Source organism: Adiantum capillus-veneris, chromosome 18 (genome assembly GCF_014529385.1).
Source record: "Adiantum capillus-veneris isolate H3 chromosome 18, ASM1452938v2, whole genome shotgun sequence".
In the NCBI taxonomy this organism is placed as follows: Eukaryota; Viridiplantae; Streptophyta; class Polypodiopsida; order Polypodiales; family Pteridaceae; genus Adiantum; species Adiantum capillus-veneris.
Genome location: NC_140948.1, coordinates 76,852,290 through 76,924,378, shown reverse-complemented (window position 1 = coordinate 76,924,378; position 72,089 = coordinate 76,852,290). Strand labels below are relative to the sequence as shown.

At 43.2% G+C, this 72,089-nt stretch overlaps 1 protein-coding gene across 1 annotated transcript; it reads right to left on the bottom strand.

The window, feature by feature from the left end:
* Window positions 1–51,629: 51,629 nt before the first annotated feature.
* On the bottom strand, window positions 51,630–54,371 carry LOC147435914 (omega-3 fatty acid desaturase, chloroplastic-like). Its single transcript, XM_086488820.1, has 8 exons — window positions 53,608–54,371; window positions 53,386–53,475; window positions 53,246–53,312; window positions 52,922–53,011; window positions 52,651–52,836; window positions 52,433–52,513; window positions 52,209–52,346; window positions 51,630–52,121 (listed from the first exon to the last, which is right to left on the bottom strand). Exons 1-8 carry the CDS (start codon window positions 54,081–54,083, stop codon window positions 51,948–51,950), a joined length of 1,302 nt encoding a protein of 433 aa, XP_086344946.1. The 5' UTR covers window positions 54,084–54,371; the 3' UTR covers window positions 51,630–51,947.
* Between the last annotated feature and the right edge of the window lie 17,718 nt (window positions 54,372–72,089).

Sequence of the window (72,089 nt, the reverse complement as noted above, 5' to 3'; positions counted from 1 at the left end):
CGAGACTACCCCTTTCCATGCACCGGGGAGGCATTAGTGATATCCCTAATGCCCTCCTCCCTTGCCTTCAAAACATGGTCCTTCAAGGGCCGCGGGACCGAGCCCCTACCGCCTGCCACATCACTTGACTACACCAGCCGTCGCACGTTATCCAACAACCATCGCCGGCTAATGCCGCCGCCAAAACCGATTGGTTCAACCGCCTCGCACCATTGCACACTACCGGCACCGCCAACGCAGCGCCCCACAGGGCCCACCATCGCCACGGAGTAAGGGAGATCCATTCTCTCCCCCTTTGGATATAATAGAGGCTCACGGCCCAGCCTTTATAGGCTTCTTTTCATGTTTTATAATGCGCATGTGGGATAATCCGGCCTCCACCACTCATGGGCTGCCAAGCCTCCAAACTTTCAAAACCTCATGAAAAATTCCCTTTGAATGCCAATTTTAACCTTCCCCAGTTCCCTGCCCGATGACCAGATCTGGGAGTCATAAAGCCCGACCAATGGAGCCGGTTCTTGACTTTGAACTTCCTCGTGCTCACCGCATTTTGACTTTCTCGGGCCCACAATCCGAGCGGACCAAAACTTTAAAAATCATTTATAACCACTTCACTCTCAACTGCTCCAGGCTTCCCCAGGCCGTAGCTCGGTGCTCGCATATTCGTTTGCCAAGTTGTATGTTTCTGCTGACTCCACATGAGCTACTCTATCTGCTTGAACCCTGTCAAGGCTTAAAAAATGCCAGATGGCACATCCTCCAATGCGATCGACTTGGCCCATAACTGGCCCTCGAAAAAACTTCTGATGGCCATAACTTGCTATGCCGAGCTCTGATTGGCAATCCAAAAAGACCGGCATGCTCCATAATTTGAGCTTTACACATGTATCTGTTGACACCTGCCTGGGCCACATGTCCCCATCTGCCCTCTTCGTGAGAGAGATCTGTGAAACCTTCTAACTTTGCACTGCAATATCTTGAGCACCGCGGCTCCGTTTGACAAGCCGTCTGGAGCAACTTCTAGAGCACATCGAACACTACATTCGAGAGCATTGACTCAGCATTTCAGGCACCTTCATTTGTTATCCCATGTGGACCATCCTTTAGCACTTTTGGCCTAAAAAACGCTTTAGACATACATTCCGGCTTCCACCAGTCTGCTCAGGACCTTGGTACCTACCCTAGCCTTCTACATTGCACCTGCTTGCAGCCTTTGCTTGGCATAAACCACTTTCTAGCTTGGACCAACTTTGGCTGCACCATCATTGCCCACCCCCTCATTCAAGATTTATGTTCAACCACACATAGGCTTATTGCACTAAAAAGTTGCACACCCAAAACAAACTCTCTGCACACCATAAAACCACCTAGCATATATACAAAACTAGCACATGTAACCCGTCATTGTTGCTCAAGCCGGTTGCCCAATCCCCTGCTTTACCTGTCAGCATCCACTTGGGTCAAACACCTTGCACTAACATCTTCACTTGATAACAACATCTTTTTGTAGTGTCGCGCTCCCGCACGCAGCCAATTATCCATATAGCTTGCTCTAGGCACTACTTCCTTGCTCCACGCATCCACAAGCCAACCGTCCACCATAAACAAAACATCATTGAGCATACCATCATGCTCATACACACCACCACTTTCATATTCGACCCTATCTCCCAACCATGTAGAACGACCTGTGAAGGGAACTACGGTTGATACGCATACTCCCCCACAACGGCCTCTATCGGCACAACCATAAAAGCAGACTCTTGCTCTCCCAAACAAGCCTCCACCGGTGGAGGGGCTAGCCCTCGCATCACATGTATCCTCGCCAAATCTTTCTCAACAAGCACCTGTGCTTCTCCATTCATCTCACCTACTGGGTCATCAAACCCCCTATTATCCTCATCATCCAAGCATACCTGTCCAAAATAACCTGTACCCAAGGAATCATCCATCTACACTGGATCCTCCTCGCCTTCCATACTTGTAACCTGTCCTCTTTTCATACCCACAATAGCTTTCTCCTTCTTGGGAAACCTTTGTACCAATTGTACAACCAAAGCATATTCCACAGCTACCCTCATGAGCATCGTCATCAACATGGTGTCTTATAGCACTCTAACCTGCATACCTTCATTCCCAAACTTTGATGCCTTTACCTGCTCTTCATTTGTGGTATCCACCACCACATCTTTATGCATATGACAAGGTAACTTTACCTTTACCAGCACTGGCTCTCGGGACTCCGTCTCTCGTCATAGAATGTGGATCCATCATCGAAGCTACTCTATTCACTCATCACCCGAAAGCTAGAGCTAGTGCTCTCACCATCATCACCATACGTGGACTCGGTATCAGCATCTCCGCCATCTCTTTGCTCTATAAGGGTTGGACCATCATCTTGCCCACTTTTGTCATCCAATTCCAAGCTTTCGGCACCCACAACTTGGCCACAATCTGCCACCCTTTCGTACAAGCACTCCATAAGAACAGGTCCTATTTCTTCAAGCTGCTTTGGGCATTTAGCATATGCCAATTCCTTTGCACTGGTCCTCTCATTGGCCCATCTGGCACCTTATGGGAGACGATTTGCTTCCATCTGCTCTCTAGCTGCACTCTTTGGCTTGTGCTCTTGAAGGGGGGTGCACTAGCGATGTCGCTAGTGTCCCTTGGCAATTTTTATTTTTTTCCTTTTCGTCCTTTATTTTCACCCTTTGGAAGGCTCCCTCTTCCACTGCCTCTTTGACCTTCTCGTTGACCACTTTTGTTCGGCCCTTGATTGATCCCGGCCATCTCCTCCTTGCCCTTTGCCTTTGCTTGCCCTTGCCTGGAATGAGCCCGCCTGGCGGCCCTTGAACTCTCTCTCCTTCTCTCTTTATTCGTGGGACCTCCCTTTGCATTTTACACGGCTTGGGCCAACTACACTTGCCCTCTCTTCATCTCTCGGGGGACTGCCCCCTTCCATGCACCAGGGAGGCATTAGCGATATCGCTAATGCCCTCCTCCCTTGCCTTCAAAAAATGGGCCTTCAAGGGCCGCGAGATCGATCCCCTATCGCATGCCACATCACTTGACTACACCAGTCGTCGCCCGTTAGCCAACAACCACCGCCACCTAATGCCGCCGCGAAAACCGCCTGGTTCAACTGCCTCGCGCCATTGCACGCTACCGGCACCGCCAATGCAGCGCCCCACGGGGCCCGCCATCGCCACGGAGTAAGGGAGCTCCATTCTCTCCCCCTTTTGATATAATAGAGGCTCATGGACCATCCTTTATAGGATTATTTTCATGTTTTATGTTGTGCATGTGGGATAATCCGGCCTCCACGTGTCAACTCATGGGCTGCCAAGCCTCCGAACTTTCAAAACCTCATGAAAAATTCCCTTTGAATGCGAATTTTACTTCCCCAATTCCCTGCCCGGTGACCGGATCTTGGAGTCGTAAAGCCCAACCGATGGAGCCGGTTCCCGACTTCAAACTTTCCCGTGCTCACCGCATTCTGACTTTTTCTTGCCCCCGATCCGAGGGGACCAAAACTTTAAAAATCATATGTAACCACTTCAATCTCAACTGCTCCAGGATTCCCCAGGCCGTAGCTCGGTGCTTGCGTATCTGTTTGCCAAGCTGTCTGTCTCTGTTGACTCCACATGAGCTGCTCTATCTTCTTGAACCTTGTTGAGGCCTAAAAAATTCCAGATGGCACATCCTCCAATGTGGTCGACTTGGCCCATAACTGGCCCTCAAAAAAACTTCTGATGGCCATATAACTTGTTATCCCGAGCTCCGATTGGAAATCCGAAAAGACCTGCATGCTCCATAATTTGAGCTCTACACATGTATCTATGACACCTGCCTGGGCCACCTGTCCCCATCTGCGCTCTCCGTCAGGGATCTGCTAAACCTTCTAACTTCGCACTGCAATATCTTGAGCAACGGGGCTTCGTTTGAGGAGGCGTCTGGATCGGCTTCTAGAGCACATCAAACACTACATTCTAGAGCATTGGCTTGGCATTTTGGGCACCTTCATCTATTATCCCATCCAGACCATCCTTTAGATCTTTTGGCCTAAAAAACCACTTTAGACATACATTCCCGATGCCACCAGTCTGCCCAGGACCAAATTACTTGCCCTACCTTCTATACTGCACATGCCTGCAGTCTTTGCTTAGCATAGACCATTTTCTAGCTTGTTGGTTGCACCAACGTCATAGACTTGACGATGAGAGTTACCCTATTCCACTCGTCTGAGATCTTGCTTTTCTTCAATCCCAATAATAGTTTCACTGCTTTCTCAAATGATCTCTGAGTAGCTAGCTATTGAGAGATCTCAAACTAACACTCAGCCATACGGGCCTTCTAGAAATGGTGCAAAGAGCATAATCTAACAACTTGGGTACATATCAGGAGCGTTTGTCTTTCAACCCTTTCCCTCCAAGGAGAAAATCATTCTTTAAAATCTTATCTTCCAAGTCCTTTGGATCCATTTGCATACCTTACCTGCTAGGCCTCTAATCCGTGGGCACTCCATGAATAAGTGGGGTAGGTCCTCCCTGGCCGTTCTGCAACCCAAGCATCTATCAGAGCCAATAGTATTGGCTAAGATCTTATCATCTGTCAATAGGGCCCCCCACAACACCTTTCATAGAAATATCTTTATTGTTGATAAGGGTAATTGAGGGTTCCAAATGTTCTTTGTAGATGCCAAACACCAAGCCTCCAGCCATTGCTTGCCCCACTCTTTGTTGAAAGGGGTGAACCAATCTGCCTTGTGCATAAGAGCTAGGTATATCTCCCCCTACTCCAAACCCTCCGATGCTCTGTTGCACTTCCACATCAATTCACCCATTGTGCCACCCAATCTCATGCTCGTCCAATAAGGGGCTAGCAGTCTGTCATGAACACGAACCCTTTTCCATTGCCCCCGTTCTAAGAAGAGCTTTGCCTGGTCCATCATATCATAGGTCATAATAGCCCATGCTTGGTCTTGTTGCACAATCGAGACCACAAACTTGGCATAGAGGGCCTCCGCATGAATGGCAGGGTTGAGGATTCCTACACCACCTTGCTCTACTTGTCTAGCCACTACATCCCATTTTTCCCATTGCCAAGGCATCGAGGCTTTGGTGTTATTTTTCCATAGAAGGTTTTAAGAACTCTTTCCAGTTACATTTGGATATTTTGAGGAGTAGGCTAGTAAAGGCAATGTACGGGATCATGAAGGAGTTGATCACTTTGACCCGGCTAGGGATGAGTAGTGAAATTTAATTAAGAAAACATCAAGCTCCATCCAAGCTCCTCACGGACATCGTGCATAAGCCACACAAAAAAAACCAATATTTTGGCTACCCAAAGGAGTCACCCTATCACAAACAGTAGACCATGCACCACTTGAAGCAGATCCAAAACATAACTAGCAGAGCTGAGAGCCACGTCACAAAAAGTAGAGCACATATCAAACTATAGCCGCATAGTGGTGGAGCCTTTGAGCTCCATCATCTCGAATATAGACCATAGCATCGAGATCCTCAAGCTATCAAGGAACCATGCAGCAACCACAATCCCCAATGCCGCCAAGACCCAACACCATCGAATCGAGCTTGAAGGGAAAGAGATCCCTGATGCCACCAAGCAAGGCACATCCTACCATGATCGACCGTGCCTACCGAGGATTCTCGCCCCAAATTATCGAAGTAGGCGACCGTTTAATCTTCAAAATGAAGCTCCGTGGAAAATTTGTCCAATGCTACGCAGAGTGGGGTACTTGGGGGGCAGAGTGGGGTACTTGGGTGCCCCCGTCACAGAGAAACCCCTATCCACAAGACAGAGCCAAACCACGTCTTCTGTTGAGCAATCGGTAGTAGATCAAACACCTCACGCAAGTGAGACTTTCAATCCCTAGAAAATCCTCCTAAAGAAACTCCCACTCGGTGAGGCGTTGCTGGAGCCACCTGAAGCAGATCAGTGCAAGGGTATGGTGGCCCTCATCGCAAGCAATGCAAAGAGGCTTACAGATCTCACGAGTCACTGAAAATTTCTTAATTTAGACATAGTCGTTTTTGTTTTTTACCATACTCACAATTGTGAGTTGACAGAAATTATATGAGCTCAAAAAGCATGCAACTTTCCTCAAGCACTACATGTGCCTTGAGGGGACTAGGGTTCCAGTAAGGAGTTGTACACACAAATAGATTGATGATACTCCTACTGCCTTGAGTGTTCTAAGCAGCTCACTCCATGAATCCATTCTTCCTCCTTGTCAAATGCCCCTCTTTTTGCTCCTACAACATGTACGAGCTCAGCGCTCTAACGCACAATATCCTCAAAAAGCTACATCAAGTTTATTCTAAAAAATGTGAGAGTTTCTAGATTTCCAGACATGGTTCAGGTAGCAAAATTAGGTAATTTATGTGTACGTCAAAATGGTCTGGCTTTGGAAACCACGACCTCCCAAGACAAGGCCATCTGTAAACAAGATGGTCTTCCAAGTCCTTCTTACCCATTTACAAACCCTAGCAGTGAGCCCCCGCGAAGTAGGGCACTTGCAGAACAGATGTAGGGGGTCTTCAAAGGATGCCCTGCAGCCAGAGCAGGTGTCAGAGCCAATCCCTCTAGCGTGCACCTTAATCCTAGTAGGAAATGAACCCCAAAGCACTTTCCAGATGAATATCTTTATGTATCCATGCCCTTTAGTCTCCCAGATGGTGTTGACACTCTTTTGCCAACGTTCTTCTAACCAGTTTTTCTTGCAGATTATGTTGAGTGGGGCAAACTAATCCACTTTGTACACCATGACATTATAGGTACTTCGGGTCTTGGGAAGTGACAACATTTCTTCTTTCAGCCAATTCTAGGCTCTCCAATCAATTTTTTCTCTACAGATAGGTAAAAATGAGGATGTCAGCACCTCCAAAATTCTACTAGTTAGAAGCCTTCCATATACCCCCAGACTATATTTCACCATCATGAGATCCACATTATTCCAACAAAAGCTTTTGTCATTCCATACATGAGAGAGTTTAGAGATTCCTTTGTTGTTTACCATACTCACAATTGTGAGTTGAGAGAAACTATATTAGCTCAAAAAGCATGCAACTTTCCTCAAGCACTACATGTGCCTTGAGGGGACTAGGGTTCCAGTAAGGACTTGTACACAAAAATAGATTGACGATACTCCTACTCTCTTCAGTGTTCTAAGTAGCTCACTGCATGAATCCATTCTTCCTCCTTGTCAAATGCCCCTCTTTTTGCTCCTACAACATGTACGAGCTCAGCGCTCTAACGCACAATATCCTCAAAAAGCTACGTCGAGTTTATTCTAAAAAATGCGAGAGTTTCTAAATTTCCAAACATGGTTCAGGTAGCAAAATTAGGTAATTTATGTGTATGTCAAAATGGTCTGGCTTTGGAAACCACGACCTCCCAAGACAAGGCCATATGTGAACAAGATGGTCTTCCAAGTCCTTCTTACCCATTTACAAACCCTAGCAGCGAGCCCCTGCGAAGTAGGGCACTTGCAGAACAGATGTAGGGGGTCTTCAAAGGATGCCCTGCAGCCAGAGCAGGTGTCAGAGACAATCCCTCTAGCGTGCACCTTAATCCTAGTAGGAAATGAACCTCAAAGCACTTTCCAGATGAATATCTTTATGTATCCATGCCCTTTAGTCTCCCAGATGGTGTTGACACTATTTTGCCAACGTTCTTCTAACCAGTTTTTCTTGCAGATTATGTTGAGTGGAGCAAACTAATCCACTTTGTACACCATGACATTATAGGTACTTCAGGTCTTGGGAAGCGACAACATTTCTTCTTTCGGCCAATGCTAGGTTCTCCAATCAATTTTTTCTCTACAGATAGGTAAAAATGAGGATGTCATCACCTCCAAAATTCTACTAATTAGAAGCCTTTCGTATACCCCCGGATTATATTTCACCACCATGAGATCCACATTATTCCAACAAAAGCTTTTGTCATCCCATACATGAGAGAGTTTAGACATTCCTTTGTTGTTTACCAGTCGTACAACTTCCCTCTAAAAGGGATCCAAGGAGCCCCTTCCGAGTTTGGAGAGCCAACGAGACTAATTGCAAGAGGAATCCTTGAAGTATCTGAAGTTCTCCTCCCATTCCAGGGTTAAAGTTGCTTTGTTACACTTTCGTGCTAATTCCCCTATGCAGCCGCGTAGCTTTAGGAATGTCCAGAAAGGTGCCAAAATCTTGTTAGGCACAGTGGCCTCCATCCATATGCCCTCTTTTGAGGCAAGCTTTTCATCATTTATCATATCCCAGGTCATGATAGCCCATTCTTGTTTTTGGTCCGTCAACGAGACAACAAGTTTGGCACATGAAGCTTCTACATGACCAGGGGTCAATAATCCGATTCCGCCTTGATTCCTAGGTGCCACTACCCATTCGCATTTCCCCCATTGGCAAGGAGTTGTGGCTTTCATGTTGCTTTTCCACAGAAAGCGTTTGATAGACTTCAAGAATTTTTTCCAGCTGGATTTGCTTAGTTTCAATAGCGATGACACAAATGAAATGTATGGTATCATAAAAGCATTAATCATCGTGACTCGCTATGGAAGGGGAGGAGCACAAACTTCCATCTTCTCATTTTATTGTTTATTTTGGTTAGTCAAATTTCCATTTAGCCCAAATGCCCACCCCAAGTGGAGGACCTAGGTGCATGAACACACTGCCCTTGCCTATGACTTCTCATGACCATTCCACGGGGTCGAAGGAGTCACTTTCTAAGAGAGATATCAATCTTGATATCTCAATACTACACATTGAGCTGGAGGCGGTGGTGGAAAAAAGCTGAACAATCTCAAGGCCTCTTCTTAGCGTTTTTGTCTTGGCTTGAAGAAAGAGCAATGAGTCATCTGACAAGAGCTTTGCAAGAAGTTGTTTTCCTCCAAGAAGTGCCAAATCTTGAATTTCCCCTTTTGCCGCATTGTCCTGAAGTGCAGACACCAGCGGGTGAGAGCCAATCGCAAAAAGCAGTGAGGCTAGTGGGCATCCTTGCTTGATCAAACGCTTGACCTCAAACCCTCTTACTATCTTGTTGTTAAAGAGAAGCTCAGAGTGACTACCTTCCCCAAGCATGTGAACTAACGCGCACATTTTGGGACCAAAGCCTAAAGCCTTCAAGACTACCTCAATGCAAGACCATGAGATTCTATCATAAGCCTTATCTAGGTCAAGCTGGAGAAGGACACATTCTTGCTTGGTGAAAGAAGCGTATTCAATGCCAACCATGGAAGCCAATATGTTGTCATAGATTGACCTTCCTTTTATGAATCCATGTTGGTGGGGGGTGATAATTTTGTTCAAAGTTGGAGCCAATCTTAGAGCAATTACCTTAGCAAGGATCTTGTAAGCAATTGTCTTATGAGGAACCCTCACTTTATGTGAGAAAAGGAGGGAAGGGGAAGCCAGAGCTATTATAACACCATTTGTCATTCGGGTGTCCTCTAAGTAGGTAAAATGGGTCACCATGAAAAGAAATTCTAGTTGATGGTCTTGTTTACAATAAGACCCAATTTCTTTGTAAGTAACCAGCCTACCAAATATGGGTGTGGCTACGATTTTGAGATGGCATTTCATTAGTGAAAATCTTACAAGATCCCCTTGGAGAAAAGTCAAAAGGCTTACTAGCTTGTGAGGACACAAGCAACGGGAAGGTATGTAGGTTGGCGAGGAGCCGAGGGCACGAAGGCATGGGAAGGTGTTTGAATAGTGTCCTCTAAGCTTGGTTGTTTGTCACCAACACGGTGGCAAGTATGCCATTGGCTGATATCTGACAACTTACAAGATGCCAAGATGGACACAATGAGCTTATCTCCTCTCAAGAGGTGCGCACATGGAGCTCATCTTGAACCGCAGTGGCAAGAGAGAACGACGTGGCAAGAATCTTCATCCCGCTGCAAACTTGTCAAAGTAGGGCTTGGGACGTAGTTAGCCGCTGCGGCCCACAAAAAGCGAAGGGGAGAGAGAGCGTATTCGATGGAGATGGGTAGATTGTGTGCGCGAAGAGGGGTTGGCGACAGTGTGCTAAATTTTCGACTGCAGAGGATTCCTTGCTGGTAAATCTTCATGTGCGCACCCTTTCAGTGAGACAATGAAAGGGGAGCATAAAGGGCTTCTTTTGAATGTAAGGTCGAAGGACTCCAAGATACATAATAGGCTATAGCAATGTGATTTTCATTGGCTTTCAAAAGGCAGGTAGTGGGAATCATTGGTGGGCTCAAAAATGAAGGAGTGCCTTATTGGCCACTTTTGATCCAATAGGGATGCACGCCTTACCACTTTTATCCATTCATATCAAAATCCTAAACGTAGGGAGGCCTTTATCACTTATATCCATTCGTATCAAAACAAACTTCTAAAAGGTAGGGAAGCCCCACAAGAAGTGCATTCTTCAATAACATATGTTGTGTGGTGGGTAAGATAATTGAATCCAAAAAGGGGCCATATGTCTGTGCCATATGGTGACGAGGGGTGGGGAGTCGGCCTCATCACTATATCACACGGGCATACTCAAATGAAATCAATGGTGGAGGAGGAAAACGCGGGGCGATCCAATCGTGGATTGTTAGATTCGACAGTTGCCTCGACTTTACTAGTCTGTCCAAATTTACAAATTTGCTCCGAATTTACTAAACCGGCCCACATTTACAATATAACATACTCGAATTCCCTATATTTCAAAGAACGCATTCGGGCGTAGTGGTTAGTGCACAGGCTTGTAGTGGAGAGGTCATGGGTTCAAGACATGGGGTGCGGATTGCTCCGAATTTACAAGCCTACCCAAATTTTCTTTTCTTCTCGAATTTACCAAATGTCCCGAATTTACAAATGTGCATCTGACGGCTCGAATCACCTCAACTGTAGATCCCATTTGAAGCCGCCCATGTGAGATAGTGTGGAGGGAGAGCCGGGACGAGTGCTCACCAAAAACAATTTTGCCAACCCGTGTGAATATGGACAAGAGTTAAATTTTGGTGGTTTCTATGTTAAATTGTACAAGATTTGCCGATTTTTACACTAAAACGTGTAAAACTCAGCCGGTTTTTCTCAAGGCAAGCTCAGAATGTAGTCCGGGTTTTTGAAATTCAGCAAGAAAAAATGTCTCCCTAATCTTTTTTTATTTCTTTTTGTAGGAATCTAAAGAGATACCTTTGTTTAAAGGGATGTAAAAGTAAAGGTAGGTAAGGAAATGCAAAAGGAAAGGCAAACGGGGACAGGGAGGGTTGGAGAATGCTCTCAACTTTCCCAACTAAACTTCAGGTGTAATAGCAAAATACCTCTATAATTTGTGAAAATTTCCAAAATACGCCTAAAATCTCAAGAAGTACCCTTGTATCTATTTTGATTGGGTTGATAAATATTTTTTGATCTTTATTTGTTTTTACAATTGAGATCCTCTTTTTTAGTGCTGGATTGCGTCGCAAAAAAAGTAATTATGTCTAAAATTTATAACCAGCTCAAATTGTGGTTTTATCTTTGTATTGGTAGACAATCAGTCTTCTTATGAAAAGCTACAATTATTTTTGGTTGGTCTCACAATCGGAATTGTGAAAAATTTAAAGCGCGTTTTTTGGGAATTTATCACAAATATGTGCTCTAGGATTTTCTTAAATTTGAGGGGTATTTTGCCATGGTGACAGATGGCAAAACAGGTTGTGAGAGAGAGAGAGAGAGAGAGAGAGAGAGAGAGAGCCATGGCGGCTCGTTGTCCAGAGAGAGAGAGACAAATCAATGGGTGGCTTTGAGGTGCCGCGTACGCGCGCGTGAGAGAGAGAGAGAGAGAGAGAGAGAGAGAGAGAGAGAGAGAGAGAGAGAGAGAGAGAGCGAGCCATGCGGCACGTGGTCCAGAGAGAGAGAGACAAATCAATGGGTGGCTTTGAGGTGGCGTGTACGAGAGAGAGAGAGAGAGAGAGAGAGAGAGAGAGAGAGAGAGAGACGATTGGAAGCGCTTTGCGATTGTGAGCTCGAATGGGCAAGAAGGTGGAGGATCCAATTGGGGGGTTTGCATTTCTTCGTGCATTTGCCTACAGGCGGCGTTTCTGTATATTGTATGCACGTTCCTGTAGCCATGGAGGCATTGGGATTTCGCTTATTGTAGGCATTAGTGCGAGCATGCAGGATGTGGCGCGTTGATCACAGAGGTACGAGTGGAAACCACTTGGGCAGAGGTCCGCATGCATTCTCTCTCTGCCTCTACGCCTCCTACGAGCTTTTGAAATGATTCCAATGTCTCTCTCTCTCTCTCTCTCTCTCTCTCTCTCTCTCTCTCTCTCTCTCTCTCTCTCTCTCGTGTTTTCTTCTTTGTCTTGCACGCATAGCAGAGAGAATGCATGCAGATGGGACAATTCTCTGCCTTTTGGGTGGGTGGGGGGAGGACGGCGTAGACTTTCCCTTTACGCAATGCTATGAGCCGAATCTTGGGGTTTAATTAATTAACGAAGTTTAGAATAGACCCAAATATGTGCGATTATATAAACCGTCTATTTTGATATTTTGGACATTATATTAAGCACAAAATGAACTAAGCATTCACCAAAGAGATTGTAATTGCAAACAAAAGCAGTGTTAGAGGAGTTCCACATGCAGGGGTGCTACTCCCAGGGTGCTCACATAAGCAACCCTATCGAGGGCCTTCAACTCTGTCAAAATTGGTAGAATTGAGGTAAGCTCTTGCTTTTGTCACAAAAAATCTCAATAGCTACCCTTGCCAACCCTTGTGCTTGGAAGTCCTACCAGTCGAACCGCATGAGCCTTCCATGCACTACATATTTCAACAATTTCTAAGCAGTCCTTAGTCTTAACATGGGTCCAGATGGGGCAAAGGCCAACAAATTTAAAGGGGTGTGGAAAGTACATGGTGCTCAACCATTGGAACTGGTTGACATCCCCCGCCCCGCTCCCCTCCCCGCGAAAGAAGCAAACTTCCACCTGCAATCAACAATAGCAATGTCGTGTATTCGACGTTAGCCTGACTGTCCGGTGGACACAAGTACGAACCAATTAGGTGTTGCTCTGCTCACTGCTATTCATCCTTGCCGTTGGCCTTTGTGGACAAGTATGGCGGAAGTTGTAGGAGGACGGGAGTGTTGTCGCCGCCCCCATCTAAACCTGCCCTCAGCCCACAAACAATCTTCAAGTGGAAAAGATACCTTTTGATGGACAGAACTCATGGCAATTTGAATGGACCTTAGTGTATGCCAAGATGATGAGTGTCCTAATTTTCGTGCAAAGGTGAACCGAACTCCAAACTTAGAAAACTACGATAAGACTTTTTTGTGAGACTCAAACCCCACTCTTTTTTTTTAAACCATTTTATATTAGAGAGAATCAAAGATTGTATCGCAATAGCCATGGACAGATAAACTGGATACACCACGGGTGGGGGATGTAGCATATAAGGTGGCAAAGCATAGAAGGGCAGCCTAAGAAGGGTCCATACAAGGTGAGCTCCGAAGTGTAGGCTCCACGCTTCCATTTGCTATTGTTGTCGTGGGCATGAACGAGCAATGCCCCATTGTCTGTCACAAACGGGAGCGCATAGCAATATAGAATATACTTGGATAAATAGAATTTATCACTTAATACTGAAGCCAGAGGATATAGAGAGAAATAGATAGATAGAGAGAGAGAGAGAGAGAGAGTGAGAAGATCGACACAGTACTGGGGCCCACAAGATGGGCTGGTCCCCCCCCTTAAAGAGAATCCTTTATTAGGGAGAATCTTTTTACAAGCACAAGAACTGGAGAAAACCCTTCCGTTCTAATTCTCTGACTCGATGGTCGTTTCTTCCCGTAAGGGAAATCGGAGAGACGAGCTCTCAATCCTTTTTTTGTCTGTACTTGGAGTCGAGATTCCGCAGACAATTTCCGAATTCCGTTCTCGGAATTCAGAATCGTAGGGCAAAGTCTTCTCGCTTCTCCTTCGCGATGAAGTACCTACAAACACACACACAAATACGGGACGACAATTCGTATAGCGAATCCACAATAGATACATGTCGCTCTTGCACGGGAAAAGAAACTTATGTGCTTCGCAGTCTCGCAATCTCTTGTGTCTTCTGGTGGCAAAGTCTTCTCTTGCTGGTGCTGGCAACTCCTCCTCTGAGTGAGGGCGTGTGATGCTTTTATAGCTCCCTGGCCACAGCAGGAATAGCTGAGCAGAGGCTGGCGGCGTCAAGATCGCGTCAGTTTTTTTTTCTTTTTCTTTTTTTTTCTTGTTCTACCTGGAATAGGGAGAGAGAATTCGCTATCTGGTTTTGTTGCTTTATTCTCTAAGTGCCTGCCCACTTATTAAGTGGGCGGCAGGCATATTTTAAAATTGGTCTGAACCTGTCCAAAAACTCAATAAAACCTTATGAGTTAAAAACAATGCTTTTCAAAGCACTTCCCAAGCATCCCTAGATGCAATCACATGCACAGTTGCAATGCAGACATAGACTTCCTCGCTGGAAAGCATCTGCTTTCCCAAAAAGCAATCCCGCTTTCTCAAAAAGCATCTGTTTTTTCTCTGAACCCATCTTCATTCAAGTGCTTACATTTCCATGTGCACAATTCCAACACAGTTCGGAATTTCCTCTCGACTATGGATATCCCCTTTCCGATGCACCTGTCACCCACCTTGTGACGCATCAGGAAAACCCATCACCTAGTCCTTTCCTACCGAACTTACGATACAATCTCCTCCGTGATGCTCTATGTCACCAATCCTATGACGCATCAAAGATGTCCATTCCTGGATGGTCGGATACTTCTTCCCGATGCTCCGTGTCACCCATCCGATGTGACGCATCAGAATTACCCATTCTTGGTAGACTTACAGATATTCCCGTTCATAGAGCTCCCGTCATTACTTTGAGTGATGCACTAGGAATACTCTGTACTCGGATGTCTCCAGTGAGAAAAATCCTCTCACTTAAAATTCCAATATTTCATTTAGAATTATTTTTCCTTGGTGTTCCAAGCGAGAAAACCCTCTCACTTATAAATCCAATAATTCATTTAGAATTATTTTCCTATCAGATAAAGCCAATTTAGTAGCATTGTCCCTCTACCTTGGAGGGCCCATTGTCCCTCTCCTCTAAAGGGACGTAGAGGCTTTTGTCCAACACCACGGTCCCAAAATTCAAAAACTAAGGAAGGAAAACCTTTTTGCATCTTTCACAACTGTGAGTGGATGTATTAAATACGCCATAAAGAAATGTACAAATTACCCTCGAGCGTGTGTGGAGCCTCGAGGGACCCATATGATACATCAACAAGCTACATAGCCTCACGTAGAGGTGAGCCATTACATATTATCCCTTGTGTATCATTAGCGGGTTGAGGTCATGAACAACAAGAATTGCCTAATTTCGTTCGTCCGAGTTCTTCCTTTTCTCAAATAACTAAAATCACTTCTCTGCTCTCTAGGCTAATGTCCACGAAGCTAGCTATTGAGAGGTCATTTTTGAATACCTGACAATTCCTAGCCTTCCAAATTTGCTGACAGTAGCAAAATCTAACAATATGTGTACCGATTAGAAGCACTTGGCTTTTCACCATTTTCCTTCCTAAGAATCCATTATTCTTGAAAAACCCTATCTTCTAGGTCTTTTGAATCCATTTGCAAATCTTGCTTGCAAGGTCTCTAATAGAGAGGCACTCCTTGAATAAGTGAGTGGAGTTCTCACTTGTCATTTTGCACCCCGAGCACCTATCTGAGTTAATACCTTTGGCTTGAATCTTAACACATGTCGGCATAGCCCCCCATAGCATCTTGCACAAAAAACTCTTTATCAACATAGGCTCATTGTGGATTCCATATGTTATTTTCTATCGCCATCCATCTTGATTAAATCCATTCCTTACCCCATTGCTTGTTGAGGGCGGAGAACCAACCAATCTTGATCATTAGAGTGTGGTAGGTATCCTTGGTTTGCAGGCTATAAATATGTCTATTCTTAGGCCTTAGGCCACCGCCAGGCTTTCCACTTGACTTTAGACTTGCAGATAGGCATCAAGAAATTCTCCAACCCTTCTACAGCTTTGTTCCTCAATACTCTTTCAGTACCATTGAGGTGAAAGTGGGTATCCATTTCGTCTGCTTCCTTCCATCTCTTGTTGCTATTGTCCCAAAAGAAGGGCCAGTCGTTGGAGTCCTTTTTTGTTATTGACCTTTCTAGAAATTCTCTCCAAAATGGGTTCAATAATTTTCTTCCTGCTTCAGAGATTCAAGGGAACTAGTGTGTTATGGAGTTTTGAAAATATTTGGTTGTCTTTCCCCATTCCAACGCCTCCATTGCTCTGGTACACCTACATATTAGCTCGCTTGTTGTGCTACCTAATCTCAGGTTGGACTATAATGAGGGGCTAGAAGTTTGTTGTGTATCGCTAGCTCTTTCCACTAGCCACCTTGAGAAAAGAGCTTCGTCTTGTTAATCATATCCCTATCATAATGACCCATGTGTGGTCTTGCTTTGCGATTGAGACCATAAATTTGGCACATTGAGCCTTTGCATGAATAGCAAGGTTGAGGATCCCGATACCACCTTGCTCCACTAGTCTAGCGTCAGATTCCCATTTGTCACACTACCAAGGCATTGAGTCTTTGGTGTTATTTTTCCACAATAATCTTTTCACCAATTTCAAGAATTCTTTCTTGTTATTGCATTGGGCTAACTTGAGGAGTCGACCTGTGAAGGCTATGTACGGGAGCATAAATGAATTAATCACTTTCACCCTGCTTGCTAAGGAAAGAAATACTCCCACCTTGGCATCTTGCTCTTTACATTATCTAAGACCCACTAGAACCATTGCTTGTGCATGACCTCGAGACGCAGTGGGGCTCCCAAGTGTTGGGAAATATTTCCTTTTGACAAAATCTCTCCAATCCATACAGATGGATCAAATGAGTCGTCTTCTAACAGTGAGATCATTGTTGATTTCTCCATATTGCAATTCAACCAGGAGGCTATGGAAACCATTTGAACAATCTCCAAAGCCTTCTTGATTATCTGAGGGCTAGCTTTCAAGAGGAGTTGGGAATCATCCGCAAAAATCTTGGAACAGGAGTTAATCATTCTCAAGCAAGGTCAACCCTTGGATCTGCCGTCTTGCAACATTGGCTTCAATCATGATAACCATGGGATGAGAACCAATGGCAAACAACAACAGGGCTACTAGGAAGCCCTGTTTCATTGATCTTTTGACTTGAAATGCACCTACTTCCCTATTATATAATAGGAGCTCAAATTGGCTGCCAAAACTAAGGGTGTGTACCAAACGACACGGCTGTGACCCAATCCCAGTGATTTCATGAAATCTTCTATGAAAAAACATGTGATTTGATCATAGGCTTTATCCAAGTCAAGCTGAAGTAGGGTAAACTCTTGCTTGATGAAGGTTGCATCCTCGATGCCGACCATTGCTGCCAGAATGTTGCACCTTGCTTTGATAAATCCATGTTGATGAGGGTAATGGCTCTATCTAGGAGGGGAGAGAGTCTAAGGGCGACAGTTTTGGTAGGAATTATATATGCCACCGACAGCGTGGGCTGCCAATGTTTCACTTGAGAGCAACAAATCTGCTTAGTGATAGATTTTATGAGGCCCCTTTTTATGCTCGAAGTCAATACTCTTTTGGCCAAGGCTTGGTTATCCATTCACGTGATTGGGGACTAAAAATCCTCCTAGGATTCGTTTAAAAACTTGATAGCCAGTCCATCCAACTAGGGGAATTCTCCTTACCTAATTCTTGTAGCGTGACAAGTGAGCATTCATCCTCAATAAAAGTCTTATCTAGCAGGCTGGATTTCGATTGTGAATCGTCTTATGACACTGTTGAGATTTGTCTAGCCTTATCTAGTTCAAGGGAGCGGGCCTTTGGTTAGTCTACGATCTGGCACAAGTGATCAAGCATTAGCTTAGCCACTTCATTTGGGTCTTGCACTGCATTCCCTTTCCCATTTGTGAGCGAGTGGATAAGGCCCCGACTCCTCTGAACTTTGAGGTCCCTGAAGAAGTACGCTTGATCGGAAACCTTTGGCTAATGGTAGGTCTCTCTAGATAATAATATTGCCTTTCTAACCTCCTCGAATTTTTGTGGAGTTAGGCCTTGCTTTTGATTCCAACCACCTCTTGTGCTCTGCTACAGAGGCCAACCCTTTCCTTTTTTTAGTGGATAGCAGATCTACCTCATCTTTGAGTTTCTTCAGACCCTCCTTGTGGGACTTCTTCATTCCTAGGCCTAAACTTTTAATCGGTTTTTGAATACTCCTAGAAAGGATATCCCAAGCTCTAGGGTTTTCCAAATCATCATCTTTACTAATCTTAGTTAGAGCTTTCTTTGAAAAGGTGTACCCTTGTAATAAGCATCTTCTTAGACCCTTTTCATGTACAACAAAAAGTGGTCTGACAGGCTCTGTGAAGTCACCAACTTCATTTTGATTAGCGATAGAATCTAATTGCCTTGATGGAAGCAGCAAAATCTATCAGGCCAAGATGTCATTCGGTCATATTGTAGGTTGGAATACATGAATCCTGGCGTGCTATTCCAAGGACCAACTTCCCACATTTCCATCAGTGCCCATTTCTAGCAAAGGGTCAACCATTTAATTTTTTTCGATCCTTCTAGATGACTTAAGGAATCTGTTTTGTCCTCTCTCTTCTCCACCATATTAAAGTCTCCTATTAGGGGCCTAGAGCCTTGCAATGAGGGAAAACATTTTTGCATCTTATACAAGGAAAAAATTTTCAACAAGTCATGACCAAGTGTTGTGCCATAGTTGGAGGGCTTCTTCCCTAGCAGGGATTTCATATTCATGTAATCACGGGGGGGGGGGGGGGGGGGGGGGGGGGGGGGGGGGGGGGGGGGGGGGGGTTTGTGATCACACTGTTAATTACCAAAATTCTCAGTTTTCAACTCTTGACATTCACAAAAAATGACAATGTGGCCTAAAGGGAACCTGGTGGGCTGGTTAGATTTGCCTATCAGTACATGTAATCACATTGATAATTACCAAAATTCTCAATTCACAACTCTTTGCATTCACAAAAAATGACAATGTGACCTAAAGGGAACCTAGTGGACTAGTTAGATTTTTTTGCCAGTACATCAACCTAACTCGGAGGCCCCGGGGATACCTTAGCAACTCGTATGGTAGTGTGCCCGGCTGGCCCTGGAGAGCTTGGCGCGGAAGCAAATGGAGTCTCGGATGGACATAGCTAGCAAGAGAAGAGAGCAAAAAAGAGAGGAGAGGAGAGGGAGAAGAAAACACACAAAATTGTACAATGTAAAAGAGAGATTATCATTTTAGTTTTCTAGCCTTTATAGGCTTCAAGTACAAAGACCATGTTCACACCACTGCCCAAGTTGGACTGACCCCAACAATCGCCCCCTTCAGCCAAACTTGGCATAGTCTGCATCACAACGCCCCCTCAAACTAGATTCTTATTCTCATGACACACAGAGTTTTAAGTTTACTCCCAACCACGAGTTTTTGGTATATCGTAAACCGTGAGTTTTAGATTTTCTCACAACCAAGGGTTTTAGGTGTGCCCATAACCTAGCGTTTCTAACCAACCACCAAAATTGGAGTTTTTGGTTTACTCCCAAACCCTAGAGTTTTTGGTATACTCTAGCTAACCTTGGGTTTAGGTTTACCCATTAACCTCATGATTAGTGATGTACAAGGAATGGGGCTTTGCATAATGTGTGAGGGAAGGTCTTACAGTTCACGTCATTGTATTCACAAAGGCAGTGTCTACTCCCTTACACATCTTGGATAAAAAGATAAACATGGGGATGAAAATTGTGGGGTTCTGTGCCAACCATTGTTTTACAATGAATCATCGACAAAAAAGGTTTTCATAGAATCAGTCCTACATCATGTAGGATGCCATGAAGGCAAGATGAAAGTCTTGACTCTTGTGTCCAATTGATTTTACACTAGCTACTTGCCAGTCAATCAAAACCTTGTGTGAACATGTTCTTAATTATGCTAAATTCCAAAATGATAAAACAGAATTTCCATATTATGTCTTTATTGTTTGTGAAACGTCGGGACTGACGTGTGTTGGGAGAAAAAGGTGCGGACCTGCTTGGGCTATCGCTTGCCTGGCGTCACTGGCTGGATGACCTCATCCATGACATTCGACACTCTACCTTGCCTACTCTGGTCTTTGTCGACACGCTATGATTCTATGCTACTATGTTGCGTGGAGGAGTGTGTTGAGGTAAATAGAGCTATTGTTTGTACAAGCTCACCTCCCCCTTGATCAACGGGCTTTGTAATCAGGGCAAAGGGAATTTCCAACATGTTGCATCATTGTATTAGGCACATAGCCTTCTTGAACCGATTTCAAGAGAGAGGATACAGAGCTTCTGCTCCCTCCTCCTTTTGCACCCTGGTCTTCCTTGCTAGCCATTGAATCTTGGAGAGGGGGTAAGGGTCGTTTGTAAGAGCGCCCAAATTCAAAGGTAAGGTGGAAGGGCTTGATGGTGATGAATAAGGAGAAACCATTTCCATGGCTGAGCTTGTTTTCTGCAGGGAACCCACGATGGCCTCTAGGGCAGCCATGAAAATGGTGAGCTTGAAATTGTGGAAGGCTTGCTATACCACTTTCACTCCCCAAAAATTTCCCGTTGTATGGCTAGTTCTCATTCAAATTAGGCCAGTGCTTCTTGACCTTGAGCTCACAGGTTGTGAAAACCTTGTCCTTCTCATAGATTGAGCTACTGAAATCCTTCCCAGACCTAACACCGCTCTGATACCACTTGTAGAGGTTGGTGCCGAAGCGAATGGACTCTTGGATGAACATAGCTAGCGAGAGAAGAGAGCAGACAAGAGAGGAGAGGAGAGAAAGAAGAAAACACATAAAATTGTACAATGTAAAAGAGAGATTATCATTTTAGTTTTCTAGAATTTTTATGCTTCAAGTACAAAGACCATGTTCATACCACTTCCCAAGTTGGGCTGACCCCAACAGGCCCGACGCTTTGCTCGACGGGCCCTTTGGGTACTATATAATGGGACCTTGGGGTCCCCCTCCTCTTCACAATTTCCAAGCCTTTTGAACTCCCAAGCTCTACCAAGCTTTCCCAGGCCCTCCCAAGCCAGATAAAAATTTGGTATAATCCTTACCTTAATTTCATGTAATTTATGGTGTGATTAATCCGGTATAAATTTTTGTTTTAATGGTTTTTTAAATATTTTTTCTAATTTGTAAAAATGTGTCGATCTTTCCTTTCACATCCACATCGGTCCTATTGTTGGACTAGAAGTGTCATTGTGAAATGCTAGACCATCAATCACTCTTGAGTTATAAGTAGCCAATCACTTTTTCTTCGGCATCGGTTCTACTTTGAACTGGCAGTGTCATCATGCAAATTGGTGAAACTACTTTCTTTTATAACATGACCACTCTTTTGACTTTAGCATCGCACCAAAAGTGTTGTTGTTAAACATGGTGGTTATGCATGTCTTATGGGTAGTTCTATTAGTCTTGCCATCGACATCAGTTCTATTATTGGATTGGGAGTGTTTTTATACAAGCTAATAGGTTGCTTTCTATGTCCTATGTGTGACTTATATATACGTGCTTTTAGGCTATTTTGATGTTGCTTTCGTCATCAGATCTACTATTGGGTTGGAGTTGTCGTTAGTCTAATTGCATGATGCCCTGTTTTTTAGGCCTAAGGCTAGTTCAGTGTTGCTCTTGGCATCAGCTCCACTATTGGGTTGGAGTTGTCATTAGTCTCATTGAATGATGCCCTCTTTTTAGGGTAGTGCAATGTTGCTCTTGGCATTAGCTCTATTGTTGGGCTAGAGTTGTCATTAGTTTCATTGTAGGATGCCCTTCTCTTTAAGTTAGTTTGATGGTTACTAGAGTTGTCGTTACTTTAATGATACTCATATTTGTTTTAAAATATCAAGTTATGTTGTCCTTAAAAATCATGAAAAATGTTATCATTGTAGCATAGATGGATCCTGTGGAAACGAAGGAGTTGAAAACAAAGATCAAAACTCTCATGGTTATGTATATTTGCACCCTGGTCATCACAAAGGAGATCACCTCCATATTTGATAGTAAGACACGGGAGTGTTTCTTTGATAGCATAGTTTAACCAGTTCGGTCACACTTCTCAATTTACAATGAAAATACTATTTGTAAGCTGATAAACAGTGTTGTGGAAAATATGACACTATGTTTAAAAGACCTCGGTGATGATGCACCCGCAAATGCACATCCAAAAAAGCTACAACACTAGACTAATGTATGGTGTGCAGAGAGTTCAAAAAAAAGTGCATGGAACATTGATGTGCAAGATGTCCAGAGTCACAAAGCTAGGACCATCTTTTATTCTACAACCTCCTCTCAAGATGTGGTAGTGTTAAGGTCTAATGCACAAGTTGGGGTGAATCGTGAGCATTTAGTGTGCACTCGCTTCATGTCCCAATGTGCCATCGGTGTTTACCTCATACTCGAGGCCATCAAGCGTGGTAGAAAGATCAACAAAGGAAGCTACAGAGTTGTGTAAGAGGTGCACTATCAAACACAACGCCCATCTATTAGCGGCCAAACCAAAAGCCGCTAACCCTAAGCGGCTATCCCTAAGTAGATTGAAATGGCCAAACCCTACACTAATCTGATTTGGAGCGGCCAACATAAGCTGCTTTACACGGACTACCCTAAATACGACCATCTATTAGCACCCAAACCAAAAGTGGCTAATCCTAAGCAAATTGAAATGGCTAAATGATGTCCTAATTCAATCTGGAGTGGCCTAATCTAAGCGGCTTTACAAAGCCTACCTTAACTATCTAAACAATGCCATCTATTAGCGGCCAAACACTAAGCCGCTAACCTTAAGCAGCTAGCTCGACCCTAAGCAGACTGAAATCGCCAAACGCTACCTTAACCCAATTTGGACCAGCCAAACCTAAGCGGCTTTACATGGCCTACCCTTACAGTCCAAACACAACCATCTAGTAGCATCCAAACCAAAAGCCACTTACCTCAAGCCACTAACCCTAAGTGGCTAGCCCTAAACGGATTGAAATTTCCAAACCCTGTCCTAATCCGATTTAGAGTGACCTAACCTAAGCGGCTTTACGCAACCTATCTTAATCGTCCAAATACAACCGTCTATTAGTGATCAAACCCTAAGCGACTTTATGTGACCTATCATAACCATCCAAACACAACCATATCACCAAAATCCACTAACCCTAAGCGGCTAGCTCCAAGCAAAGTGAAACGGCTCTAAATGGATTGAAACGACCAAATGCTAAGTTTAAGAAGATTGAAACATGCGGCTAACCAATCTCAAGTGACAATTTTTAAACTAATTGAAATAGTCAAACCCTAACACTTTAACGTAAGCGTTTAGGTCTAAACGGATTGAAATGGTCAAACGTATTAAACGAACTAAGTTTCACTTTAAACATGAACAAAGTAACAATTTTTTTTGTTTAAGTATAATTGATTTAAACCAAATCAAAACAACTCAATGATTCTTTTTCAAACTTATTCTTATTATCAAATTTTATTATTTTTTAGTTTGAATGATAATATTGAATCAAAATTTGAAAATAAAAAATTTTATATAGTTGTGTGCCCATGCACATAAGTGTTAAATTTTGTATAAATTTATGTTCATCTTTATTTACTTACATGTTTATGTGCATGTGTATGTGTGTGTATGCAAGAAAAGAAAGAGGTAGTCCACTTACAAACAGCCTAAGTGAGCACAAAATGCTTGAGAGAATGCAGCACGTGCCAAATCCGCAAACACACACACACTCTCTCCCTCTCCCTCTCCCTCTCCCTCTCCCTCTCTCTCTCTCTCTCTCTCTCTCTCTCTCACACACACACACACACACACACAAACCAAAAAACCTACCATAAATGTACAAAATAATCTCACCTTCTTGTTGTCGACGAGTGTATGAGTGCAAATTTGAAGCTCGACTAGTCCCATAGCAGCAGATCTAAAGCAAGGGAGAAGAGGAGAGCAAGAGAGTTTTGACAAAATGGGGCAAAACAAGAGAAGAGAACATGTGGTAGTGTTTTTACAGGTGTTGTCGGTGCAGGTGTCAATATACCCGTCTGTATGCACGTCGATAAACCCTTCGATATACGTGTCGGTATACGCATCAATAATTCAAATTTTTTTTTTTTTTAAATTGGATCTCTTTCCAGGTTTAGCAATGCATATACCGACGCCCACCAATGACGTCGATAATTTGGAGTCGATAATGAAGCCATCTCCTGTAAGTGATAATTTGCATGGCTAGGCTCAAAGCTATTTATGTAAAGCCTTTAACAAAAATCAATAGAGCATTATATATTGTGTTGGTTTGTTGTCGATCTCTGCTTCTTTCTCTCTCTCTTTCTCATTCCCTCCTATGCACGCTCTCAAGGTCGCCATGGCTACACCTCATTGGCACCCACCATAGCTTTGAAACCTTTCACTTGGAGGGTGCTTTCCAAGGCTTAGTCAAAAAATTTGTAGGCTCTGAAGGAGAGTTCAAACTCTCTTGAACATTATACCAACCCATGTACACCTTCCCAATATTGGTAACTTAAGGTCAAACTATTGCAAGGATATCATCATAGGCCTCACTACCATGTATATATCACCAATGTCAGACTAAAAGTGTGTGTCTCATCAATAAGGACTTTTAAAGACCTCACCTTTGTTCTTACTCTTTTTGGTTGCTCAGCTTCCCACTTATAGAAAGAAGCACACACAAATGTCTCTAAAATAGCATTTTTGTTTTGCAATAGACTTTTCATAGTGTAGAAGTTAGTCCAAAATCTTGTTTCACATGATAGCTTTAGCATTGTGGATATACGTTGCCAATATATGTCCACAACACATTGTCTCTTCAAAATGAATTTCACCACCTTCCTTGATTCGTCCATAATGTTTTTGAACCAATCATTGTCATCTTTTTTATACCAATCTTGCAACACAAGATTCAGATTGTGTGCATTGCAACCAAGCGTGTGCAAGCTAGGAAAGAGCTACTCTAAGAGTCGAACAGCTGCTCTGTAATTTTTTGCATTGTCCATGATAACGTGTACTATGTTGGGGACACCTACTTGATGAATTGTCTATGTTATGATAACAACTATGTAGCTCCCTGACTTAATCTCACCTCGAGCTATCCACCGCTTTAATGAAGCACTCCCCTCAAGGACTAAATAGCATAACATTTATTAACGGCTTTGCTAAACATTTGACCATTTCACCATCCATCACTGACTATAGTGCATCATGTTTGATCAATTGATTTCAAGATCAACCTATAAACTTCCTTTTGGGTGTCTACAAAGCATTTATCCAACTACGTTGTGCGTATCTAATGATATGATGGGGGGGGGGGGGGGGGGGGGGGGGAAATTGGCACCATACTCACCGATCTTCTCTTCCATGCCTCTCGTGTGACCATCGACATAGAACCGCATGTAAAATAGATAGCTTGTGCAAGAGAAGATTGCACCTTTTCAAGAGCAATTGATCAAAAGCTTTGCTTGAGACTTACTTTCCTTTCTCTAAGCATTCCAAATTGGTACTCAGGAGACCCATCTTCATTACTAGCTCTATGTGTGTGTAGTAGCCGGCATGGAGGTTGCACGACTATTTTGTCCACCTTGTATAGAGGCAACACTATATTGAATCTTTGAAGTCACCCTGCTTGAAGTCGGTATTCTAGGTCTCTTTGCATTGGCTACACCTCTTAATAATTCTCTCTCAAGCATTTCATAGCATTCTCATGGCCTACGCCATTACACCTACTTCCATTTTCCCTATTACTTGTTCCATTCCCTGATCCAAGGAAGTGCACCCTAATATGAGGTGCACCTCCTGATTTTTCTTTGCCACATAATTTGCAACAACAATCTGTAAATGATCTAGCATTCTCTACAAATTTCCACTCAGGCCATGGCACCTTACCACCAGCCTTACGCTTACCTTTATTGAAAGATTTGTTGTTTGATCCTTCACCACCAATGGATGGATGACTAGAACCAATTGCATTGATGTTTTGGGAGCAAGCATTAGCATCCATGGTAAGTTCACAAGTTGCCTATGCATGTATACAATCACCAAAAGGTTAGCGTTAATTAATTATTTGGATAATAAGATACATTAGTATACATGCAAAAAAAATAGTGAAATTGGTGTACGGATGAGGAGCGCTCCATTCCAACAATAGAAATAAGCCCCAAGCACTTATACCTCCTAAACCCTCCACAAGGATGCTCCCTACCCAAACATGTTTCAACGCAGATAGACACCCAAGGGAGGTAGCTAATCATAAAATACAAGTATGTTGATTTAGTGATGAGGAGTGCTCAATGCCAAAAATAGAAATGAGCACCAAGCACGTGCACCACCTAAACCCTCCACAAGAACGTTTCCTACTCAAACATGTTTCCAGGTGGATAAACACCACGGGGTGGTAACTAAATGCAATATACAAGTACGTCATTGTAGTGATGAGGAGTGGTCCGTTCCAACAATAGAAATGATCCCCAGACACTTGCACCATCTAAACCCTCCATGAGGATGCTCCCTATCCAAGCTTGTTTCCAGGTGAATAGACACCCAAGAGAGGTAACTTAAAAGACAAGTACGTCGATGTAGTGATGAGAAGTGCTCCATTCCAATAATAAAAATGATCCCCAGTCACTTGCACCACCTAAACCCTCCACAAGAATTCTCCCTACCCAAACCTATTTCCAAGCGGATAGACACCCAAGGGAGGTAACTATTTGTAGACTTTGGAAAATAAAAGAATCAAAGTTACCTGATAAAGCTAAAGCCTAATGGATAAACCTCAAGTATATTTGTTAGTGAAATCTCTACAGAGTATGCAAAATAGGGAGCTTGGAAGATTGGACATTGTTTATATGGCCCCCTCCAAGTATGGAGCTATAGGAAATACTCAAGCCCGTCGGCCCCCCTCTTTAACCCAACAGGGCCCGTCAAGCATCCAGAAACTTTTGTTTCCAGCCATTCAATGCGAATTTGATGTTTATTAACAATCCCATGGGGTGTAAAATCAAGATTCATTACCACTTCATACTTCATGTGAAGACGTGAATGAAATCCTTGTTTCCTAGGTTTAAATTGCTACAACAAAAGGAAGGGCACACATCTTCAAGCTAGAAATGAGCAATAAAATACTTGGTAAAAGTAAATTGGAACATACAGATAATTAATGGCTTTACTCTTTGCGATAAATCCTCTCTCTCTCTCTCTCTCTCTCTCTCTCTCTCTCTCTGTGTGTGTGTGTGTGTGTGTGTGTGTGTGTGTGTGTTTTGGGGGGGGGGGGGGGGGGGGGGGGGGGGGGGGGGTCTCTTTATTTCTATATGGCAAATGTTTGTGGAACATTTGGGCAAGACAATCTGAATGGTGTGAGGTTTCTCTACTTATTATTGTTGCAAGAAATGAGACAATTCCTCTAATGTGTGCACTTGCGGGCCATTTGGGAAGATTGTTTGCACAATCAGAAGATGGGAAAAGATGGAATGTCCAACTAGGAGGTTCTTGTTTTCTTGAGGCTGCCAAAGAGCATAGTTACCAACCAATAACTCACATAATCTAGACAAGTTTGCAAAGCTTTATGTGGTAGAAGGAAACCAGTCATCCTACACTCATCTTATCTACGACTCACACAATGAGATCTTGTAGATGCTTTTATGTTGTATGGCCCCTTGTTGTTGCCAACCCTTCATCGCTATCAAGGTAGCTATGTGTTTTTGGTAACCATGTTGTTGTTGTTGCATGGTCCATGTGATTGCTAGCCTTCTTTTTTAGAGGACGCATTGGTGTATTCGCTATGGGAGGCACGCCGTCTCAAGGACCCTTTTCATGATGTCATCATATTGCCCCACCTTCTTGTCAATCACAAAGAGTGTTAGGGGAGGTTTTTGGAAAGAGAACTCTTTGTTCCTTCTATGTGTAATCTCTCTAGATTGTCATGTGTGTACCCATGCGGTGTGCACCCTTTGTCACATAGAGTCTTTTCCAGCTCTCTTACCTAGCCACGTGTATGGGTCATGGATTCCAGCCTATGATTAATCCCATGATTTCCTCCACTAGTTGGTAAAGTGTCACTCAATAAAAGGAAACCCTAGCTAGCCTACCCAAAATCTCCATCTCTACATACATTATAAGAAAGAATTATATAAATCTTATGAGTTAATCAATAGCATCTTGGGTGTCACTTTCTTGGTCGATTTTGTTTTCTGGCCATTCAACTTAGTGTCGTTAAACTACGTTATTAACACTATGAATGTAACCATGATCTATCCAACCTATCTCTCCAACAAAGTTGAATCAAGTGGATGTGGATGTGGATGTGGATTAAGTGTTGTTGAGTACCCTGTCACATCTCAGGAGGTATTGAAGGAGATGTTGAGCCTCTACACCCCTCAGTCTCCTCGATGGCTCCACACTACCTTGTTTTTGTTTTTCCTTCAGTAGAGAGATTTCACACACGTCGTCGTGCCACTTCACGGGCACGTGATGAAAGACGCAACTCTGCAAGCAATCACAAGTTTTGCCAAACTTGTGATTTATGCCAAGGTTTGATATGACAAAAGGATGATTGGAATCTATTAGGAAGATTGGTGCTTACAAGCTGAATTGTAGTGATGCTATCAAAAAGTGGTTTTATAGGCTTAATTTGTCGTGTTTGATATACTCTCCATGCATGTCTTTACAGCTCATCAATTGGAGTGTTTGAAATCGAGATGTTTGCGAACTATACCAGATTGGGCAGCTACTGATGAAGGCTCGAAGTTGATATGAATGCATGGGCCCAAAGTTCTCACTTTGTGGAGCACGTCCGTCTTTTCAGATCGGCAATCTGAGCCCTGGTTACAAGATATTGCCCATTTTCACAGGGAGCTGGTTTCATACCAGTTTGGTCGTCCCAGTCAGTGTGCCATCTGGCAGTTTTCATGCTTCAACCAGGTACTCGAATGTGGTGCACTTAAAAGGGCAATAAGTGTTCAAGAAGAGTCTTATCTAGAATGTCATCTGTTGCAGTGCACTGATTGTTGGATATGCTGGTGGACTTGTGATCGCGGCACTATCCTGGACGAGGTATATGCATAATGTAGTGATTTTCCATTGCTCGATAGGGTTGTGGCAAAGAGCCTCTAGTGTCTTTAACCAAACGCAAAGGGAAGGCCATTCCTCAAATGCAATCACTTATACTTGCATCATAAAGGAAAGTGGCACTATCCGAGAAATTGAAATGGGCAACAAAATTCACGATGTATTTTCAGTCAAGGGATGCTGAAAATAAATGTGAGGCGATGCTTTGGTCAATAGCCAAATGTGGTGCGTGGATGATGATTTGGCCAATAAGTATGCTTAATACGATGCTTTAGCATTGCTTTGGTTGATATGTATGCCAAATGTGATGTTATTTGGAGAGCATGATAAGCACCTGAGGGTCTTTTTTATTGTGGTAATGTGCGGCATATCTGTGGCGGAGAAGCTTCAAGCTGGTTCCACCCAAGGCGATCACCTATACTTGAATCTTGAGGGCATGAGGCACTATCCAAGACATGCAAGAAAATTCACGATGTTATTGCCAGCTAGGGACTGTTGAATGCCAAATGTGATGCCTTGTTTTGTGGAGCAATGCCTTGGTTGATTTTGTGTGCCCATAAGGGCTTTGCCGAAGGACCAATTGGAGGAGGGCCGCCCAAGGGAAGGGGTGGCCGCCCATTTAATGCATACCATGTTTGAAGAGGGGGGGGGGGGGAAGAAAATTGCAAGCAGTGAGATGGGAGGGAAAGGAAGATGGCGAGGCTCGTGCAAGCTAGGGAGAGTGTTGAACAAGGCCAAGCAAGAAGAAGAAACACGAGAGAATTCTAGGACGCCCATTTCGGTGTCAATCCCATGCAATTTGGCGGAGCTGAAAATGTCACCATGCCATGTCATCACCCCGCTTCCCATGCCTAGCAACAATGGCGCCATCGTTGCTTAAAGAGGGAAGAGGACTATTTTAAGGGGGAATTTCTTTTGCATGAGAGGAGGAACGGGAAGGGATGAAGCAAGGCATGAACGTGAGGGAAGGGGAAGCCAAGGGAGGCTTGGTGGTAAGGGAAGAAGGGGTTGAGCTCGAAGGGACCTCCCCTGTTTTATCTCTTTCCCTCTTAACTATCCTCTCTCTTTCTCTCGACTAAGCAAGAGGAGGTGAAGTCTGGAGAACGTGAAAATCAAATGAGAGGGGATTAGAACGGAGAGGTTCTCTCTCGGTCTAAGCAAAGGGAGGATAAGGCAAGGGTATCATGGAGAGCTCAAACTCTCTCTCTCTCTCTCTCTCTCTCTCTCTCTCTCTCTCTCTCTCTCTCTCTCTCTCTCTCTCTCTCTCTCTCTCTCCCCCTCAGAGAGAGGAGATACAGCAAATCAAGCTTTCTCTCTCTCGCTTCTAATCCACCGCAAAGCAAGATAGGAGGAGGAATTGAGATCGACCAAGAAGGGTGTGCAAAAAGGGATGTGATCTGCAAGGAAGGGAGCGAGTAAAACTCAATCAAGTAGAGTGGAGGAGAAGGGAAAATTGCGGGAATTGAAGAGCAAGGGAGTTGTGCTTACAGGGTGGGATTTTTTCCTAGCCAACAGAGGTTGACATTTTTGGTAAATCAACCGAGAAGAGGACGGAAGGAAAAAATTTTGGGAAATGACGAGCAAAGGATATTTACACGGAGGGGATTCGCATGTCGATTCCAGATTGCTTCCATCATATTGGGGATTTTTGGTCAGGGTTTGCAAATCAAAAGGCATACCGACGAGGTGTATGTAACCGGTTTGTAATAGGGTTATCTAAGATAAAAAATTAGAAGCATCTATTGATTGCCAGCATCAATTAAGTGCTAATATCTTGTCTAAGTTGGGTTTTAACCAATAATTGTGTTCCGATCTGTGATATGCTTTCGGAGTTTCTCTCGAAGTGTCACTATTAAGTCTTACCAGCACTAAAATTGCTCCTAACTGCACTCGCTCCCCTTGGTTTTCACCTCAGGTGATTCTCCATCTATAGTCAAAAGCTCGGTGGTTTCTCGGTCGACCTTGGAGAGACATGCACTCCGACAAATTTGGTGAACCCGACACGAATGTGATTGGGGTAGATGGAACCAAGCATGCTAGCAAGCCAGGAGAAAGAGATGTAGCAGATTATGGTGTTAATGGCTGCTATTTTGCAGCAGCAGTATGCAAGTCAAGTGCAGAATATGACTCAAAATTTAGGTACCAATTTGAAAACTGAGAACCGAGAATTGCAGCAGTTTGCAAAAAAAGAATCGGGTGGATTTCAAGAGCAGGATAACATAGAAATTTTTCAAGTATCGGAGCAAGTAATGAAAAATAGAAAATCTGAAGCGTTAGATAACTGGAAACAAGAGATGCTGCTATAATTAGCACTTGAAAATGCCAAACGCTCAATTTTTTATCAACAAGGGATTTTCTATGGTTATGATCTAGTAGGATACTTGGAGTGCTATGACGAGGAGCTGGAGCTGCATGGGGTGCTAAAAGAGAACAAGATTCTAAAATTTGACTGGTTTGTAATCCCAGATTTCATTGAGTGAGTTCAGGAGCTTCAACAACAAAATATACATAGTTGGAGCGAGTTTAAAGCTATGGTTATCCGAGAACGTTGGGATCCAAGAATGTATGAAGATGATGAGGATTGTGTTAATATGCCTACCTATGTGGATGTTTGCAAGCATATTAGGGCTAAGCTTGAAACTTTTATTAATGAATGCTTGCTTGAGGATGATAGGCTATAACAAGATAAAGTTGATGAACAGGTTGTCCAAGTTGTCTATGCAAAGCTTGGAATTGCAGATTCCATGCTAATGGTTGAAGTTGAAGACTTACAGAATCAAGAAAAGCATGAGGTTTCAGAGGGTCTGTATACACATGAGTGTTCTCAGGGTGTGGATGTACATGATCATCTACAGAACTTATGTATATCAGATTTACAGGTTTGGGTACACCGAAATTTAAGGGCTTGGATGAGCAAGGGGTATGTGCTTGAAGATCCGCATGGTGATGATTTAGAGGGGGTGCAGACTCCTTCTTTATCAAGATTTTGTGATGCAGAGCTCTCAATATGGCAAAGTGATCATGAACTTGATGATGCTTATTCAGAGGGTTGCATAATGAATTGCAATCTTTTGATGTTGCATTCAGTGTGCTGATGATATGGACAGGGATGTAGATGCAATTTTCAACATGCATGATGAGCTTTGTGCTACAGAAGTTCAAAGATATTTGGGTGAGGGGGGGGAACTTGATGGGCAGTCTACAACAGATGTGGCTAGAATGCATACCATATGTGGAATGCCTAGTTTGTAGCCTAAGATATGCAAGGTAGAAGATTCTTCTGAAGCGGTGGACCTTGAGCTCATGTACTTTTGGATGAAGCTTTGGAAGGCTTCTCAATTACAAATGAAAAGGGTATCAAGCAGTTTAATTTCATGCATAAGCACTTGTATCCATATGTGGTTGATGATGACCTTATGGAGTTGTTGGATGATGCTCTATTGGGTTTTGGGCCTATACAAACTAGGGGAATGTTTTTTGATGCATCTTGGGAGTCTGATGAAGAGAATTTTTCCAAAAACTTGAAGTATCTAGTTATGCATGATCAGAAGTTCGATGCTAGAGGGGGTGAAGGTGAATTACCAATCCTCCTACCCTGATTGATGATCAACAATTGGATGAGCCAGTTGCACAAGGAATATGGTAGTATCTAGCGATAACTGCTGTTGTATGGGATTTTTTGTTACCCTATGATGTGGGGATGTTGAGCTAGCTTTTAATCCAAGAGGAAACAATTATATGCATGGTCAGGGGAAATTGATTGATATGTTGTTTGATCCGGGTGGAGATGGATATGTGCATGGTCTGGGGCGATTGACTTATTTACCATATGATCCAGGTGAGGTTCATGATGGTTTATGGGTTAATTCTTGTTTATACTCTATTGTTGGGAAATTTTTGTGTTTTCCGTATGACCCTAGAGGAGGGAATATTCAAATAAGGCCACATGCTAGAAATTTTTCCAAAGCATACTCACAGTGGGCAATGCTTATATGTTTGTAGGTTTTTGGTTCAAAGTTGGAATAATGGTTGATACCGGAGGATGTGCAGGTTTAGAGGGGTTGGATATCGTGCCGCTTTGCGAGCACGTGATGAAAGTTGGGAACCTGCAAGTAATTTCAAATTTTGCCAAACTTGTGATTTATGTCAGTTCTCTTACCTTTAGCCACTTGTATGGGTCCTATGATGAATCCCATGATTCCCTCCTCTAGTTGGTAAAGTGTCACTCAATAAAGGGAAACCCTAGCTAGACTACCTTTCCAAAAATCTCCATCTCTACACACATTATAAGAGAGCATTATATCAAGCTTATGAGTTAATCAATAGCATCTTGTGTGTCACTTTCTTGGTCGATTTTTTTTTTTTGGCCATTTAACTAAGTGTGGTTAAACTATGTCATTAACACTATGAATGTAACCATGATCTATCGAGCCTATCTCTCCAACAAAGTTGAATCAAGTGGATGTGAATTTAGTGTTGTTGAAGAGTACCCTGTCATATCTCAGGAGGTATTGAAGGAGATGTTGAGACTACACCCCTCAGTCTCCTCGCTGGCACCACACTACCTTGTTTTTGTTTTGCCTTTAGTAGAGAGATTTCACACACATCGTCGTGCCGCTTTGCGGGCATGTGATGAAAGACGGGAATCTGCAAGCAATCACAAGTTTTTGCCAAACTTGTGATTTATGCCAGGGTTTGGTATGACAATAGGATGATCGAAATGTATTCAAAATGTGGGTTCGGTGCCTAGAAAGGAAAATTGGTGCTTACAAGCCGAGTTGCAGCGATGCTGTCATAATGTGGTTTTGCAAGTTTAATTTGTAGTGCTCAACATACTCTCCAGGACTGTCTTTACAGCTCGTCAATTGGAGCTACGGTAAAGAAGTTATGGCAGTTTGAAATCGAGATATTTGCGGATCCGTACCAAATTAGGTAGCTGTCTGCTAATGAAGGGTCGAAGTTTATATGAATGCATGGGCCCAAAGTGCTCACTTTGTGGAGCATGCCCGTCTTTTCAGATCGGCAATTTGAGCCTTGGTTACAAGATATTGCCCATTGAAGTTTCACCGGGAGCTGGTTTCATACCAGTTTGGTCGTCCCAGTCAGTGTGCCATCTAGCACTTTTCATGCTTCAACCAGGTACTCGAATATGGTGCACTTAAAATGGCAATAAGTGTTCAAGAAGAATCTTATCTGGAATGTCATCTGTTGCAGTGCACTGATTGTTGGATATGCTGGTGGACTTGTGATCGCGGCACTATCCTGGACGAGGTATATGCATAATGTAGTGATTTTCCATTGCTCGATCGGGTTGTGGCAAAGAACCTCTAGTGTCTTTAACCAAACGCAAAGGGAAGGCCATTCCTCAAATGCAATCACTTATACTTGCATCATAAAGGCAAGTGGCACTATCCGAAAAATTGAAATGGGCAACAGAATTCACGATGTATTTTCAGTCAAGGGATGCTGAAAATAAATGCGAGGCAATGCTTTGGTCAATATATACGCCAAATGTGGTGCCTAGATGATGATTTGGCCAATAAGTATGCTTAATACGATGCTTTAGCAGTGCTTTGGTTGATATGTATGTCGAATGTGATGCTATTTGGAGAGCATGATAAGAATCTGAGGGTCTTTTTGATTGTGGTAATGTGCGGCATATCTGTGGCGAAGAAGCTTCAAGCTGGTTCCACCCAAGGCGATCACCTATACTTGCATCTTGAGGGCATGAGGCACTGACATGCAATTAAATTCACAATGTTATTGCCAGCTAGGGGATGTTGAATGCCAAATGTGATGCCTTGTTTTGTGGAGCAATGCCTTGGTCGATTTTGTGTGCCCATAAGGGCTTCGCCTAAGGACCAATTGGAGGAGGGTCGCCCAAGGGAAGGGGTGGCTGCCCATTTAATGCATACCATGTGTGAAGGGGGGGGGGGGGGGGGGGGGGGGGAAGAAAATCACAAGCAGTGAGCTGGGAGGGAAAGGAAGATGGTGAGGCTCGTGCAGGCCAGGGAAAGCGTCGAACAAGGCCAAGCAAGAAGAAGAAACGCCACATAATTCCAATGCGCCCATTTCGATGCCGATCCCATGCAATTTGGCGGAGATGAAAATGTTGACATGCCATGTCATCACCCCGCTTCCCACGCCTAGCAACGACGGCACCGTCATTGCTTAGAAAGGGAAGAGGGATGTTTGAAGGGGGATTTTGTTTTGCATGAGAGGAGGAACGGGAAGGGATGAAGCAAGGCATGACCGTGAGGGAAGGGGAAGCCAAGGGAGGGGGAAAGGGAGGCTTGGTGGTAAGGGTAGAAGGGGTTGAGCACGAAGGGACCTCCCTCGCTCGGTCTCTTTCCCTCTCGACGATCGTCTCTCTTTCTCTCAACTAAGCAAGAGGAGGTAAAGCCCGGAGAACGTGAAAAGCAAAGGAGAGGGGATTAGAACAGGGAGTTCTCTCTCGATCTAAGGGAAGGGAGGAGAAGGCAAGGGCATCATGAAGAGCTCTCGCTCTCTCTCTCTCTCTCTCTCTCTCTCTCTCTCTCTCTCTCTCTCTCTCTCTCTCTCTCTCTCTCTCTCTCTCTCTCTACCTCTCTTGACCTCGAAAAGAGGATATACGGCAAATCAGGAACAAGCTTTCTCTCTTTCTCGCTTGGAATCCACCCAAAGCAAGATAGGAGGAGAAATTGAGACCAAGAAGGGTGTTTAAAAGGGACATGATCTGCAAGGAAGGGAGCGAGCAAAACTTAATCAAGTAGAGGGGAAGGGAAGGGAAAATTGTGGGATTGAAGAGCAAGGGAGTTGTGCTTACAGGGTGGGATTTTTTCCTAGCCAACATATGTTGAAATTTTTGGTAAATCAACCGAGAAGAGGGCGGAAGGGAAAAAATTTGGGAACTGACAAGCAAAGGAGATTTACAGGGAGGGGATTCGCGTGACGGTTACAGATTGCTTCCATCATATTGGGGATTTTTGGTTAGGGTTTGCAAATCAAAAGGCATACCGACAATGGCGCATGCAACCGGTTTGTAATAGGGTTATCTAATATCAAAAATTGGAGGCATCTGTTGATTGCCAGCATCAATTAACTGGTGATATCTTGTCTAAGTTGGGCTTTAGCCCATTAATTCTCTTCTGATTTGTGAGATGCTTCCGTAGTTGCTCTCTAAGTGTCACTATTAAGTCTTACCAACACTAAAATCACTCCTAACTGCACTTGTTCCCCTTGGTTTGCACCTCAGCTGCTTCTCCGTCTACAAAGAGAAGCTCGATGCTTTCTCGGTTGACCTTGGAGAGAGGTGCACTCCGACAACGCAATGGTTTTTTATCTTTGGGGGAGAATCATAAGACCGACCCTCCAACAGTGGAGGAGAAGCGTATCATGAAAGTTCAATGCTAAGGAGAAACAAATAGACGTGGAAGGGCACATTCCTTACTATTTATGTTTTTGGGTGAGGAGGGTGTGACCTCCTTGCCATACAAACACATAGTTTTTTCTTTTTTTCATTGCACGGCATTCAAGCAAGTAATGCATTGACAGACATCAAAACTTAAAACAAATCTATTTCTTCTCAAAATTCACTAAGGTTTAGCAGTTGGTGCATCACATCGGTGTCAAAAATAATTGAAACATCAGGACTGATATAATTTCTAATCAATTTCAGATAATTCTAAATATACTCCAATCACATATATTTTTATTTTGGTCTAAAATTATTTGCTACCAAAGAGAAAAATGGTTGTTAGAGCTTGGGCACACACCAAACGGATGGCTTCCATTGCCTTTCCAATTCTCTCGTTTCACACTAAATACACAATATAACATGTCAATAAAATATGTGACCAATGACGAGGGCATAGTTATCAAAAAAAAAAAGTAAATGATAATTATGCCTTGTGTGGCCACCTCCTAAATAGACGTCACACAACTCTTCTTTTCTTTTAGCAATATCAAGAGAACACGCTCTAGAAATGTAGATTCAATACACCTGAGGTTCTCTTAGCGTTAGCAGGGGGAAGGAAGCTTGGAATCTGCCAAGTATAGGAGGTTTACTCAATCCTTGAAATCCTGCAATTGCTCCACCATTCCCTTCATTTTTGAGAGTATTACAGGGCTCCCACATAGGCCCTTTAAAAGGTGCCTTTATAAGGCCCTTCTATTTGCTCACATGCTCCCCATATATTGTGCGGCCAAGCAAAGCTCCTCATCTTGCAAAATCATATGTTACTGCTACCATGTCACCAAGGGGTGGTTGAGACTAGTGGGTGCCTCAACCACCCCGGCCATTAATCCTGCATCTTTACCATGGGCTATTAATGGTAAGCTTACAATTAGTTTGTAGCTTTGACAGTTTTTGGATAAATGAGCGTGACACCCATCCTATGAACGAAGAAGGGGAGCAAGAGAGAGAAATTGAGATAGGCAGTTCTTATATTTTGGAGTGCCGAGTGTTGAACGTATAGAGAAGGATATTATTAGAATGTTCAACATCCTTTAGTATATAGTAAGAAGGTAAGAAGTAGCCTCCCACTCTTGTTGAGAAGTAATATAGAGGACCTCGAAACAGCCCTGGGTACCCCTCTATTTATACCATCAAAAAGATCAGTGGGCACCACTACCAACAAGGTGTGTACATGGTGGGATCTCAAAAAACCCCAACCTACGAATCTTGTAGTGAACGTGGGGGTTGGACTAAAGGTGATCTTGCTAAAATTCGGCACCTTCTTTGGGGAATTCTTAAATTGCAACAAATTTGGACACTTTGCCAGAGCGTGCCCAGATGCTGCAGTAACGACCCCCATGCCAATCTCTCATGAAAAAGACAAGCCTACAATGGGACAGATGTTTACAGATGAGGAGACTACACAGAAGGCGGTTGAGAAGACCCCTAAGAATGGGCAGCATGACCCTGGCATGGGATCAGGAGGGATGCTTGAAAAACCAATCCAAGCCCATTTTAGCAATGTTAAGGCCACTCCCCACTATCGCTTCACATCAGCTACCCTAAAAGAACCAGCATCCCCTTTGCTTCAAAATATTGTTATGTCTCCAACATTTCGTAAGAAAGACGAAGGATGGCATCAAATCTCCCACGTCTCATGCAAGCGATTCATATCCTAGGCTCGAGTAGCGGGGATGCTCAAAGAAGCCCCACCAAATGTTCCCAAATCCTCCATACTCTTTGATAACATCTTCGAGGTTCTTCGGGACGCTAATCCTAAAACCCTTACCATTACGGAGGAGAATGGGATTGATTTGATGGAGGAGAACAAGGGGAAAGAGGGCACGGAAGTAGGAAGTATGGATGTGGAAGAGTTTGTACGGCTATCTCAGTAATGGAATAGTTGATAGTGCACTCATGGAATGTAAAGGGGCTTAAAACCTAGAAGAAGAGCACCCTCTTCTAGGAGGAAGTCAGAAAAGACAAGGGAGTTAATTGTCGGGCGATAGAGGAACATCACCTTGATGCTTCGAGCAAAAGACGGCAGGCTATAGGAACCAAGCTACGGAGAAGGTGCTAGTGGGTATAGTGGAGTCTTATTGGTGGTGGACAGAGACTTAGAACTAGAAGTAGTTTGGAATAATCCCTCGGGAAGATCTTTAGGGGTGAGGATTAAGTGGGCATATTAAAAAAATCACCATAATCAACATTTATGGGCCTTGTTTGGTGAAGGATAGAGCCATGCTCTAGGGGTAACTTAAGGGATTCATGTGGAAGGGGAATGGTTGTTGGTAGGAGACTTCAATATGATGGAAAAGAGAGAGACAGGACCGATGCATCTAACATGGTAGCCGGATCCGAAAGATCTAAATGGCTAAGCCTTTGCGAGAAATGAGCCTTATTGAACTTGTGGGAAATAGGCCCTTGGAGCATCACGCATGGGTTCACTTACACCAGCCTCGAATATGCCGGAACGGCTTCTCAACGACTGGAGCGGGGCTATTGCTCTCACCAAGCCGATTGGCTGCTCCCACGAATAGAATTGAAGGTGGTAACCTCTCAGAGTATGTCGGATCACCAGCCATTAAGCATCAAGTTTGAAAAAACCAAGCAAGAAAATCACTGCCCCCAAGGGTCTAAGAAATTACTCTCGACTAGGGCTCACCTCTTCAAGGACCCACTTTTAAAAAGCCTCACCATCAAAGCTATGAGCAATCTCCCGAAAGACGTGGACTCGGAAAGCCCTAGGAACTGGGATATCTTCACCAAGAGTATGCAAAAAGCCTTCAAAATTACAGGCCCAAGATGGAAAAAATATCGTGAGGAACGGATCAAGCAGCTCTCTAATGAAGTGGATGTGCTTACCATTAAAAAACAGGAAGGGTCTGCTTCAGAAGCAGAGCAGTAAATGGCTCAAAGCTAAAAGGGACTTAATGGACCACCAACTGGAGGAGGTGATAAAGAACAGAATTCTATCTAGGGAGATCTTTCTTCAACTGGAGGAAACCAATCACGCACACTTCCATAGGGCCCTCAAAGTCAAAAGAAATAGGGGTTTGGTTCAGTCGCTCATCGATGGCGATGGAAAGGAGGTTAAGGATCTGGATGAAATGGCTCATCTTATGTTAACCACCTTCGTCAAATCATAGGCCAGCCCGCCGAGGATCGCTGCCACCAGGAGGTGGAAGGTGCCAGATCGACTCTACTAGGGAGTGTCAAAAGAACGATCTCCCTCTCTGAAGCCAATCGACTGGAGAAGGACCTCACCGAGGACGAATGCTCACTAGGGTTGCAAGGCCTAAGCAAAGAACGGTCCCCTGGATGGGATGGATTAACTGTTGAATTATTCAGAGAATTTTGGGATGATCTAAGGTACCCAATCATGCGGATGGCCAATCAAGCCTTGCTAGATGGGGTGTTGGAGTTGAGCATTAATAAAAGAGGCCTCATCAAGCCCATCCGTAAACAGGTATGTTGCTCCCATTTGAAGCATTGGCGTTGTTGAAGATGATGAAACAGGAAACAGAAGGAAGACAGCAACTCAGAGTAGGAAGAAGATGAAGAAGGAGAAGACACAGAGCTTGTGTACGAGATCTCTGTAGTCTATCTCTCTGTATTGGAATAATAGTGTATATACAAACTCAGAGCTACAAAGCTTATATGAAACCCTAAGAGATAAGGTGTCCTTTCACACCGGATGTCCAGGGGGGAAAACCCAGTGGGAGAAAAGTGCCCCTGGTGAAGCGCGTATACACACTAACACTACTACATGTCTACAAATCCCCCCTGTAGTGATAGTGTGAATCCGTACAAGGTAGCAGATCATCATGTGTATGAGAGTAAGCCCAAAGCTTTTCGGAAAGCTTCAAACTTTTCTAGTGATAACGCCTTCGTAAATAGATCTGCAATGTTATCCTGTGTAGGACAGTAAGTTAGTGTGATCTCCCCTGCATGTAGCCTTTCCCTCACATAGTGGTAGTGAACCTCTATGTGCTTTGTTCTTGCATGAAATACTGGATTCCTTGCAACTGCCATAGCACTCTGACTGTCAATAAAAATGGTAGTGGGTGCCTGTTGACACTCACAAAGATCTGCCAATAACTTACGTATCCATACACAATCAACTGTTGCCGTGAAAGCTGCCCTGTACTCAGCTTCACAAGTTGATGTAGCCACTGTGGGTTGCTTCTTGCTTAGCCAAGATATACATGCATTTCCCAAGAAAAAACAATTGCCACTTGTGGAATGTCGTGTGTCAAAATCACCAGCCCAATCTGAATCGCTGTAACCAAGAAGCTGCATAGAACTGTGCTTTCCATACATATCCCCCCTTGAAAAGAACATGGCAAGATTAGGGGTACCTGAAAGGTAACGAAGTATGCGCTTCACAGCCTGCCAATGATGCATACCTCGGCTGTGCATAAATCTGCTTGCTTGTGAAACCCCAAATTGAATGTCTGGATGAGTGTTGCCTGCCAAATATATCAAGCAACCAACGGCTGCTGCATAAGTATGTACATCAAAAGGTTCTCCAGCATCATGCATGCTCAACTTTGATCCAGTTTCTACGGGTGTAGAGATTGGCTTACAATTTTGCATACCAAACTTTTCCAAAATGTTATGCAAATATTTTGCCTGCAACATGTATATGCCATCTTCTGATTGCACAAACTGAATACCCAAGTAATAATGTAGCAAACCAAGATCAGACATCTCAAAGGTTTTTCTCCAAGCATCTTTAAACGCTTCAATTTCATCTGCAGTATTACCTGTAAGAAGCATATCATCCACATAAAGTGTAAGCATAATGAGAACTCCATCTCTCTTTTTGACATACAAAGTACTTTCTGTTGGACTATTCTGAAATCCCTGGCCAATCAAATAAGTATGTATCTTCTCATACCATGCTCTTGGAGCCTGTTTGAGACCATACAACGCTTTATGCAATCTACATACCTTTTGCTCTTGACCTTTTACAACAAAACCACTTGGTTGACTTACATAAACTTCTTCCTGCAAATCACCATTCAAAAAAGCAGTTTTGATATCCAACTGATGCACTTTCCAACAATGATGAGCAGCAATTGCAACTAGTGATCTAACTGTGGACGCACGAGAAGTAGGAGCAAAGGTTTCATCATAATCTATGCCTTTCTGTTGCGCATAGCCTTTTGCTACAAGCCTTGCTTTGTACCTGTCAACAGTACCATCTTGTTTCCTTTTTACCTTAAAAACCCACTTTGTACCAATAGGCTTTTTACATGTAGGCAAGTCCACTAGATCCCATGTATGATTCTTATGAATAGAATCAATTTCTTGCTGCATAGCATCTTTCCACTGAACACACTCTAAAGCTTGTTCAAATGAATCAGGCTCATCTGCATCACAAAGAGTGCTAAAGCAAGCCAAATCTACTTGCTCTCTGCCAAAAGTAGTACCAGCACGTGTTTTTCGTGGCAACGGTGCATCCAACTTGCTATCCTGCAAAGTTTTCTGAACCCATTTAGGCAAGGTTCTTTCTTCCCTGAGAACTTCTTGCTCTTCACGCACAATTTCCTCTACATCATGAGGTGTCACATGCTGATCAAAAGATTGATCAAGATTATCAACCTGTTGTGATTCTTGATTCTCCACAAAAGAAGGAAGCAAACCTTCAAATACATCATGTGTCTACATATGCGGTACATCAAAAGCAACCATAGGTTGAGCAGTAGTTTCTGCAAAAATTACATCACGACTTTCAAAAATCTTGTTTGTAGCAGGATTGTAAAGTCTATAACCTTTGCTTCCACTACTGTACCCCACAAATATACATTTGATTGCCTTATCATCAAGCTTCCCACGTAACTGCTGAGGGATGTGAGCATAAGCAAGACAACCAAAAACATGAAGATAACTGACTGAAGGTTTTCTGTCATACCAAGCTTCAAATGGAGTAATGGTCTTCAAGGCACGAGTAGGACACCTGTTCAAAACATGTGATGCACAAGCAACTGCCTCCATCCATAGCTTATGAGGCAAACTCTTAGCCTTGAGCATACATCTAGCCGTCTCCATTAAAGACCTGTTCTTCCTTTCTGCAACACCATTCTGTTGTGGTGTGTATGGCATAGTGCATTGGTGTTTAATGCCTTTCTTTCCCAAAAAATCCTTAAATGCACCTGACATGTATTCACCTCCTCGATCAGTACGAAGAGTCTGTACTTTGCAACCTGTTTCATTTTCAACCATGGCGACATAATGTTGAAAAACTGCAAACACATCTGACTTTGCTTTGAGTGGATACACCCAATAAAACCTGGAAAAGTCATCAATGAAGGTCACAAAATAAAGGCTGTTTCCCAAAGATGGCGTCCTCATAGGACCACATACATTACTGTGTACAAGCTGCAACTTTCGTGTCGCTCTAACTGAACCATCCTGTGAAAATGCGAATCTGTGCATCTTTCCAAGAACGCAACCTTCACATACATGTCTTGGTGGCATCTCCAATAAAGAGAAATCATGCACCATATTATGACGTTGTAAAGTCATCAAACTGCCATAACTAACATGCCCAAATCTAGCATGCCACAACTCAGCATCCTGCATTGCCTGAGTCTTTGTTTCTGCAATACATACCTGAATCTGCTTTTCATAACGATCTAGCACAAATAGTCCATTTTTCAGCATACCTGTAGTGATAAGAGAATAACCATTCTCTCGATCTCGTACAACACATCTGTCATCCTCAAAAATGACCCGAAGACCATTTTTTGCAAGAGAGGATATAGACAACAAATTCTTCTGGATCCTTGGAACATATAAGACATCTGGCAAGCATAAATGTGAACCATCTGAAATGGTAATCAAAATCTTACCAACGCCTTTGATTGGATAAGAAGCATTATTTGCACATGTCACCTTCTTTCCTGCTGAAGCTGCATCCAATGAACAAAACAAATCCTTCCTTGAAGTAATATGTCTGGATGCACCACTATCAAAGTACCAAATCATTTGTGTCTTGTCAACACTGTAAGCAGAAAAATCTGAACATACTACGAAAGCATAAGAATCTTGCGCAAAGTTTGCAGACTCTTCTTTAGCTGTAGAAGAATCACCAGAAGCTGAAACAACCAAACTTGACTCTTTCTTCTTTTCTTTAGCAATTCGCTTTTTACACTCACTAATGTAGTGACCAGGTTTCTTGCAGTAGTGACATTTACCTTTCTTCTTGGACTTGTCGGAATCACCTTTAGACTTCTCTGAAGATTGTCCTGCACTAGACTTGGAGTAATGAGCACTCTCTTTACCCTTGTTTTTGTTCTGTACAACAAGAGCATGATCCATACCATCCACCTGTAAAGACTTGTTCTTACGTGATTGATCCTCCTGCAATAGCAAAGCCACTAACTCTTCAAAATGAAGAGGCTCAGGATTAGCTCGCAAAGACAGAGTCAAAGAAGTCTGAAAAGTCAAATAAGATGGTGGTAGTGAATTGAGTGTTTTGGAAACCAAGTCCTTCTCTGGAATCACTTCATCAATGCTAAGCAATTGCTCTTTAAGATCCCTGATTTTTGTAAGATGCTCGACGATATCGTCACCTTCGTCCATCTGTATTTTGTCAAGTTGTTTCTTCAAAAACTCTATTCTGGCAGCATTTCTTCCTCCAAACATAGCTTGCAGAGTGTTCCAAGCATCATCAGAAATTCTACAAGATCTTATATGTGGTGTGATTGTCCTCTTTATGGTTAAGGCAATCACGGCCATAGCTTGTGCATCTTTAGTATCCCATCCCTTTTGCTCTAGAGTGACTTGTGAGGGTCCTGCACCAACAGCTGCACCAGGACCAGGCGTGGCAGGTGCAATGCTACCTGGACGAACTTCATCTCCAGATACATAATCCCACAATCCTTTACCAACCAAAACATTTTTGGCCATAAAAGACCAAAGAGAATAGTTGGTACCATCCAATTTGTCTTCGGATGTAAACGCACCAAAAATCTCTTTCTCCGTAGATTGAGCCATACTGTGGATGCACACAAGAGAGCAAAAGAACCTCCAAGAGATTCACAAATCTCCTCTCCAATGCAAGCAAAACTCTACACAAAATCTTAGCACAAAGCTAAGACAAGCTGCTTCCCAAAAGAACTGTTTACCTGAAGAAAATCTGTCAAAAAGCACACCCTCTTGATCTAAACGCCTCCGAAAAGTAACTTCTGCTACGCTACTCAGAACAAAATTTTGAGGGCTCGAACGGCTTCGAAAGGGGGGTAAAACCCCAAGTCGCCTGATTAGAATACTCCCGGGACGTCGAGGATGCTCCCACGAGCAAATTTTCCGAAAACTGCCTGAAAACTGCGATTGCGCGTGCGGACGCGAAAACGCAAGTAGAGGTTCTGGAAATCACCTTGCTCTGATACCAATTGTTGAAGATGATGAAACAGGAAACAGAAGGAAGACAGCAACTCAGAGTAGGAAGAAGATGAAGAAGGAGAAGACATAGAGCTTGTGTACGAGATCTCTGTAGTCTATCTCTCTGTATTGGAATAATAGTGTATATACAAACTCAGAGCTACAAAGCTTATATGAAACCCTAAGAGATAAGGTGTCCTTTCACACCGGATGTCCAGGGGGAAAAACCCAGTGGAAGAAAAGTGCCCCTGGTGAAGCGCGTATACACACTAACACTACTACATGTCTACAAGCGTCCCATAACGATGATGTCAGTTGCCTTTAAAATAATTCCAAGTCTATAGCCCTCAGACTCTCCCCCCTCTTAGACAAAGTCCTCACTCCTCACCAGCATGGATTCATAAAGAGAAGGTCAATATATGACAAAATTTTGGCAGCAACGGTCGATATTGAATATCCTTTTGTCACTAAGCAAGAATGTGTTCTGATGCAATTGGATCTGGATAAGATCTATGTGACAGGATTACATGGTCGTTCATTGAAGTTGTCATTGAATTCTCTAGGCTTTGGGCCCCGGATGTGTCGGCTTATCAGCACTCTGTGTGTTGGGAGCCAGTCGGAGCTCCTCTTCAATGAAAGGATTGTGGGGGCCTTTGAGGTAAAAAGATCTATTAAGCAGGGTTGCCCTCTTGCCCCTCTAATGTTTACCATTGGATACCACCCTCTGGTTACATTACTCGAAAGCAGTGCAACCAAAGGAAAGATTCAAGAATTAACTCTTCCTAACAAAGACCAACTCCTGGCTAAGCTCTTTGCGGATGACTCATTGCTCTTTCTCAAAGCATGTCCATAGGTCATCACAAAGGCCCTTCAGATTGTGCAAACATATGCTCTAGCATCGGGGTCAAAGTGTAGTGTTGAAAAGTCAATGTTGATCTCTCTATCTGAGAAAAACTCATTCCACCCTTTAATGTGGACAGGAAAGATTGTAACAAAAGGGAACATATTTGACACCTGGGAGCCCCATTAGGGGTTGAGGTAACTCACAAGCAAAGATTTATGTGGGTGACGGAGGAGGTGAAGGGCAAGATACGAAGGTGGGAGTATGTGCTCCTCCCCTTTTCAAGTAGGATTAAGGTTATCAATTCCTTTCCCTTATTTAGCCTTCAATGGGCCATTGCTTAAGCTGGTCAAGTGCAATTCGAAATAATTCTTGAAACCAATTAAGAGATTCGTGTGGAAGAACAACGATAAAGGCTCAGTGCCCTGGTAGCAGTGGGCTAAATGGGAAACCGTTGCCATACCAGTGGAGCAAGGCGGTCTTGGGATTCTTAATCCTAGCATTCATGCAAAAGCCCTGTGTGCCAGGCAGATGATTGCACTCGCAAAACAGGACCAGGTATGGGCTATTATGGCCAAGGACATGATGGATAACTCTAAGATACGCTCGGAAGGTGGTATACGGAAAGGGCTTGAAGTACACGACAATTTGCTTGCCCCTCGGTGGGCCATTCTTAAACTTGGGGGGTATGACAAGCGAACTTGTTTGAAAATGCATCAGGACCACGGAGTCCTTGGAATGGGGAGAGTTGTTCAAGTACTTTCATAATTGTATAACTCATTGGTCCTCTTGGCTCTCCAAGGCCGGAAGCATCCTACTGATCCCTTTCTGGAGAGAAGTTTCCATGAAAATTAACAACAAAGGTATTAAACGTCTTGGACAACTTTGAGATTATAGTAAGTGTAATTGGAAAGGAACGAATCAGGTGACTCTCCAGTTTAATCTGAATGGAACAAAAAGGAATTAGTAGAGCTCTAGAATGGATTGACAAGGTGTGTTTACCGGATTGCGAATCCAAGTTCGAGTGGAAAGCTTGGCAATGGCCTAAGAACAGACACTTCCTTAAACCTCAAACTAAGGAAGTATATTGTACACTTAAGTATTTTAAGGATTGGTTCTTAGATATTAATAAGCAATGAGGCAAGAACTAGTCGGAGTCAAGCTGGGAGACAGTTGTGAACAATATTTGGTGGCCACATAGAATGAAGGTTTTTGTGTAGAAGGTGCTTTGGGGAGCCATTTCGACTGGAGTCAAGGTACTCGCTAGGAGAATTGGTCTGGATAGTTGCTCACAATGCAGATCAGCTAGGGAAGACCTTGCTCACCTATGCTTGGGAGGAAAGGAATTCAAGAGTCAAACGCTACTAATAGCCATGCAAATGATGAGATACCGCTATTTTCATCACGTTTGGAAGGCAAGAAATGGTCGAATATTCGAGAACATATTGGAAACATCTAAGTTTACGAAGGTAGTCCAAGAAAGTAGGGAGGCAGTCATTGCCTTCGAAAAAGAGATTGTCTCTTATGAGTGGAGCAAGGTCATTGGCACCGTCCGTTATGACTACCTCAAAGAGTGGGTTGTTCACTTGTCATGGGGTGGCCCCCCCTTTAAGCTGATGTAATGATGAGCCAAGGAAGTTGTCATGGCTCTGCTTGATGCTTGAGCATGGCAAGAACTTGTAATATTTCCGCTTTGTCAATATAATCTACTCACAATTGCAAGTTTTGCCAAGAACAAAAAAGATAGTAAGAAGTAAGATAGTATAGACGTCGCACTTCAAGCATGAACAAGGAGACTTGAATAAAAATTAATAAATGTGAATAGAGATCGTGCAATTGCACCTAAAGAAAAGTTTTGATATTGCGCTAAGATCCCACACCCATAAGCTCATTAAAGACCTTGTCCTTGAAGGGCCTGTGTAAATGAAAGGCCCGTTTTAGAGCAAGGCAATGCCTCATATCAGTTTAAGAAAACTACAGCCTATAGCGTATCGTGAAGCCTCCACAAATTGAGTGGGCAATATTCAAGAACATTTATTTTTGCAACAGACTCAGTTTATTTTCATTAATTTTTTTCATGAGAAGTTTGAGCTCATTTTTGCTCATTTTACACAATTTTCTTCAAAATCAAGGGGGAATTTTTCTTTTTCCTCTTCCTCTCAACCGTTAATTTTCATTCTCAAAGCGGCAAGGTTGTAAAGCCAAGAGGCACTTCAAATTCATTTTTGCAACTAGACTCATATCACTTTTATTAATTATTTGACGATATTCTACAAAATATAGGCGGGCATGTTTCCTTTTCCTCTTAAGCTATGGTCACGCGAGACTTAGTTCTCCGTAGATCAGCCGACAGGCTTTGACACGTTGCAGCTTTCTACCTGTTTAGAAGCCTAACTATGCCTTTTTTAGTTGCAAAACGTTGCCCGATTGACACAACCGCGCTCTAAGTTTCTCTCTCTTGTCAACGCCCAGCTCTCCCTCTCTCTACCTGCTGCTCCCGGTATCCGTTCTGCGCTCCTGTTAGAAGTCTGTCAGGCTTATGGGTAACTAAGCCTCGCGTGACCACGCCCTTACTCTCAACCGGCAATTTTCAATTTCAAAGCAACAAAGTTGTAAAGCCAAGAGACTTTTTTGCCAACGACTGAGTTGTGTAGGCTATGGTCACGTGAGGCTTAGTTATCAGTTATTTGGAACAAATAAGTATGCCTCATTTTTTTCCCTTTTTTTTTCCACCATCAACGCGGGGAAGGAAGTAGGGAGAAACTATACACATATCATGTATTTACAGCTATACATTACACCCTCGAGGGGCAACCGTGGGAACCACCGTCCCAATAAGGAAGGAGAATTAAATGAATAACTAAAGCCTCATTTTTTTAAACCATCTGGACGCGGGGAAAGAAGTAGGGAGAAACTATACACATATCATGTATTTACAACTGTACATTGTTGCACATTACACCCTCGAGGGGCAACCGTGGGAACCACCCCCCCAATAGAGGAGGAGAATACACCCAAGAGAACGCATCTTGTGAGCCTCGAACCCTCGATCTTGGGGTTGCATCTCAAAGGTCTCACCAACTGAGCTACTACGTTTCTTGGGTATAAAGCCTCATTCTTGGTCACACGCAAAAAGGAACATTAAATGAATGACTAAAGCCTCATTCTTGGTCACACTAAAGAAGGAGCAGTAAATGAATAACTATGACCATTTGTAATTATGTCGAGTTTGGCATAATTGTGAGGATCAAGGAAGGCTTAGTTGGGAGGATGAATGAATAACTAAGGGCACATTCGCACGCATCATAGGAGGGGGTAAAGATGTCGTCACTCCTTTTGGAGGTTTTGGCCAACTGTTGCACCTGTGCGTCTATCTTTTAGTGGCAAAACGAAGCTTGGCATGGCTAACTCTGTCGAAAACGGCACAATTAAACTAGCGAGGGTAGCGTTAGAATACTAACGTCAAAACAGCTGATGTAACTTTAACCCCCGCCCTCTGCTGCATGCAGATCCACCCTAAGCCTGGCGTGACCAGGCAAGAGGCGTAGTTATTCATCTAATGCTCTGTCTGGGCATAGTTGATTAGATAACTAAGCCTGGCGTGAACATAGCCCAGTGGGGGGACTCCACAATAGGTTTGCAATTTGAACTTTGATATGTCGACCAATTATCACATGCTATTTATGTGGCTGAAAACTCGGAGAGAGAGAGTCTGTAATGGCGTTTTCCTAAAGTTAAAGGGGGGATTTTTTCGACTTTCTATTGGAGGAGAGTGAGCCAATCACATCAAAGATTGCATACCGTCATTGCTGACTATTTCGGCCCCTTGTGATACGTCACAGACAACTTCAAACAATTTTGTGGGCACTAGACAGCTGCGCTCTGTTTCATCCGAACCTTTTTGCAGCCGCTAGCACTTCGCCAGCTTGCCACATCTCTCTTGGGTCCATCTCTCTTGTAACATATTCCCTTAGGGAGCCATGCTTTCCCACCCCCTCCCCTAGTCCTTGACATTGATCCCCTACCCTCCTTTGATGGCACTGCCTTTCAAGGATAGATAATTTCAGCCCGTGTACAACAGAGCACCCTTCCAATTTTTTAGTGCCAACTTAACGTCGTCAGACACCTTGTTGTACTTCCCACATTTCCCTAATGTCAATTCTCACTTTGATCGACTCTGCAACATCAATGACAGAACAATTGTTTCAATCTACCAACCCAACCAATTTTAGATCGCCGGCTAACTAGACCGACTACAGACTCTCAATATCTTGGGAGGGACACTGCTCGAGCTTCCCACCCAATCGTGAAGGGATAATTTCAGCCCGTGTACAACAGAGCACCCTTCCAATTTTTCAATGCCAACGTAGGTCGTCAGACACCTTGTTGTACTACCCACATTTACCTAATGTTAATTCTAACTTTGGTCGACTCTGCCAACATCAATGACACAACAATTGTTTCAATCTACCAACCCAACCAATTTTAGATCGCCGGCTAACTAGACCGACTACAGACTCTCAATATCTTGGGAGGGACAATGCTCGAGCTTTCCACCCAATCGTGAAGGGATAATTTCAGCCCATGTACAACAGAGCACCCTTCCAATTTTTCAGTGCCAACGTAAGTCGTCAGGAACCTTGTTGTACTTCCCACATTTACCTAAAGTTAATTCTAACTTTGATCGACTCTGCCAACATCAATGACACAACAATTGTTTCAATCTATCAACCCAACCAATTTTAGATCGCCGGCTAACTAGACCGACTACACTCTCAATATCTTGGGAGGGACAATGCTCGAGCTTTCCACCCAATCGTGAAGGGAATGCTAAGATGCTCTCTCATTGTCCGGTTTGTGTAGTTGCCTACTTGCCGGCACTAGCCCAGCCGCCTGGTCACTCAGATGCGGGCAACCTTACCCTTGAACCTTGGGCATGCACACTGTGCAATATTCCAATAGGCGAGCTCAAATATCTGGTCAAGCCTCCGTAGCGGTAGCATTGCACAAACTAACTGCTATCTTCATCCTACCAGTACCACAAAACACCAGTCAAAACCTCAGAAAGAAAAAGTTTCAGATTTAACCTTGCAATGTATCCACACCGAGTCAGAACTATAGCAGCCTGATAATTAAAACATTATCCTTTCCGGTAAAGGGGTTATGTAATCATTACGCACAAGGGACGACAGCAGTCCAAAAAGGGCAATGTGGGTGACAAACAGGCCATGTGATAAACTACACCATATAGTGACAACACTATCTCAAACCAGATCAATTTTCCCATGCAGCTCTGAAAGTAATTCCAAAATTTCTTATATAGACAATTGCCTCCACCAACAGTCCATGCTACAAGCAGCACTTGGAACGCATTAAACCCCAAATTATGACAGGTTACAGCGTGCGCTACAAAGCAGCACTTACAACACCTGAACCGCAAATTATCGCAAGTTACCAAACGTGCGACATGCAGCACGTACAACACTTCCGGCCGAAAATTATTGCGAGTGACATATGACAGCCATTGTCAACACAGGTAATTGTATTAAATATACCACACATTCATCCATACACAGCATCCATACAAAGGCTGCCCTTTGGCAAAGCAACTGATTATTATTAGCATCTTCCTGAACGCTTCCAACTCTTCTAGTGGTACTAGAGGCAACCAGAACTCAATACCTTTAGAGTAACAATTTCGCTCAATAAAAAGGCATTGTTCAACCCATCTGCAGGTATTACCCAGTGACTTAAGACTTCACTCAAATGCCATTGAAAATGCTATAAAACATAACTATAGACCAGCACTAGCCAACATGTTGGGCATACTGAATCCACTGCATTTCCAAATAAACCATACAATCTCCATCTTGCTTAAGAGGTTCAATCCAGTGACAGAGTAGCTCAATACATCACTGGTCCTCTATATGAGAGGTTACAAAAATGATACAAATCAGCTCTTGAAGAAAAAGAATCAAACCAATTTGCTTTAAGGAGTGAAGAGTATAGGAAATGGTAGAGGGCATAGCCCACAAAGAATGTTGGATCGTGAGTGGTGGAGGCGGCTTTGGGAAGAAGGTTTATGACTCTTGAGAGTGTGTGTATGTGTGTGTGTGTGTGTCTTGAGTGTGAAGTAATTATGCAGCTTCACTTTTGACATCCTTTCGGTAAAACAAAATTTCGCCTTCATCATCGACATAGTGATCCTCACTGAAGCTCTTCGTCAAAACCTTCCACAGATGCACCGGAAAGGGTAGAGATTTCTCAGGTTCCCTGTAGTACTTTCCAAGAACGGGCTTCACCGCTTCAGTCTGCTCCCAAAAGACAAGTTTAGGCAAGACACAATAGAAAGGAAGCTAACGAGTTACGAGACATACAGACACTTTAATACCACTTACAGCTTCAATTAGATGATAGTGAGGTATCTGAGGAAATAAGTGATGAACAACATGAGTTCCGATGTCATGATGGATGTTGTTGAACAATCCATAATCCCTGTCAATGGTAGAGAGTCCCCCTCTCATGTAATTCCACTCCTGAAAGAACAACAATTGCCAGCTACATTCAATCAAAAGAGAACCGACAATGGACAGCGCATAACCAGAAAGTGGAACACTCTTACCTGACCCCTATACCAGGGAACCTTTTCATCATATCCATGGTGGTGAAGATAAGTCACCACATCAAGCCAAACCACAAACGCCTGATAAGTAAAATTATAGCTCATTAGAATGATCACAGACTAATGAAGAATGGCATACGCACCGCAGCCTGGTGCGCGGTGCTGGTGCGGTCAATGAATCACTTGCATACATACAAAAGGCAATTTCAGGCCCTTACCCAGTAGGGAACCACATAAAGCTTGAGCATCCACATAGGACCGATGGCAAAGGTAAGGCCCACTAGAAGTGCAACCATGGAAGACCAGCAAGCTGTGGAGGTCAGCACATCCTTCTTCTCACTCGGAACAAACAAAGGACTGCTTGGATCATAGTGAGAGCCTGTCTTTCCAGGACTTCGACCCCACTTTGCGTCAAAGAATTAAAGAAATTTAGTAGCTGTACTCAAGCATCCCATGCAGGAAAGAAATATAACATTCGCTCAAACTCACCAAGTAAAATGGATAGGCAAGCATCGAGAAGGGAGAGAACCTTGCCATGCGCGTGAGACTGTCAAGGCTATTGTAGAGTTTCTTTGCAATCTGCACAGATAGGAACCAAGAGCTTGACATTTTAACTTCCGCATGGAATACATGCCACAGCCACAAGCACACAGCTATTCACATAGCTCAAATTCGGGCAAGCACTTCCATAGCCTCACGGCATCATACACATTCCACATGCATGTCCACCATCAAGGGTACAAAACAGACAAATGCAATCCAACCCTCCCTTCGCAAAATTGAGATTTGAAATCAACAAGCACAATCACTCACTGGGTGCCACGATTCATCATTCTCCACATGTCCATGATTTTGATGGTGGGTCCTGTGGCTTATCCGCCTGTGATGACAAGGGAAGCCTCAGAAAAGCCCTTGAACAAGATAAAAACAAGCATTTAAGTTCCAATACACACCATCCATGGTACGGCACCAATATAGAGGAGTGTGTGAGATGGCCTACAACATCGTTCAATCTCTTGTTGCTGGAAAAGCTTCCATGCCCACTGCAACACAAAATGTCAATCACACATTATGTGCTCCTTTAGGACCTCAAATGAACCAAAACTGCAAGTAAAATGTAGCGTGTAGTCATGAAGACAGAAATGTTCAAACAGAAGAGGAAGGGCAGTGCCTACCAGTCATGCCCAAGAACAAAGAGCGCCCAAAACATGGTTCCCTGCGCAAACCAGTACAGAGGCCATACCATCCAATTATTAATGTAGGCGGCTCCTGCTGCAAGACCGAATACAATCGCAACATCTCGCACAACATAGCTGAAAGATTTCCATGGATCCTTCACCCAGCAATGCTTGGGAATAGCTGCACGAATATCAGCCAGGGTAAACGGGGGAGGGTTTGTGAAACTGAATGCCTCATGCTCGATCTTTTCTCTGTTTCCATCGTCTTCTTGTATGACAAAAGTCTGGGGTGGGCGAGGAGGAGCCGCAACTGCAGACACCAGAAGCTGTCGGCTCTGTCGAAGCCGCCACACATTCACAGGGGGCAGATACAGGGACTCTGTTCTCAGCTTAGAGGAGAGGGCATGGGCCAATGGGGTAGAGGCAGGGCCTGCAGAAGAAGAGCAACGGCATTGCAGAACAGAAGAAGCCATGGCGAACTCGAGCTATCGCCAGGCAGGCCCTCCTCTATGGAAGGACTACTTTCTACACCACCGACATGCACAAAAGCTTTATCCTGCTAAAACCAGAGGGAGGGAGGGGGGGGGGAGAGAGAGAGAGAGAGAGAGAGAGAGCAACCCAGAGAAAGGAAGGAGCCGCCAAATTCTTTACTACAAGTCCACAGACGAGTACATACACAAAGCCCACTTTTCCAAAACAATGCACGACCACCCACACAGACGCAGAGACGCAGCCTCACCAAAGAGCAGGCTAGCCACAAGCCGGTCTCCACACCAACACGAGCTTACAGACGCAGGGGTCGCTTATATAATATCTTCGCATCTGCTGCTTCCGTCGCCCTTCCAAAGAGAACGACTCCGAGAGAACTCAGCCACAAGTGCCTGCCTTTAGACCACATCACTCTAAAGTTTTTTGGGCCTCCCATTCCACCCACTGTATATTCTAATTTCGAGTGCACTGTGGGTCATAAAGCCATTATTTTTTCACTAGCATGTGGATTGATTGATTCCCCGAGAGATACACAGGGGAGATGGAAGAAGTTCCAGGATTGACCAACAATGTGGAAGAAGTTCCACGATCGTGAGTAGTGTGTGTGTGTGTGTGTGTGTGTGTGTGAGAGAGAGAGAGAGAGAAGGAGCAGTAGAGAGCATGAGGTGAATAAACTACTTTGAATTGTGTCCTTCGTTATCATATTGTGGTAGTGATGTGTGTGGACGCACTTAGGACCATCCGAGGTTTTTTTTCCACGGCTTTTATATATGTTCATCACTCTACGGCAAGGCTTAGCACTCTGAGCTATACTACTTCCTCTGTTGAGTGTCCTTGAGCTTCTCCTTCATCTTCTCCATCTTCACATGCATTGCTAGAGGTATATTTTCAACATTCGACATTAGAGCATACCTCTACATTTGCCAACACTCTCCCACCTCAGTACTCAAATTGAGGTGATTTTTGGAGAGTGTAGGCCGCCATAACCTTAAGGAAAAAGCTCTTCAAGCTTAGTATTGTCACAATATGGGATCATTTCAACTGCCATTTCCACTATTGACAATACTGCACACATATTTTATCCTTTTGTGCATGTTTTGCATCACTACAAATTTATGCCCATCTAGCACTTTGTAATCTTTTATGGGTTGTGCTATCAAGCACAAGTTAGTTTTTTGCTTTTTTTCCCCTACAAATGCAACTTTTGCATCAAATATAGTCCCCAACTATAGCTAAAAACAATGATGTTTTCAGAATGCTCTCCATTGAGGATAAACTAAATGGGGAAAACTACCCACATTGGGCATATATGATGTAACATCTCGTTGTTGCAAAGGGCGTTTAGAACATTGTGCATGGTTATGATGTAAGGTCGTGTACTGTAGATTCAAGTGTTGTGGATAATGTTGCAAGTTGTTTTGCTAATTGTTGAGCAAGCAAGTTGGGATACTAAAGATGGACAGGCTTATGTGTTGATAGTGAATTTGGTTAATGTTCCATTACACCGCACATTCACTTTGCACGAACATTAAAATAGGCATTGAATAGAGTAGCTTCTTTATAGTTCTTGATAGTTTGCTAGATTCTTATCACTTTTTTGCATCCACCTTTAGGCTTATATCAAAGAATAGACCTATTGATGTGAAGTTTCATTGCCTTGTCTCCATATTGTTGCAAAGAGGCCAAGTCTAGAGAAAACAAAGCTAAGAGAATGTTGTTAAATAGGCATTTACTATAGCACATCAATAAAAGAATACCAATGTTGCCACCTCTAATGCTTCCATAGACAGCTTGCATACCTCTCAATTGTTGCTTCTCCAAAAAATAATAGACATGAGAGGTCTCGTGATAAATAGAAAAAGAAAATAAAATGTCATTGTAAGACAAATTATCATCCCATCAAGCAATGTCTTAAGCTTAAGGCTAAAGATGCTCATAAGAAAGAGCTAAATGAAGCCATTGTAGATGTTTAATTAAATGCAGATTCAACAAATGTTGTGCAGGATGCAAAATGGGTTTTTAGTACATAATTTCCGTACAACCAACCTATTTATGATGCATGCATTGCAGAATTTGTGGATCATGTGTGGTACTTTGACAGGTGCAACTAAGAACATTATGTCTCATCATGATTTGTTCACTTCTATTGAGAATGTCTATAACAAAAATACTATCATGTCTCAAATTAATGGAGTTGGAAAGATTGTGCCTACTGCTACAAGTGGCAGTTCTTTTACACTTTTAAATGCTTTGTATGTACTTAGGATCAAGAAGAACCTTTTGAATGCTTTGTATGTGCTTAGGATGAAGAAGAACCTTTAGTCTGTTTTTGCAATTACTGCTACAAGTGGCAGTTTTTTTACACTTTTGAATGTTGGTCTTGTAGTCAAAGTTTTTGCATTTGTAAAACTTTGATATGGTTGCTTGCCTCCTCTTAAGGCACCATTGAAACATGTATGTGGAGGCTATATTTAAAGCAAAATGTAGCCTAAATTTCCTAAGAATGGTTCTATGTGGGCTACTTGCAAATTGCAATTTGTCCATAGTGGCACTTGTGGTTCTATGAATCCTCCTGCTGGAAATCATTTGGACATCGTGACTTTTATTGATGGTTACTCAGGCATGTGTGAGTGTATCCGCTTAAGGAAAATACTAAAGTGTTTATGTGCTTCGAGCAATTTTCGTTTATGGCTATAAATGAATTTGATTGTATTATGAGTACCCACTGTTCTAATTGAGGGGGGAGCATGTCATAAAATCTAATATCTAACCAACCCAAATGATTTTCTCATATTAAGCTGATTTAATGTGGGAGAATAAATGGGAACAAGGGTTAGAATATAGAAATGTGCTTATAGATCTATCTCAACATGGGGCCAATGGTAAAGGGATCCAAATGAGAGATGGGAGCAAGGCTAGCTAATGGAGCTTAAAGACCTTAGGGTTAGCTTCATTAAAGACCTCCAAAGGTTAGTGTTAAAAGTCCTTTGACCTTAGGCAAGCTAGGGTTGTGCTTGAGGTGGGAACCCGGCCCAAGCTTGAGGTGCTTGTCGTGCTTGCTGACTAAGGTGCTTGAGGTGCTTAATGACTAAGGTGCTAAGGTGCTCCATGACTAAGGTGTTGGAGGGGTTAAAGTGTTCAAAAAGTCAATGCATGTCTCTACACAAGGGGGAGTGAGCCCTCATTGTAGGAGCTAGAGAGAGAACACACAAACCCTCACACAAGGCAAGCTTGGTACAAAGAAAGCATCTAGGACACTTGTCAAGCTCCTCTTCATGTTGCCCTCATGGTATGTCTAAAGCCTATTGGTTGGCCTCCCAAGGGGTCCAATGATAATTTAGTTAATTTAATTAATTGTTTATGCAATTATCAAGTCCTCTCTCTCGAAGGGGAAAGGGGGACACTTGTCCCAAGTGTTGGGGTATAAAGCCCAATGTGGTCGCCCAGGTAAGTGGACGGGCCGCCAGGTATGTACACATATTCTTTTGTTAAAACCTAATAAGAAATCACTATGCTCTACACATTACAACAGAGCGAGTTCACCATATCGTCGTGCTCTTCTTCTCGCACTCTCTCTCGTGCCGCACTTCCGCTCATACTCCTTGAACTGGTATCAGAGCTCAGATTGAGGCTCGGGGCAGCATTGCAGGATGCTAGAGTCACCTGCTCAAATTGGAGTGAGATTCGACAGGCGAAGAGACGGCCCCAAATCATGTGGGCGAGCCCGAAATGCTCAGTGTTCTCAGAATTTCATTCTGAGGTCATCTCGGCCACCGTTCGGCTTCGACAAAGTTCTGCGCAGGCCATTTTCAACTACGTGGTCTCGGCGGGTGCAGATCCGACTCTGCAAATTTGGGGTTTCGGCCTACGACTGTAGGTGCTGAAGATATCGGCACTCCCAGAGTGTTGATTTGTTCCTGTCTACACATCGAAGGACGGCTCATAGTTCTTGGAGGCGTGTCACATACGACACGGGTGCATCTACACACAGACTGTAGGCGACATCCACTAGGTCATCAGGTAGCTTGTGTTTGCTGCTTGATATTCCAGATTTCATCCTGACATTGTAGGTACTTCCACATGGGATGTATTGTCAGAGATGATGTATGTCTATTGAGGGTTTGCTGGCTATGAGTCACGCAGCAAACAACCGCCGCAGCGGTTATAGCATATAGTGGGAAATTTGTGGATGTATGACTTTGTGGGAAGTCTATGTACTGTCAGATTAACTGCAGCCTTTGTTGAGGTTCGAGTGAGGTTTTATTGAGCTAGGGGATTCTCGAATGTTGAGATCCTTTCGGTGATACAGGTCTTGGAGCGATCCCTCGAGCACCCTTAGATAGGTAGCTAGGATGTATTGATTGTGAGTTAGACAGTTGGGATTGCATCTTTGCTTTACTGCCGTTGAGGCATTGTTGCAGTCTATGCCTACAGGACAATGACAGGACGGTGAGAGACAGTACAGGTGCAGGACAGGTTTACCCGCAGCTTACAGTGTTAGAGAGACAGTGGTTTTTGAGCTGTTTTTGGTCTATTTTTTTAGTACACCAAAGCCATTTTACAAAGGAGACTCTGCCAAAATTTCAGCAGAATCTGAAGCTTTCTTGGTTCATTTGACAGGTTGATATCAGTTCAGAGGTCAGTTTACAGGGGAAACTCTACCGAATTTTTCCCAGGAAAGTAAACTACTGTGAAGCGTAGCTATGGCTGGATCACATGACACTGCTCTTTACAATATCAAGAAGCTGGATGGAACCAATTTTCCATTGTGGAAGAAGCAGATTTGGCACGTGTTGGTACAAAAGAAGCAGATAAAACCTCTAAATCTCAAGGGGATAAAACCAGAAGATATGGACGAAGATGAATGGAGTGAAATGGATGAATTGGCACTTTCTACCATTATGCTGACTTTGGCAGAAAGCGAGCTGTCATCTCTGACTGCATGGCCAATTCCCAATTCCAGGAGTCCTTCATTTGCACTACTTCCTTGTAACATGAAGGCTCATTGCAATCAGTCAACATGACATAGTTCATAGATGGAACAAACCGATCAGGAGGTCGCGTGATACGTCAAGATTTACGCAAAATAGGTGGCTCAGGCTCAGCCACAACCTGTGGTTCCACTCTATCCTGTCATTGCTCCTCTTGAGCCCTGACATTTTGTCTTGCACGTACAGATCCATCTTCTTGGAAGACAACTCTTCTAATCTCCTCAACCCTCTCTGGTTTAGAATGATATTTGGCTTCATTAAAGTGAACATCATTGCTGCGGATAACCTTTCTGGATTCGGGATCCCAAAGTCTGTACCCCATCTCACCAGAATTACCATAGCCTAGAAAGATGCACTTTCTACTCTTTGGCTCAAGTTTGTTCCTAAATTCCTTTGGAACGTGAGTATATGCCTCACAGCCAAAGACTCTGAGATGCTTGTATGAGGGCACCTTGCCTGACCATACCATTTCTGCCACTGAATCCTTCTGCAAAACCTTGCTAGGAGATCTATTTATAAGATGAACATGTGTTGATACAGATTCAGTCCCAGCTTCAGTCCAAAACCCATTTGGCAGCTGTGCATTAGACAACATACTTCTGACCTTTTCTTGTATGGTCCTATTCATCCTCTCAGCAACACCATTTTGAGGAGGATTGTAAGGAGCAGTAAGTTCACATTTTATACCTTTTGACTCACAAAAGTCCTGAAAGGCCTTTGAAACATACTCTCCACCATTGTCAGTGCGTAAGCATTTAAACTTCTTGCCACTCTGATTCTCCACAAGTGTCACAAACGTTTTGAAAACACTAAATGCTTCATCCTTGTGCTTGAGAAAGTAAACCCATACTTTCCTCGAGTAATCATCTATAAATGTCATAAAGTAAGAAGCTCCCCTTAGAGATAGGTTAGGCATAGGTCCACACAAATCACTATGAACAAGTGCCAACTGTGTATCTCTTCTACTACTTCTATGCTTATGTGGGTGCTGTGTTTGCTTACCATACAGACAATGTTCACAGAATTCAAAATCATTAAATGAAAAGCCAGGCAAATAACCAGAACGAGACAAGATTTCCATTCCCTTCTTGGACATATGTCCTAACCGGCTATGCCACAAAGAATAAAACCAGACATGGAAGCTAGTTAAATTACCACAGGGCGAAAAGGCTCTACCTTGTAAATGGGTTTACAGGTATAAGATCACCGCTTTAAGCAAGAACAAGGCATTGACTTTGATGAAGTCTTCTCTCCGATGGTCAAGATGACTACATTGAGATGCTTTCTTGCATTGGTTGCCATATTAGATTTGGTGTTGCACCAAATGGATGTCAAGACAGCGTTCTTGCATGGTGATTTAGATGTGGAAATTTACATGCAGCAGCCAGAAGGGTTTGTTGAGAAAGGCAAGGAAGATTTGGTATGCCAGTTGTTAAAGAGTCTTTATGGCTTAAAACAATCACCGAGGGCATGGTACCATAAGTTCCACAAGTTTATGCTTTCTCAAGGCTACAAACGTAGTGAGCTCGATCACTGTCTATATACAAAGAAAGCTAAGGATGGCAGTTGGCTGATCCTTATTTTGTATGTGGATAACATGTTGATTGCTGGCAAGCACTTGGAAGAAATTTCAGCTTTGAAGTCAAAGATGGCAAAATCATTTGACATGAAAGACATGGGTGAGGCAAATCATATACTTGGTATGCACATTGAGAGAGACAGATCAAAGAAGTTGATTTGGTTATCTCAAACAGAGTATATTGACAAGGTTTTGCAACGTTTCAATATGGAGAAGGGAAAGGCATTGAGTGTTCCATTGCCACCATATGTGAAACTTAGCAAACAAGATTGTCCTATGTCTGAGGAAGAATAGACTGAAATGGATAAGATTCCATATGCGTCTGCAATGGATAGTTTGATGTATGCAATGATTGCTACTCGCCCAGACATTGCATTTGCAGTGGGAGTAGTAAGTCGATACATGTCAAACCCAGGCAAGAAACATTGGGAGACACTGAAAGGAATATTGAGATACCTGAAAGCTACAAAGAGTATGCGTATATGCTATGGGAGTCAGGAGCTAAGTGTAAAGGGTTTTACAGACTTAGCTTATGCAGGTGACTTAGACAACCAAAGGTCTACGTCAGGGTATGTCTTTACATTGGCTGGTGGAGCAGTATCATGGCGTTCTAGATTACAAGATTGTGTTACTCAGTCTACTACAGAGGCTGAATATGTAGCAGCATCAGAGGCATTCAAAGAATCATTTTAGCTTAATCGACTAGTAACAGATTTGGGAATCAAAGAAGAGATGCCTGTGTTATATTGTGATAGTCAGAGTGCTATACAATTGGCTCGCAATCCAGTTTATCACTCAAAGACAAAGCATGTGGATGTGAAGTATGATTTCATCAGGGAAATTCTCGAGGATAAGCAACTTCAGCTTGTCAAAGTTCACACCACAGAAAATCCTGTTGATCTACTTATAAAAGGACTTCCCTCAGAGAGCTTTGCGCATTTTCGCAAGCAGTTAGGTGTAGGGTAGTACATCACTTCTCTACATCTCTTGTATATTAGCTTGTATAGATGCTTTTCTCACACTTAAAGTACCACATTGGACTTTAAGTGGGAGGTTGTTGGGGTATAAAGCCCAATGTGGTCGCCCAGGTAAGTGGGTGGGCCGCCAGGTATGTACACATATTCTTTTGTTAAAACCTAATAAGAACTCACTATGCTCTACATATTACAACAGAGCGAGTTCACCATATCGTCTTGCTCTTCTTCTCGCACTCTCTGTCTCTCTCGTGCCGCACTTCCGCTCGTACTCCTTCACCAAGGCTACTCTTGTTGCTTGATATGCACTAAGCATGTGATTGGCCAGGCTTGAGGAGGTCCATTCAAGTGCAAGATAGTGCTAGAAGAGGGGGTTGACTAAAGCAAGGATAGTGGCAGAAGCACTCAAACTGCCAATAGATGGAATGACAATGAGGGCACGAGAAAGAAAGACGGCATGCTAGCTTGGGGAGTATACTCTCCCACTCTCTCTCTCTCTCTCTCTCTCTCTCTCTCTCTCTCTCATTGTGTGAGTTGCAAAGTGCAAGAGCTACATCTCCTTCTCCAAGCTTGAAGAGAAGTTGAGAGCCTACACCGACACTCTTGGCTATGGAATGCAAATCCAACCAAGAGCCATGCTCCAACGCTTAAGCTTGTCATCTTCTCCATCTTCATTACTATGCTATTATGTATGCTAGTAAGAAGAGTGATGATAAGTGAAGAACTACTTCTTTCTCCCATGAATGTTTCTTCTTCCTCTTCCCTACCCTCATTCCCTGCTAGCTCTCTCAACCTTTGAAGGTGTTTGAGGACTTGGGACTGAGGCCAGGGATGGTTAATGCTTTTTACAAAGTCTATGTTATGCTCGTGATGCTAAACCTTTCCATGTTCATTGCATCACCTAGGTCACAAGGAACACAAAGACTGTATTGTACCAAGTCTTTCTTGATGGAGAATCTATAATACAAAAGCCTATTGGAGGGGGGACCGGCTTTACATAAATTCGGTCCTCAATTGTTGTCAAGTTCTCTAAACTCTCTCTCTCTCTTGCAAAAGTATTGTTCATGCCAAGTTAATTAAGTACTATGGTTATGTTGCTACCGCTAATTAAGTTCACCCTCTATGTTCTCAAAGTAGTCTCACAAAAATGCTCACTATAATTCTCCTAATGTCGCTATTCCCAAAGTTCATAGGCCATTTCCATTACAGAGTATATGTCAAAATAATTCCATGCATGTCTGGAAAATCGTGGGATAAAACACCAATGCATTGCTAAGAGGAAAAACATGTTACTTATGGAGATGGTACAATGTATAGTCAAAAGCTAGCCTTTGTCACACATGAGTTTTGGCTCAAGGTTGTCATATGTGTTGTATATATACTAAATAGCTGTCCCACTAAAGAATTGTAGTTTATGACTCCATATGAGCCTTGGCATGGTAAAGCTATCCATTGGTCAATTGAATGTGTTTGGTTGCTTGGTTTATGCTTTGGTTCATGAGCAACAATTCAAAAAACTGGATGGCAAGGCTATGAAATGTCAAGAAAGCACTTGAATCATGTGCAAAAAAAGCATATCTTGATTAGTTGGGATGTTGTTTTTGTGGAAGATGTAGTTAAACCCTTATTAGCATGTATCGAGGAGATAGGTTTGAGCTAACATAGTGTACATGATATGTTGTTTTTGTTTAATGGTGGGAGTACGAATCTCAGTACAAATGTAAACCCTAATTGGACTCTAGGGTAAGTCTTATATTTGTATTAGCACACTCACTAATACATCTTCATGTGTTTCGCCTTCATCTTCTCCATCTTTGCATGTATTTTTGCAACCATATTTCCAACATAAATAATTGTGATATACGACCATAAATTGCTCGTTTTTAGACTAGCCACTCTTGAAGACAAGAATGGTGTGTCCATTGCAAGTAGGCAAATTTTGCTAGATATTCACTCGGTGGTAAATATATAGGGTAGCTATCTACATGGAAAGATAACATTAGTTGGGATTCCAACTGCCACATGTTGTTGAATGCTAAGTCCAGTGGGATGGTAGCTTAAGTAAAAGGTGCCACACTGTTTTTGCAAGTTGTGAATAATGCTCTTCAACCAGAAAACCTCTTTTTGTCTTGGATTTGTGTGGTGCTAGCGGGCCCAAATGCTAGGTGTTGTGGTTCTAGCCAGCAAAGGGTGTTCATAGAAGAATCTTAAAATTCAAAATTGTTCAATTGTAGCATACGTCTTATAAACTTGTTGGAATTTCCTAATACACTCTCCTTTCACTATAGATTTGGTAGCTCTCTCTCTCTCTCTCTCTCTCTCTCTCTCTCTCTCTCTCTCTCTCTCTCTCTCCCTCCATATTCAAATTCATGTACGGCCCATACAATTCTTGGGTAGGTTCTCTTTGACCATGCTCCTTTGGTTGGCTTGCAAATGTGAATGTGAGAAGAGTGCTCCCTTTCTCTTATCTTTCGACATGCAAGCTAACATTCACGTTCGTATCATGTGGCATCATGTGGCAATGCAAACACATTTTGTAAGGGTTGGCTCATGAAAGCATCTCTTGAAGTCTAATTCTCTTCTAGGAGGTTTGTGCATAGCATGAACCCCAACAACAATCTCTCTTTCAAGATTGTTGACCATAAGGGTAGCTGATGGTTGTCCATCAAGAGCAACCCTAGTAGGACTCTCTTTCATGCAAGCTCTAGCTTCCTTGTAGCTCTGAGTTGGTCACATGTATCATATCATGTGAGTTAATCAGAGAGAATTATTAATACTCCAAAATGTATACTTTTATGTATATATTAGAGGGGGTGGGTGCTGTTTAAATAGGCACATGATGTAAATATAACAAACAAATAGGGGTTTTATTATTAATCTCTTGAATGCACATGAAATAGGGAGATTTTGATGAGTGACCACCCTAGACTTGCAGCTCTTCTATCTTCCTACTCTTATGCAACACCCTAGCGACCAACCTCATCAAACTCATGTGTACACTTCTTCAAGCCATCCTCTCACACCCTCCTGTTGATGCTTGTCGATCAAGGGCAACTCTCCAACCCCTAGAGAGACTCTCTTTCATGCAAGCTCTACCTACCTAGCAACTCTCCTCTTTTCTATTCTTATGAAATACCCTAGCGACCAACCTCATCAATCTCATTCATACACTTCTCCAGGACGATATCTTACACCCTCCTACTTCCGTTCCATTTAAGAGCCACTAATTCAATCTCCCCCCCCCCCCCCCCCCCCCCCCCCCTCTCTCTCTCTCTCTCACACACACACACACACACACAAGTCAATGTTGTCAGCATTCAAACTACATGGATTTGAGCTTGTGTGCAGGTTGAGAGCATGGGATACTCTTACACTCCATTGGAAGATCCCTTTAGACATTCTATATTTTTAGAGTGTTATCTTCAAGACTCAATATAAATTGGCCCTCTTGGTATCAAGTTGAAGTTCCCTTTGGATAGGAGATCACCTGGTCACCTTAGAAAGGGAACCAGATTATAGAAAGATGTATTCAAAGAAGGGACTTGGCTGTCTGACAATTCACTCACTAACCTTTTTAATCACTCCTCTGCCTATTCCAACATGATTATTTGCGAGGACTCCATCTATCTTAATCCAAGTAGTCGCAAGAGGGTTAGGACTCTCAAACAAATTGCTCTCAATATGTATGAGTAGTATGACTATGATCAAAAGATGATTGAAGAGCTCAAACACAACCTTAACACTACTTGTTGGAGTTGCAACAAGTAGTGGTGCAAAGGTCAGTGTGCACCATCCCCAAAACTACAGTAGCTCGACTGGTAGAGTACTCCTGATTCAAGGCTTCATGTGATGTCATTGTGCTTGGTAGAGTACTCCTGATTCAAGGCTTCATGTGATGTCATTGTGCTTTGTTTGTTCTATATCTTGTACACCCTACTTGGCTTTCAGATTAGAGGAGAAGAGATTTGGGCTAGTATTTGTAATTTTGTTTCCATTGCTGATTAGACTTACCTTTCATATGAATAGTTGTTTTTTTTGGTTTAGTTTGTCAACTGATAGGTTTTTTCGTTTCATAGCCTTAGATGGCTTGACTTTCCTTTCATTTTTTCTTTTAAGATGCCAATATGCCATTTCATTTTTCATTTTTTTTCCTTTTAAGATGCCAATGTGAACCTACTCACTTCCATGCCATTTTCTTTTTCTTAGGCTTTCTTTGTTTCAAAATATCAAGTTAAGCTAGCCCCAACGTGGTCTACCTTAAGACCGGGGGGCAGCTCAGGTGAATTGATAAGAAAATGCAATAGAGTAGCAGGAGTTTTAAAGTGGGGGGAAGAAGTCAGATACTTCAAGAACTCCATTTTACATTGGTCCTGGCTGTCCAAAGTTGTAGATCCGCCACAAACTCCTTGTTGGATTGAGACAGCTAGGAAACTGAATAATAAGGGTCTGAAGTGACTTGGGGACTTCTGGGACATTGGCAACAAGAGTTGGAAAACCATTGACCATATGGTTACCCAGTACCAACTCAATAGCTTGGAGGTCTTGCTTGTCCACAAAGTGATACAAGAGCTTGACAATTTAGTGATGCCAATCTGTGATTCGGAGTTTGATTGGAATGCCTGGAAATATAATTCACTCATAATTGTGAGTTTTGCTTTTTTTTTTATAAAAGTCAAGCTAAGCTAAAACTTGTTTTAAATTGACAATTTAGTTGATGGCGCTCTCTCTTTGTCTCTCTCTCTCTCTCTCTCTCTCTCACACACACACACACACACACACACACACACACACACTCATTCAATGTCTATATCAAGGCTCGGGAAAAGATAGGTTCGCTTTATCCAAAGTCTTTCCATATAAAAAATGGTTGGCTCAAATTTGGGCAAGAACGTTCTCAAGCCGGTTCAAATTATGAAATTTTTAGATATAATATGAAATTTTTAGTGTGATTATCCCTCTCAAATTTAGAGTTAGCCTGTTCGTATGTGTGTGAAAAGGTTCCAAAGTCGGGTCCACAAAATATATTCAAGGGGTAATTCTAGTAAAGCTCTAATAATAATTATTGATGAAATCACCCTTCTTCGCAGCCACGTAAATGAGATTCTTAAAGAGAGACACATAAGCGAAATTCCTTTATCTTGAAAGATCAAAGAAAGAAATGCTCTTTGACATGCTTACAATCTTTTTTTTTTGCAAAACTCAAACCGTACAAGTTTTTAAGGGATAGATCTCTTAAAGAAGTTTAGAAAGAAAAGATATAGTAAGGCGCCACAATTTTGGAAGCTCGTTGATTAATAGGAATCTTGGTAGGTGTTGTTGAAGCTTAAAGGGAAAAGAGGGGTGGAGGGGCACGTGGTGGAGCGAGGAGGAGGTAGTTTTTTGTGCAAGGCGGGCCAAATTAAAGGTGTATCATGCTGGACAGTGCGTCTTCAGTAGAGGGCAAACTCGGAGATTGCTGAGAAAGAAGGGTACGGCGGCATAGCTCGATATCGAAGGAGAAGAGAGAGAGAGAGAGAGAGACTTTGTGGTTGCCGTTTGGATGAGAGAGACTGAGGTTGCAGTCTGGTTGTTGTCTGTGAGAGGGAGCAAGCGTGCAGAACACAGAGATGGAGCGTGGAGAAGCTTTGGAGGTATGTTTGCGTGAGTGCAGGTAGTAGGCAATCTCGCATGTCAAGATCGCAGCGATGGCGAGGGAAGAGAGAGGAGAGAGAGGGGCGACGACATCTCATGAGATTCCGATTAATTAGCATCTGGACCGAGTAGGTGTGTTCAATTTTGCGTTTGGTGCTCAATAGAGGGTATCTTTTGTAGATATCCTCTTTTGAAATGGAAAACGAAAGGGTTTACTAACGGGCGACCTCAGCAGACGAGAGAACTTGTGGGAGGCGATGCGTGGCAAGAGGTCTAGCGAAATCGGACTGGGGGGAGATGCCAGTATGAAAGGGTGTGCACATGTATATGAAAGTTAACCACAATGGGAGAAGAATCTGACGTGGCAAGCCGCTATGTCAAATGCGTAATAGTAGGACTTTGTACATAGTAGGACGTTGCTATTCAAAATTGAAGGGCGAAGCTTGAAGGGCGATTTCCTTGCAGAGAGGGAGCTTGTGTACGCAAAGAGGCCCGATCGACGGCTTCCTTATTTCTAGACGACACTACATTTAAGGTTCATGTGTGCACCCTTTAAGCATTGCCAACTGCGTATGCTTTGGCTTGCATGCACATGTGCAAAGAGGAGGATACACACTGGGATACGTGACAGATGAAACTGAAACTTTGGAACACGGCAGTCCATGGATTTTTTCTTTCTACTACTGAAGGGATGAAGGTATGGATAGCAAGGCCACCTTGGCGAGATGGCTAGTGTAGAAGGAATGATCTCTATTTGCTCATACCAAAGCTCGATTCTGTGCTTTTCATTGACAACGTTGTTGGGAGGAGGAATCTGTGTAGATTTTGATTAATAAAATAAAAGTGTGGACCCGATAAAATGGTGAAGAGAAACAAGTGAAAGGGTCACGACGACTTTCAAAAACAATAAGAAAGTGATAGAATTGTTAGGTTGAATTAAATTGGTATCAGTGTTTGGGAAAAGATCGCCTTTGGGAAAAGATTGCCTCAGCTTAGCCTTGAGCCGATTGAAAATCAAGACTAGCTAGCTGCAAACCATGGTAAACGAAAGAACAATCAATGAAATATATGAGAAAGTCGTCCAAAAATTTTGCAAACCTCAAAAATTTTGCTAGTATTTTCGGTTTTTTTCTTTGTGAGGAGGAAACTCTACCAGCAACGACTTAATAAAAGAGACTTTCTGGCACGTTAACATTGACCAGAATCAAGCTATAGAATGCAAGAAATGTAAAGCCATGTGAAGTTGTGAAATGAAAGGAGTAGCCTCTTTTGGAAACCACATTGTAAAGGCATTTACTATGCATTAATGTATGAGGCTAATTGGAGTAGCCCCCTCAACAAATTATGAAAGAGGCACCGGACGAAAACCGGTGGGAGAGAGTCATGGAGAATATCTGGAAGCCAAGGTGGCCTCAGTATATGAAGGTATTTCTATGGAAAGTGATGTGGGGTGCTCTGTCGACAGAATGTGACATGAAAGGTAAGTCTCCATCATGCACTAAAAATCTCCGTAACCCAACACAACACTAAGCACTAAAAATTATGTTCCTTTGAACTTTTCAAAATAAGTACAAGACTCTTCATAAACTCTAGACTCAAAAACCATTTTTTAAAGAAGAAAGTATCACACAAGAAAGATTCTTTTAGGATGAAGTTGCTATCGGAACGATGTCTTAGAGAGCGTCAAAATAGGCATAAAATTATAGAAGGTCAAAAGTCAAGATTTCAAACCCCCCCTTGGTAACTCAATAGAAAAACGTGTGGCAATTTACTTTCGTTGATACAAAAGTGTCAACCAAGTAAACAATGTGCCACCTACCTCGTTAGGTTTTAGAAAAACATAAAGTTGTAAGCACAAGAAGATTTAGAAATTTTCTCGTGTAGGAAACGGGAGCCTTTTTCAGTGTTTTTCGTACAATGCATAACATCATGAGCTTCTGCTCGGGAGGCACGGCATACCTAGCTAGGTGAGATTGGGGGCAGGGGACCGCCGGCTCGTGGGCCAGGGTCCCTTACCCCCAATCGCACCTAGCTAGGTGTGCCGTGCCTCCCTCACAAAAGCTCATGATGTTGAGGTAAGTCATAATGTGGGAATTATTGTGAGAATTTGTCCAAAACTTCTTTTGAAGAGAAGGTGCAATTTTAAAAAATCACGTTTGCTGTAGGAAAACAAGTTCAATAAAGAATATAACCTCTGAATATCTAAACTATTAACATCTATATTCTTTATTATTTTTAAGAGCCTTCACGTGTCACATATAGGTTGATTTTAAGTTTAGTTTGAAATAAAAAAGTGAAGGTTAATTTCAATTTTGATTTGAAATGCAAGTACGCCGTGCCAATTTTCGTCTAGGGGTGATTAATATGAATCTCAAAAGATGCTCTTGAAGCTTCGACGGAAAATAGGGTTTGGGGGGGGGGCACATGGTGGAAGGGAGGGAATGAGACTCACCATGAGTGGGGAGAGGCAAATGTTTTTTTTTGCGGTTTGCACAAGAACCATATATATATATATATATATAGAGAGAGAGAGAGAGAGAGAGAGAGAGAGAGAGTCGCACTTCTAACCTCCCAGGTCTATTCAGAAAGAAGATAGACTCTGCAAGCAAGACGAGAAAGGCAGCGCCAGCACCAAAGAAGACGTGAGGGTGGAGATAGAGGGCAAAGGAGCAGAATCCGTCTTGAGGCCAGGTGAGAATCTGGGAGATACAAGGCATGAGGTACCTTTGTTCCCTTCGCTTTGCAGGCGAGTCGCGAAGTTGGGGGGAGAGAGAGAGAGATTGCTCGCTTTGTGGGAGCATCCAATAGCAGGTGTGTGGTCATGGAGTAGAGAGACAGTGGGATCAGAGGGAGATATGCAATGTCTGACGATGAGTGACAAAGGGAGATACGAGTAGAGAGTTGAGGGTAGGCCTGGAGAGATAGGGCCTTGCTCGGCCATGGCGGGAGGGCAGGGGGTGGATTGCATGCATCACAAGATGGGGACAGGAGGAGGAAGGCCAGTGGGCTAAGGCAGAGAGGCAGAGAGACAAAAAGAGTCGGGACGGGGGACCTGGGGCGCAGGTTTATGAGCGGCGATCTCTCGCGGCAAGCAATCCGCAGAGCCAGCGATGGCCAAGACGATGGGCGAGCACACAATGCGAAGCAGGATGATAGCCATCTTTTCCTTTCCAATTTGACAGATTCGCCCCGAATCTGGAATCTGGAATACAAATTAATTGAGTTTCAATTTCGACTGAGTAGGGGGTATCATCTTTGATTTGAAATGCAAGTAGGGCGCCCGAATTTTGGAAGCACGTTGATTAATAAGAATCTTGCTAGGTGCTGTTGAAGCTTAGAGGGAAAAGAGGGGTGGAGGGGCACATGGTGGAGAGAGGAGAGGAGAGAGGAGGAGGTAGATTTTTGTGCAAGGCGGGCCAGATTAAAGGTGTATCGTGCTGGACAGTGCGTCTTCAGCAGAGGGCAAACTCGGAGACTGCTGAGAAAGAAGGGCGCGGCGGCATAGCTCAGTATAGAGAGAGAGAGAGAGAGAGAGAGAGAGAGAGAGAGAGAGAGAGAGAGAGAGAGAGAGAGAGAGAGAGAGAGAGAGAGAGAGAGAGAGAGAGAGAGAGAGGTTGCTGTCTAGATGAGAGAGACTGAGGTTGCGGTTTGGTTGTTGTCTGTGAGAGGGAGCAGGTGTGCAGAGCACACAGATGGAGCGTGGCGAAGCTTTGGAGGTATGTTTGCACGAGTGCAGGTAGCAGGCAATCTCGCATGTTGAGTTTGCAGCGATGGCGAGGGAAGAGAGAGGAGAGAGAGGGGCGACGAAATCTCATGAGATTCCGATTAATTAGCATCTAGACCGAGTAGTATCATTAATGCAAAAGTGAAAGGTAAACAATAAGATTCTAAAAAATGAAAAGACTTCTAAGTTATATAATGTAAAGTAAAAAGTTTTGTACTCTATCAACACTAGTGTGGCCGGCGGCTTCGCCGCCTCTCTCTCTCTCTCTCTCTCTCTCTCTCTCTCTCTCTCTCTCTCTCTCTCTCTCTCTCTCTCTCTGCGTGCATCGAGCCTTGCGCTCTGCTGTCCCGCTGTCTCAGTTTGGCTCAAACACCACTGTCGCGAGGGTGTCGGATTAAGCAAACACTGACGCGTGGCAGGGGGGGGGGGGGAATTCCCTCCCCCTTTATCTGTAGTATAGATATATATTATTTATATTTATATTTCTTATTTTTTGCCATACTTACAATTGTGAGTTGAGAGAATTTATATTAACTTGATACGAATACAATTGCCCTCAAGCACTACATATGCCTTGAGGAGACTAGGGTTCCATCATAGACTTGTACACACAAAAAGAGGATACCTATAAGAGCTGTTACTCTTATCCTCTTAAGTGTTCTAAGCGACACAATGCATGCACCCATCCTTCATCTTTGTTAATTGCGCCTCTTCTTGCTCCTACCATATGTATGAGCTCAGTGCTCAGTCGCACAATATCATCAAAGAGAGCTACATCCAGTTTGTCCTCAAAGATTCGAAGGCTCTTGGATTTCCATACTTGATTCAGGTAGCAGAATTTGATCATTTGAGTGCACACCAAAACGGCCGGGCTTTGGATACCACGCCCTCCCAAGATCAAGTCATTCGTAAAAAAGATGATCTTCCAAGTCCTTCATACCCACTCGCAAATCCTAGCGGCTAGTCCCCACGAAGTAGGGCACTTGCCGAACAGATGAAGGGAGTCTTCCAAGGTTGACATGTAGCAAGAGCAAGTGTTAGAGCCGAACCCTCTAGCTTGCACAGTGGGAAAGGCTCCCCAAAGTACCTTC

Excerpts from the sequence above, each read along its gene's own strand:
- LOC147435914 (XM_086488820.1), bottom strand. The coding sequence starts at position 54,083 with ATGGCTTCTTCTGTTCTGCAATGCCGTTGCTCTTCTTCTGCAGGCCCT. Across the intron at positions 53,313-53,385 it reads TTGGTGCCGTACCATGGATG|GCGGATAAGCCACAGGACCC; the intron begins GTGTGTATTGGA and ends TTGTCATCACAG. Across the intron at positions 52,122-52,208 it reads ACTATCATCTAATTGAAGCT|ACTGAAGCGGTGAAGCCCGT; the intron begins GTAAGTGGTATT and ends TTTTGGGAGCAG.